The 71,545-nt window shown below is 40.7% G+C and overlaps 3 protein-coding genes across 4 annotated transcripts in view; 2 read left to right on the top strand and 1 right to left on the bottom strand.

The window, feature by feature from the left end:
* Positions 1–26,380: 26,380 nt before the first annotated feature.
* Positions 26,381–38,322, bottom strand: top2a (DNA topoisomerase II alpha). Of its 2 annotated transcripts, none has more exons than XM_083557067.1 (35): positions 38,069–38,322; positions 37,465–37,599; positions 37,176–37,266; positions 36,992–37,055; positions 36,710–36,855; positions 36,527–36,624; positions 36,188–36,400; positions 35,733–35,906; positions 35,527–35,628; positions 35,273–35,410; positions 34,436–34,574; positions 33,906–34,063; positions 33,660–33,785; positions 33,456–33,566; positions 33,246–33,351; positions 32,750–32,859; positions 32,547–32,639; positions 32,349–32,463; positions 31,908–32,029; positions 31,631–31,779; positions 31,233–31,464; positions 30,942–31,076; positions 30,655–30,855; positions 30,379–30,574; positions 30,197–30,288; positions 29,968–30,114; positions 29,780–29,863; positions 28,860–29,054; positions 28,651–28,780; positions 28,398–28,571; positions 27,992–28,163; positions 27,846–27,901; positions 27,621–27,755; positions 27,097–27,332; positions 26,381–26,771 (listed from the first exon to the last, which is right to left on the bottom strand). In XM_083557067.1, the coding sequence occupies exons 1-35, from the start codon at positions 38,093–38,095 to the stop codon at positions 26,640–26,642; spliced, it is 4,734 nt and encodes a 1,577-aa protein (XP_083413193.1). In that variant the 5' UTR covers positions 38,096–38,322; the 3' UTR covers positions 26,381–26,639. The 2 variants fall into 2 exon arrangements, with proteins under 2 accessions (XP_083413193.1, XP_083413192.1); XM_083557066.1 differs by having other exon boundaries at positions 37,465–37,611.
* A 1,468-nt stretch (positions 38,323–39,790) lies between these two features.
* On the top strand, positions 39,791–49,948 carry samd14 (sterile alpha motif domain containing 14). The gene is made up of 9 exons (XM_083557663.1): positions 39,791–40,095; positions 43,758–43,811; positions 45,414–45,571; positions 45,654–46,545; positions 47,265–47,352; positions 47,937–48,005; positions 48,091–48,229; positions 49,455–49,538; positions 49,620–49,948. The coding sequence occupies exons 2-9, from the start codon at positions 43,769–43,771 to the stop codon at positions 49,806–49,808; spliced, it is 1,662 nt and encodes a 553-aa protein (XP_083413789.1). The 5' UTR covers positions 39,791–40,095; positions 43,758–43,768; the 3' UTR covers positions 49,809–49,948.
* A 1,393-nt stretch (positions 49,949–51,341) lies between these two features.
* Positions 51,342–71,545, top strand: part of med24 (mediator complex subunit 24) — a 22,944-nt gene continuing 2,740 nt past the window's right edge. Inside the window, exons 1-21 of the mRNA XM_083557090.1 lie at positions 51,342–51,563; positions 52,664–52,808; positions 53,220–53,302; positions 53,959–53,997; positions 55,405–55,478; positions 55,594–55,817; positions 55,890–56,001; positions 56,072–56,222; positions 56,306–56,419; positions 56,501–56,548; positions 57,349–57,431; positions 57,539–57,625; positions 57,702–57,813; positions 60,307–60,449; positions 61,515–61,552; positions 61,920–62,002; positions 64,202–64,380; positions 68,145–68,244; positions 68,914–69,089; positions 69,187–69,451; positions 69,904–70,085. Coding sequence (XP_083413216.1) covers positions 52,673–52,808; positions 53,220–53,302; positions 53,959–53,997; positions 55,405–55,478; positions 55,594–55,817; positions 55,890–56,001; positions 56,072–56,222; positions 56,306–56,419; positions 56,501–56,548; positions 57,349–57,431; positions 57,539–57,625; positions 57,702–57,813; positions 60,307–60,449; positions 61,515–61,552; positions 61,920–62,002; positions 64,202–64,380; positions 68,145–68,244; positions 68,914–69,089; positions 69,187–69,451; positions 69,904–70,085 — 2,429 coding nt within the window. The 5' untranslated portion in view covers positions 51,342–51,563; positions 52,664–52,672. The remainder of the gene's footprint in view (positions 51,564–52,663; positions 52,809–53,219; positions 53,303–53,958; positions 53,998–55,404; positions 55,479–55,593; positions 55,818–55,889; positions 56,002–56,071; positions 56,223–56,305; positions 56,420–56,500; positions 56,549–57,348; positions 57,432–57,538; positions 57,626–57,701; positions 57,814–60,306; positions 60,450–61,514; positions 61,553–61,919; positions 62,003–64,201; positions 64,381–68,144; positions 68,245–68,913; positions 69,090–69,186; positions 69,452–69,903; positions 70,086–71,545) is intronic.

The following is a 71,545-nucleotide window of genomic DNA, read 5'->3' on the forward strand; positions in this document are numbered from 1 at the left end:
TCTGTCTGACCTCTTCCCTGAACCTCACACTACATAAAAAATTGTGGAAAAAACAATTTTTTTAAATTCAATTCAAAATCATGTGAAAGTGCAGGAAAAAGTAATGAATTGAAAAAAAAAAAAAAACATCCTATTTTAAAAATCACGTGAAAATAAAAAACGTAAAGGAAGCGATTTATAGTAAAAAAAAAAAAAAAACGTGTGCATGAGACGTGACGCTGCACACAAACCCTGTCTTAAAAATCACGTGAAAAATAATCAACAAATCAAAATATTCAATATTTTTGAAAATCGTATACAGTGTCATGTAAACTTTTACACATGATTATTTAGTTTGGGGAACAGAGACTTGACTGAGTCTTTCAAAGCAGACATCGGACATCGTGAGCCTTTTAAATCTTCAGACGATATATTAAATCCCAAACAAGGCAGCTTATTACTTTTAAACCGTTTGGTTAGCGAAGGCTTTTTAATGCTAACATTATCGTTAAGATGAACATTAGCGTTAACCCCCCGGTGAGTAAAATAGCCCGAAGCGTTAATGGTGTCGTTTGGTTGGTGTATTTTGTGCTTCTCCCCCCTGACTGCTGCATCTCGTAATCAAAAAGGTTTAACGGATGACCTGCGACTGATTCTGTGGCTCTTTAATGATGCTAATCACTAAACAAGGAAACAGGAAGTCACTGAGTAAACAGTGTTTTTATGTCGTTGGTTTTTTTTTTTACACGGTTCGTTTATTCACATGTGGACAATGTGGTTCAGTGTGTTACAGCAGGTTACAACATGTTTGAGCATGTTTAGAGGTACAGTGTGTTAGCAGGTGTATCGTTGTGTTAATGTGTTGGAGTGTTACAGTGTTCACAGTGTGTTAAAATGTGTTACTGAGTGTCACAGCATGATGCAGTGTGTTACACATCACTGCGATACAGCGATACCGTGTATTTTACTGTATTACAGTGTGTTTTTGAGTATTTTATTGGGACCCAGTGTTTTACTTTTTCTAGTAATGTGTTTTATTGGGACCCAGTGTTTTTTTGGGACTCAGTGTTTTACATTGTGTTATAATGTGGTTTATTGGATGACAGTGAGTTACAATGCGCTTTGTGTACGTTGTATTGTGTTGCAGTGTGTTTTTTTGTATTTTATTGGGTTACAGTGTGTGTTTGTATGTTTTATTGGGACCCAGTGTTTGACTTTTCCTAATAATGTGTTTTATTTGATGACAATGTGTTACAGTGTGTTGCAGTGTGTTTTCACAGTGTTTTTATTTTTCTGTACGTTTGATTGCGTTACAGCGTTTTGTCTCGTTGGGTTGGTTGTGTATTATCGGGGCACAGTGGGTTACATTGTGTATTAGCGTGTTTCATTGTGTTACAGTGTGTTACAGTGTGTTGCAGTGCACTGTATCCCAATGTTTTATTTTCTATTAGTGTAGTTTATTGTGTTACGGTGTGTTTATTGTGTTGTAGTTTTTTTTATTATTATTATTGCGCTACAGTGGGTTACATTGTGTATTAGCGTGTTTTATTTGATTACAGTGTGTTACACTATGTTTTGTATGTTTAATTGGGATACAGTGTGTTACAATTTTTTTTGTTTGTTTTATTGTCTTACAGTGTGTTACATTGTCTATTACTTTGTTTTATTGTCTTACAGTGTGTTACAGTGTGTTTTATATGTTTCATTGTCTTACAGTGTGTTACGGTGTGTTTTTTATGTTTCATTGTATTACAGTGTGTTACGGTGTGGTTTTTATGTTTCATTGTCTTACAGTTTGTTACGGTGTGTTTATGTTTTATTGTCTTACAGTGTGTTACGGTGTTTTTTATGTTTCATTGTCTTACAGTGTGTTACGCTGTGTTTTGTATGTTTAATTGGGATACAGTGTGTTACAATTTTGATTAGTTTGTTTCATTGTCTTACAGTGTGTTAGGGTGGTTTTTTTATGTTTCATTGTCTTACAGTGTGTTACGGTGTGTTTTTTATGTTTCATTGTCTTACAGTGTGTTACGGTGTGTTTTGTACGTTTCATTGTCTTACAGTGTGTTACGGTGTGTTTTGTATGTTTAATTGGGATACAGTGTGTTACAATTTTGATTAGTTTGTTTCATTGTCTTACAGTGTGTTAGGGTGGTTTTTTTTATGTTTCATTGTCTTACAGTGTGTTACAGTGTGTTTTTTATGTTTCATTGTCTTACAGTGTGTTACGGTGTGGTTTTTATGTTTCATTGTATTACAGTGTGTTACGGTGTGGTTTTTATGTTTCATTGTCTTACAGTTTGTTACGGTGTGTTTATGTTTCATTGTCTTACAGTGTGTTACGGTGTTTTTTATGTTTCATTGTCTTACAGTGTGTTACGCTGTGTTTTGTATGTTTAATTGGGATACAGTGTGTTACAATTTTGATTAGTTTGTTTCATTGTCTTACAGTGTGTTAGGGTGGTTTTTTTTATGTTTCATTGTCTTACAGTGTGTTATGGTGTGTTTTTTATGTTTCATTGTCTTACAGTGTGTTACGGTGTGTTTTGTATGTTTCATTGTCTTACAGTGTGTTACGGTGTGTTTTGTATGTTTAATTGGGATACAGTGTGTTACAATTTTGATTAGTTTGTTTCATTGTCTTACAGTGTGTTACGGTGTGTTTTTTATGTTTCATTGTCTTACAGTGTGTTACGGTGTGGTTTTTATGTTTCATTGTCTTACAGTGTGTTACGGTGTGGTTTTTATGTTTCATTGTATTACAGTGTGTTACGGTGTGTTTTTTATGTTTCATTGTCTTACGGTGTGGTTTTTTATGTTTAATTGTCTTACAGTGTGTTACGCTGTGTTTTTTATGTTTCATTGTATTACAGTGTGTTACGGTGTGGTTTTTATGTTTCATTGTCTTACAGTGTGTTATGGTGTGGTTTTTATGTTTCATTGTATTACAGTGTGTTACGGTGTGGTTTTTATGTTTCATTGTCTTACAGTGTGTTATGGTGTGGTTTTTATGTTTCATTGTATTACAGTGTGTTACGGTGTGTTTTTTATGTTTAATTGGGATACAGTGTGTTACGGTGTGTTTTATATGTTTTATTGTCTTACAGTGTGTTACGGTGTGTTTTATCTGTTTCATTGGGATACAGTGTGTTACAATTTTTATTAGTTTGTTTCATTGTATTACAGTGTGTTACGGTGTGTTTTATATGTTTTACTGTATCACAGTGTGTGTTTTTTTAAATATTTTGCTGGATAACAGTGTATTATGACGTGTTTTTGAATGTTATATTGTGTTACAGTATGTTTCTGTGTGTGTTGGTGTGTTTTTGGCCAAGCTGAGTTTTTACTCATCGCTGCCTCACGCCTCGGCCTATTTCAGGAGTAACTGTACACGCCGTAATTACACTGACACTTACAAGCTTCTCGTATTGCTATATCACCCCATATATCACGGAGGATGGTAAACACACACACACACACACACACACACACACACACAGAGCCCTGCTGAGCAGTGACCCACCCAACACAAACATTTTCGGTATCTTAGCTAACACGCCGGTGCTGAGTGGACGAATAAAGGATCAGAGTTGCGAGTGTGTGCTGCCTCCAAGTCCTTCTGCCTGCTACCATACTGAGCAACTCACTCGAACAAATCCAAAAGCATCAAAAGCTGATTAACTCATAAACATTACGTTATAAAGAACCATACGCTGATCTGTCAAAATGTGATGTTCAAAATGTTGATGTTTTTCTGAAATAAAGATTAGCTACACATTAGTTTCACAGGTTCTCCCTGCGACTGTCCAGGTTTCCTCCAGGTTCTCTGGCTTATAATCTGAGGTGAAACGTCCAATCACAGTTCGCTATCAAACAGTGACTTTGGTGTGGTTCTGAAAGGAGTCCCCAATATCATATGTGGGTTTTATTGAGACCCAGTGTTTGACTTTTTTCTTTCAATGTGTTTTCTTGAATGACATTGTGTTACAGTGTGGGGTTTTTTTTTTTGTATACCTTGTTGGGTTACAGTGTGTTATGGCATGGATTTGTTTGGTTTAATGTTTCACAGTGTGTTTTTTTGTATTATTCTTTTTATTAGGATACAGTTACATTGTATATTATTGTGCTTTATTTTAATAGTGTGTTACAGTGTGTTTTTTGTATGTTGTATTGCTTTACAGTGTGTTACATGGTCTTTTAGTGTGGTTTATTGTGTTACAGTGTGTATTTTTTGTATGTTTTATCAGGACACAGTGGGTTACATTGTGTATTTGTGTGTCATTTGGGTTATAGTGTGTTTTGTATGTTTCTTTGGGATACACTGTGTTACATGGTCTTTTAGTGTGGTTTATTGTGTTACAGTGCGTTTTTTTTGTATGTTTTATCAGGATACAGTTGGTTACTTTGTGTGTTAGTGTGTCATTTTGGGTTATAGTGTGTTTTGTATGTTTTATTTGGGATACAGTGTGTTACATGGTCTTTTGGTGTGGTTTATTGTGTTACAGTGTGTTTTTTTTGTATGTTTTATGAGGACACAGTGGGTTACATTGTGTATTAGTGTGGTTTATTGTGTAACTGTGTATTTTTGTATGTTTTATCAGCATACAGTGGGTTACATTGTGTATTAGTGTGTCTTTTTGGGTTACAGTGTGTTCTGCATGTTTTATTGAGATATTGTGTATTATATGGTCTTTTAGTGTGGTTTATTGTGTTACAGTGTGTTTTTTTGTATGTTTTATCAGGACATAGTGCGTTACATTGTGTATTAGTGTGGTTTATTGTGTAACAGTGTGTATTTTTGTATGTTTCATTAGGATACAGTGGGTAACATTGTGTATTAGTGTGTCTTTTTGGTTTACAGTGTGTTACAGTGTGTTCTGCATGTTTTATTGGGATATTGTGTATTATATGGTCTTTTAGTGTGGTTTATTGTGTTACAGTGTGTTTTTTGTATGTTTTATCGGGATACAGTGGGTTGCATTGTGTATTTGTGTGTTTTATTGGGCGACAGAGTGTTACAGTGTGTTCTTGTATGTTTCCAAGAGCTTCCAAGAACCACAGAAATCTGGAGAGAGGTGAAAGCCGATTGTGCTCGGCGTTAAAGGGGCATAAAGTCCCAGAAGAGCCACATCCACCCCTCCGTTCCCTCCTACCTTCCAGCCCATGTACCCACGATGCCACGTGCCCCACCTCTCCTCTCGAAAAGCACGTATTTATTCAAATTCTTCTTCTGCCAAGTCCTCGTGGTGCATTATCTAATTCAGCTGCAGCCTGCCAGCTCTACGGCTTTACAGTTGGGTTGCAGCAGCAGGAAACAACATGGTGTGTGTGTAGTGCAGGGATACACACACGTGCCAAACACATGTTTTGTTTCCAATTTTGCAGCAAGGCCCAGATTTCAGACTTGGAGATCTTTATCAGTGTGGATAAAGGTTATGGAGGCTTATGACCTGCGAAAAAAAGCATGCCTTTAAGGAAGACAGAAACCAAAAAAAATGAGATAACATCAATCTTGATGCATGCACACACACACACACACACACACACACACAAACACACGCCAACCTGTAAGACAGAGCTACTTTAATACGTCTCAATTTTCCTCCACAGATTCCTTTCTCATAACCCTCATCAGAAAAAAAAATAATAATATACGGGCTGATTTTTCAAACCTCCTGACAGCCGAGCCCTTTCGCGGGATCTGGGCCATCCGAAAACATGTGGTAAGCCTTGTGGAATGTCTCGAATGACTCCCAGATGTGGGCTGCGGGACGGTTTTAACCCTTTCCTCTCGTTTCTGTCACAAGAATCGGCTCTGCTCCGGGGAGGCGGTGCGGTGCGAACCAGGGGACGTCATTCCGTTTGACTTTTCCTCCATCTGTGTGTCATGTGCTTTACAGATCCCGCTAATGATTTGTTCGGCAGCCCGTGCATTTTTCTTCCAGGCTTTGGATGCTGTTCGTTTAGAACAAGCCTGTAAAGTCGACATTGTGTTGACGGATGATTTTCGCATGATTAAATAACTAATGATGATAACTGTATATACAAAATATATATATATATTAAAAAAAATTTTTTTGTCAAACTATGACTAGGAGGAAGCTGACGAAAGATTCAGAGAGAAACTCTTGTGCCACGGCATCAGAAATATGACCGAAAATGTTGGAATAATCACAACAAATTCAGAATAATTATGCAGTATGTTAGTGGGTGATACAGAGTGTTACAAAGTGTTACAGTGTGGTACAGAGTGTTACAGTGTGGTACAGTGTGTTACAAAGTGTTACAGTGTGGTACAGAGTGTTACAGAGCGCGCAGTGTCTTACAAACTGTTACAGTGTGGTACAGAGTGTTAGAGCATATGGTGTGGTACAAACTGTTACAGTGTGGTACAGAGTGTTAGAGCATATGGTGTGGTACAAACTGTTACAGTGTGGTACAGAGTGTTAGAGCATATGGTGTGGTACAAACTGTTACAGTGTGGTACAAAGTGTTACAGTGTGGCCCAAAGTGTTACAGTGTGGTACAGAGTGTTACAGAGTGCACAGTATTAGTGTGACACAGAGCGTACAGGTTGGTACAAAGTGTTACAGTGTGGAACAAAGTGTTACAGTGCGTAACAAAACATAGTATGGTACCGTGCATAACAGTGTGTTACAGAGTGATGCCATTTGCATGGGTGTGATACATAGCGTTATAGTGTGATATACTGTGAGTGTGTTAGAGTATGATTATAGTGTTACAGTGTGTTACAGTGTGTTAAAGGGGGTTAGTGTTTAATATAATGTTATAGTGTGGTTCTGAATGTTACAGAAAGGTACAGTGATTTCTAGCATATTTCAGTATGGTACATCATCAGGGTTTCAGTACAATACAGTATGTTACAAAGTGTTAGTGTGATGCAGTGTATTATAGAGAGTTACGGCAGTGTCAGAGATGGCAAAGGTACACACATCCTTCACTCAGTAGAAGTGCCGATACTCAAGTAATAAAAGATTCTGGTTCTGACTGCAGTTAAAGGAAAGAAGTAAAAAGTAGTCATTATTACTACCTGTTTTAGCGTCACACTGGTAACTGGACCTCACATTATATTAATATATTCATACAAAAGAATTTCAAATGTTGTTCTCTAATGAATTTATCCAGGCTGAAGAGCCACCATATAGAACACAAGCAGAGAAAAGATGATGATGATCAGGTGATCAGGAATGTCTCTGTTCTCACTCATGTTTACATCACTGACTCCCTCTGTCTCACCACCAGACATCTTGTTGCCTCGCTTGTTGTTAGCTTCGTAAGCTAGCCTACTTCTGTGGTGTGCGAGAGCCAGGAAATGATACACCAAATAATGTCACCAAATAGATTCATGCTAAAGTAATGAGCCTGGTGTGAAAATGTAAGAAGTAGTGTAATAAATGAAAGTAAAAAGAAAAAATGAATTTTTTTTAAAGGTGAGATTGTGAAACAGTGTGTTTTTGTATGTTTAATCGTGTTGATTTTTGTTCTGAATTACAAGTTTTGAACAAATAACAAGAAATTCAGAAAAATTTCAAAAGATTCGGGAACAATTACAACAAACTGGAAACAATTTGGGAAACAAGACGGCTATAAAGGGGACATGAACCTCGGCCTCCATATTGCATCCATGTTTCTGAATTTGTTCCCATGTTTCTGTCATCTGTCACACATTTTTCTTAACAAACATTCTAATTTATTTAATTTCCAGATCCACATTCCCACCCCGGGGAGCGTCGGAGTCCAGCTTTCTTCAGCGACACGTATTAAGTCGAACTGCAGCATTTTAACATGCACTGGCGTATGAACGCTCACGATTGGTTCCTGTCTCTCTGATTGACACCCAGGCTCCGCCCACATGCGGAAAATCAATCCAAAAAATCAAGAAGGTCTCATATCGGGTCGATCCGGAACCTCCAGTGGGCAGAGACGAGGATGAGACGGCGATGAGGCGAGGATGAGCGCTTTGTGATGTTCCAGATGTCTTCTAGAGACTTGGAATGTGGGAAAGGCTATAAAAAGCGTCCTGTTCCCACACAACAAGCAACACGCAAAACACATGTCGGAGCGGTGCTTGGCTCGGCGCGGGACAGAAAAACGAGAAGCGTGATATAAGCTCGAAATCGTAACTCGTGATTTATCATGGCCTCGGTGGGAAAGTGGGTCGAAGAAGAGAAAGAATGAGAGAGAGAGAGAGAGAGAGAGAGAGAGAGAGAGAGAGAGAGAGAGAGAGAGAGAAACAAATATGGTCATCAGTCCAGGGGAGGAGACGATGATCTGACTGATATCCTGAGAGGAATGAACTCAAGTGACCCCTCTTTCTTTCTCTCTCTCTCTCTCTCTCTCTCTCTCTCTCTCTCTCTCTCTCTCTCTCTCTCTCTCTCTCTCTTTTTTTTTTTTCTTTCTCTCTCCCTTTCTCTGGCTCGGAGAAACATAGAGCAGTTGTCCAACATGCTAGTCAGCCATCCGGCTTTCTGGACTTGAGCCTGGTATTGTGAGTGGAAAAACACACACACACACACACACACACACACACACACACACACACACACACACACACACACACACAGAGTCAGGAGTTGGAGGAAGGACGTCATAAAGCGGTGATGGAGGAGATGATGATGACAGAGGAGTGGGAATACGGGTGGATCCGACTCCAGTGTGTGTATACATGGCCTTGGGTGTGGGGGTGTGGAAATAAAATGGACGACTTGGACGTCCCTTCCTCCCTACACACACACACACACACACACACACACACACACACACACACACACACACACACACACACAAGTCTTTAAAGAGGACATTGGTGCTCGTTTAAAAGCCGAGTGAAAACAGTCAGTGGTCCAAAAACACTTAAGCCTCACGCAGTGTGCTGGAAAGCGCAATGCCTCTGTAACAGGCCTGAAAAGACCCGTAGCCGTATACACACACACACACACACACACACACACACACACACAATAGGGAGCACGAGCAAACACTTCGCCAGCAAAAACAGCTCGTGTATGTTCAGGATCTTTTCACAAAGTTCTTTCCAGCTTTTACTAAACAGATTAAAGCGCTTTTTCTCTCTCGCTCACTCTCTTGTTCTCTCTCTCAACGACCCCCCCAACCAAACACACACACACACACACACACACACACACACAGGCATATACACTAACACATACAGAAACTGTCTCACACACAGACACACTGACACTCAAACAAATACACTCTCTCTTTCTTTCTCTCTCTAACACACATATACAGATACAAACATTGTCTCTCTCTCTCACACACACACACACACACCTATACACCCTGACATTCTGTCTTTAACACACACATACAAACATTCTATCTTGCACAGACACACACAAACACTTACAGGAAATCTGTCACATATTCACACACACACACACACACACACACACACACACACACACAGACATTCAAGCTGATACTCTGTCACACACACACACACACACACACACAATCACATACAGACACTGTCACAAATAGACACACACACACACACACACACACATATATATACAGATACTCTGTCTCTTATACACACACTGTCTCTCATAGACACACATTGTTTGTAATAATTACATAAGCATTAGCTAAACATTGGGCTTGAGCTTTTAAAAAGGAGGTGTGGCTTATTATTCTAAAGAGCACATTTGATTGACAGCCAGTGTCGGACTCCGCCTCAATCAGCGAAACACAGGCAGTAAACATCAGGATTATTCCATAACCTGCAGAAGCTGCAGTAGGTAGCAGTAATTAGCATTTTCACTCCAATTTGCTAGATTAGCTTTTCTAAATTAAAGAGAAACTAGCGCTTGCAGATTACTGACACATCACAAGCGGCAGGCATCGTTACGCTCTAAAGGTGTTATAAACAGTCGTAAGGACACCTTATCTGACCTGACGTTTCTGAGCGAGAGGAAGGAAGGAAGCCGACAGGAATATACACTTCTCAAATTTTATACTCTTCCTCAGCTCGAATATGTTTTCTCTCTCTTTTGGCTGTGAGTAACTCAATGTGTGTGTGTGTGTGTGTGTGTGTGTCTGTGTGTGTGTGTGTCTGAGAGAATAATGGCACATTAATGGCGTTTCTGCAGGGTGCACTGACGGGATGAAGTCACTAATCAATTTCAACAAATCTAATTAAGTATTAATTAGGCCTCTGGCAGCAGGGGGCCTCAGAGAGGGCAGAGAAAAAAAAGAGAGGGTGGGGGATGGGCTGCTGGATGGAGGGTGGGGGGAGTCACCGGATGGCAAGATAGAAATGGAGAACGAAAAGATGAAACTGACTTGACGGCATAAACGTAATAAACTGTAGATGTAGCTGGAAGGTGGAACGTTAGATTACATCACTTTACCCTTTTACCAACCCTATTACCCTTCTGTCCACACCCTACCCCACACATCAGCCCCATTACCCTTCTGTCCACACCCTACCCCACACATCAGCCCCATTACCCTTCTGTCCACACCCTACCCCACACATCAGCCCCATTACCCTTCTGTCCACACCCTACCCCACACATCAGCCCCATTACCCTTCTGTCCACACCCTACCCCACACATCAGCCCCATTACCCTTGTCCACACCCTACCCCACACATCAGCCCCATTACCCTTCTGTCCACACCCTACCCCACACATCAGCCCCATTACCCTTCTGTCCACACCCTACCCCACACATCAGCCCCATTACCCTTCTGTCCACACCCTACCCCACACATCAGCCCCATTACCCTTCTGTCCACACCCTACCCCACACATCAGCCCCATTACCCTTCTGTCTACACCCTTACCCAAATAACAACCCCATTACCCACATACCAACCCCCTTACCATTCTGTTAACACCATAACCCACATATCAAGACCATTTCCTAAATATCAACCCCATTGCCCTTCAATCAACCCCTCTTTTCCCTTGTATCAACCCTATTTCCATTCTCTCAAACCCTTTACCCTTCTACCTACCCCAATACTATTCTATCTACCCCCTTATTCTTATCTCAACATTAACCTTTTATCAAAAATCTTATCCTCCTCTCAACTCCATTACAATTCTATCAACCCAAATACCCTTTGTATCAACCCCCTTACCTCATATCAATGCCATTATTCTTCTATCAACCCTCTTACCCTCGTATCAACCTCTTCTACCCGTCACTCAACTCCTTTACCCTTGTATCAACTCCATTACCCTTTTACCCTGAGTTTTATTATTCGCTAGCTACCTTAACATTGTTGTCGGTATTGTTGGGTGATTCAAAAATGCTACCTATTTTATGGCAAGTTTTATTGGCTGAAGTGAATTAACACACACACACACACACACACACACACACACACACACACACACACACACACCAAATAACACAGTTGCCTGTTATTCATCATAAATTGAACTGAAGATCTGCTCCTCTCAGCGGGATTAGTTCAAACACTGTTGCTAAGTTTAGCTTTGGTTCTGAAGTGCTAATTCTTTATACGAAAATAAAAAGCGGGACAAGCTTGTGAAAAAGAGGAGGGAAAAAAACCACAAACAGAGAGAGAGAAACCGCAAAGAGACTGAAACTGCACACACACACACACACACACATACACACACACACACACACACACACATCCTTCTCCTCCTCCTTCTTCTAGTGGCAGTAAAACAGGCTTCATAAAATGCAATTAAAACCCTGGGCACTAATTTTAAGGAAATGATCGCTTGTTAAAAAAAAGAAAAAACGAGTATAAAAGGGAGAAAAAAACAGATGTAGGAAAAGAGAGAGGACACAAATATTTTAAAACTTTTAAAAATAAATAAATACAATTTAAATGTATTAAAATTCAGGGTTTGAGATGTTTAAAAAAAAAATCTAAAAACACTAATAAAATACAAATTCTAATAAAAAAAAGACAAAATATCGTATAAATTTGAATTAAAAAAAAAAATTAATTCAATAAAAAAGTTAAAAAAAAAACAACAAAAAAAAACGATACACATATGTAGTCTGCTAAACTGGGTTGCCAGGTTTGTGTTTTTACATACCTATCAAACTCCAATGTCCTTGACATTAATGGTATTTGGCAGATGCCCTTATCCAGAGCGACTTACATTTGTCTCATTCATACAACTGAACAGCAGAATGATTAAGGGCCTTGCTCAGGGGCCAAAAAGTGGTAGCTTCATGTTGCTGGAATTTGAACTCATAACTTTCTGATCCAAAGACTACTAAGCTACCATGCCCACATTACTCAACCCTTGTATCCTTCATATCAACCACCTTACCCTTTTTTTTTTTATTAATTTTTTTTTTTTTAAACAAGACAAACTTGGAAAGTGTTAGTATTTTTTGGCCAATCAGATTTTAGCCTCTATGTGCTGCCATGTTAATCTAATCTGCCCAGAGTCTTCACAATCAGTACTGCTGGCCGATGTACCTTAGAATATATTAGCAATGGATCTGTTTCTTTAACCAATCAGATTTCAAATTCGCCTCACAGGGCAGCTAGCAGGCCCAGAATAGCGTCAGCATTTTTCCGTCCTCTGATTGGTTGGTCAGAGGAAAACTGGTACAGCCAAGTTCGACTGGCAAAACATGTGTATAGCTCTGCACACGTTAATACATCTGAGTTAGACTTTTTTATGCCCACAATGGCTACCAGAGGAAAAGTAATTGATTTGGTTTTGGCCATACTTAAAAATCCATTTTGAAGAAAAGCTAGACATTGTGAGGAGGTTGGCCAACCCCGAAGCTAGCTAGCTTGTCTCCTTTAGAGTCTTAACTGGGTTTCTTGCATGTCTAAATATATCCAAAACTACTGGCACACCTGACTTTCCATCTATTTGTGGTTCCTCCCAAAATTGTCAGAAAAAATTTGGAGGTACACAATTGACAACTAGAAGACCCAAACCTGCTCCATCATGACAATGCCCTTGTGCACAAAGTCAGCTCCATAGGGATATGATTTTCATGGGTTGGAGTCGAAGATGTCGTGATATAGAGCTCCAACCCTATCGATAAATTAATTACAATGCTGACTGCACCCCAGGCCTCCTCACCTACATCATTACCTCCACATCATCACCTTTAAAATCTAGTGAAACATCTTCCCGGAAGAGTGGAGCTTATTATAACAGCAAATGGGGACTAAATGTGGAATGGGATGTTAAAAAGAATCAAAAGTTCATGGGTCCATCATGAGCACATGCTGATGATGTCTATGTAGATGATTGAAAATAGCTCAAGTGTTTCCAAGGCTGATTTTCAGAGACTCGTGAGATGGATCAACTTTTTTAAAGATTCCAGAAATGATATGGAGGGCCAATGGGCAATCCATGGATAACCCAGGATGATGAAGAGGATTTTTGTGGACATAATGACCAATGATTTGGTATGGTAATGATCAGACCTGCATTGTCTCCTCTATCAGGTGTTTGGAGTTGTGACGGTTGAGGTTGTGTGTCAAGGGGTTCCTTTCATTGGGACCTGGTTTATTGACGTCAATCAGAGCTGAAATGGCAGAACAACTTCCTGAGTGTCTTGAAAAAGGAATAGAAACTGAATGGTTCAAGGGAGGAGCTGGTTGACTCCTGAACTGGTTGGTGCTTGGCGACCGAACGTATGAGTGTTGTGTTGTTTTCTGAAACGGAAAAAGGGCGGCATGAATGCTGAAGCCACATCACACCATCAGTTTCGTGTTCGATCTCAAAGGTGTTACAAAAACACTAGCGTGTGTGTGTGTGTGGTTTCAATCCGAGGTTCCTTATCTGTGCAATCTGTGTTTCACTGTGAAAACAGATGAACCTCCTGAACTTCCTCCTCAGGCATCAACACTCATGAGTTCCCTAACTATCAAGCTGCATTGGAGCTATTTCAGTCAAATTCACAAGGATCTTCAGGTCGAGGTAATGAACTCATCTCTCGCTTCAATGGAAATTAACTCAAGGTCCATTTGCGCAGGATGTGGGGTCTAGAAATGTGGCGTTTCAATGTAGGTTTGAATTTGAACAAAAATTTAAAGGTATTTTTTTTAAAAGCGGTGGAATAAAACAAGCCTTCTTCTATTCACCGGACCTTGAAACTGTGAGTTCCAAAGAAACTCGAATTGTTCCAAAGAAAAAAAGTATAATTCTGTTTGGTTTTTTTTTTAATTAGCAAGTCGACAAACATCCAAGGACCTTGTTACTTACGCTATAGTATGAGGTGGTATTAAAAGGTTTAGAGGCTAGTTTTGTAACACGCCAACAGGTGGCAGCACGAGGCTGCACGCACAGTCACAGGGAGCACCGACCTTCATAAGCTGTGCAACTGGTGCTGTTCTGACCATATGTGCACTATCACTCTCCTCACGTGTGAGTTTCTCACCGGAAACAACAAGATGACGAAAGGAAAAAAAAACAAAACAGTTCTTTCTCGGGAATTAACTGCTGACACTGAAGATTTCCTCCATGAACCAATTAACCAATTAACATATTCAAATGTAACCCAAACCCCATAACGGTCAGGGCTGCTTTCGTAGAATGTACAGATTGTCCCCAAATTTCAATTTTGATCTTCCGATGATGATAGTGATACAACAAAATTGAAGCTTATTATTAGCAGCTTATGCTCCGCCCTCCACTCGCAAACCGGTGCTTGTCCATGTGCCCACTGCCCCATAAATATATATTGTATAGTTAATGTCTTGATGGGGTCTGATGATGGGGTCTCCAGGACGCCTCTCAATCGTAAATCGAGATCTACCTGTATTTATAGAGACATTGTAGCTTTCGTTTTTTGGTTCCCGTCTCAGATGGACAGTACGGGAGGTGGGTACAGGGGGAAGGGGCGTGGAAGATTGGCCCGGTACAACACTAATCCTTCCACTAAACCCATGTATCAGCTCCTCCCTGCGCTGCCAGATGGCTCGTACTTGTGGCCCGAGCTAATCCGAGAATCATCCGAATACGGATTCGAGTTCTTTTAAAGCACTGCGAGTAAAAAAAAAAAACAGAAAGTCAATCGCTGGTGTTGTTTCAAACTCGAGATACGTCAGGAGGAACGGAAGAGGTGGGAGCTGGAGAGGTCGCTTCACTCTGGTGCATCGTGGCCTGTCAGCCTCCTCGTAAAACTCGCAACGCTGCCAAGACACGACGGGACTGTTTACAACCCAGAGTCTGAAAAAGGACGAGCCTCCGGAATTTCTCCCCGCAGGGACAGACGAAGGGAAGGAGGGACGAAAGGATGAGCGTTAGAAAAAAAAGATGGGAGGAGGACACGTGGAGACATGGGAAAATATATATATAAAGAATAAAAAATTTTGTAGCCCATAATTGAATAATTAAGGTAAAAAAAGTATTAGAATTTTATAAATATAAATAAATTAAATATGAAGCATAAGAAAACAAACCTGGATTCCTGGATGTCTATTTTCAGCATACAGCAAACATGTAATAAAATATATATTTTTTTAAATAGACAACCATCTGATTAAAAGTTAAACGTTTCCTGTCCTACGTTTGATTAAAAGACGGTTGTTGTAGCGAACGAAACTTCACTTCCTTTTCCAGCCTGTGTGTGTGTGTGTGTGTGTATAGTGTGTTTTTTGGTCTAGAAATAAAAAATGTCAAAACACTATAAAACAAAAAGAAAAAAAACAAAACAATTAAAAACAAAATCATTTCCTAATAAAAACCTAAATTAACATTTAAATCAAAACAAAAGAAATATGATTTTTTATCTTTTTGTACGTCCTAATTGTATTACAATTCGTCCTTAAAAAAAAGATACATTTAGTAACAATTTGTTACATTTTAATAAAATTATTCAATAAAATTTTTGAAATAAAAACATTTGAATCAAAACAAAACAAAACACGACTTAAAATATTTTTGTATATCCAAATTGTTTTTGCAGCTGCACCTTAAAAAAGATATTTTTTTAAACTTTAAAAAATGTTATTCAATTATTTCATAATTTTGTTTCTTTCATTGAATTGAATTAACATTTGAATCGAATCAAAACAAATCAAATTTTTTTCACATTTTTTTTTTTCATCTGAAAACTATTTTCAATAAAAAAAAAAAAATGTTTTATTCTATTTTATTATGCATTTGCTGCGTGGGCGTCGGTGGCGAGGAGGTGTGGATTGAGCAGAGATGCGGTCTCTCCGTTGGAGAGCAGAATCGCGAGTTAATGGCTCGCGTTCTAATCTCCATCATCACCGGATCACCGGGAAGTGAATTAGATCAGACGAGAGTAATGTCCCGTTTCTTCATCACTGCTCCGGCTAGCGTTCGCTGCCAGCTGCACGCCGGTGATGAGGGGTGGAGATTTTAGTGTCCCTTTTTTTTGCCAGAAGAACTAATATTGTTCATTTACATCAACGAATTCCGTGATTGGACAAAGAAGAACGTGAGACGAACGCCTTCGGTGGGATCTCAGCAATTTTTTGAGGGCACCTGTACAATCGTAGTCTACAAACAAACAAATAGAGCAGTGGAGATGAACCAGATGGCAGATGATCCCTTGTATGTCCAGAGCGACTTAGAACTTAGTCATTCTGTCTACACCCTTCAACCATCCATCCATCCATCCATCTTGTCATCCCTTTTTAGTATACTGTCTTTACCCTCACACACTTTCAGTTTAAAATGCGATCAACGAATATAAACTTCCGATGTTCTTCTGCCTGACTGATAACTACTGGCTCCTGGATGCCAACACACACACAGCGGTGGACTCGAGGGTACACACGTCCTTCTACACACGGAAAGGCAGATGTACAGAAGGACCGAGAGAGGAAAAGAGAGGGCAGAGGGAGACGGGGATCGATGGAAACCAGGAGAAAGAGAAAGGAAATGACCGACCCGAACAAAAAGAAAGACAGACAGAGTGAGCGAAGGGGATGCTGATAGATAGAGAAAGGCCAAAAGAAAGAAAGGCAGAATGAGAGAACAGACTGATAGACAGAAAGACAGACAGAAAGAGAAAGAGAGAGAGATGGGAGACGGAGGCAGACATAAAAAGAGGCGGATAGATAAAAGATTGAGAGACCAAAGGACAGACAGATCAAGAAAAATAGCACAGAACAAAACAGAGACAGAAATTGACAGAAAGGGACACCATCAGGGAGCCCGAGAAAGAAAAAGAGCGACAGAGCGAAAGAGAGAGGGAAAGTGATAAACTCAGGGAACGAGGGGGAATGAAACCCAAACCAGAGGCTTTTATGGTTCAGGAACAATGTCCTACATTCTTTCCTCTGACCACAAGCCTGACTAAACTCTGCCCACTCCACCTCCTTCTCCTGTCTCTCACACACTTCCCTCCCAGGGTAACTCATATTACACTTGAAAGTGTGTGTGTGTGTGTGAGAGAGATGCCAAGGGAAGCCTGGATTCCAATCAGGTGGGGCGGCTGGCCGGGTGGGGGAGGGGTACACTATGTGTGTGTGGGTAAGATTTATTCGTGTCTGTCAGAAAACTTTGACCCCAAAGTTGTAAATCTGTCAGAGGAGTCTAGCCGACGCAACAGGAAATAGGGGCCACAGACATTGTAAACGAGAAAGAGAGACGTCTAGAAAATACCCTCCTCCCCCCATCATATATATATATGATAGGGGGACTTTAAAAATGTGATGTATGGATGTAGTGTGCATCAGTAAAATCCGATTTATTTCTATATAATTATTAGTACAATGTGACCAATATTTAATATGTAGGTCGAATATTCACAGAATTACAGATTGACATGGCAGAGGTAGAGCTGTAACTTCCTGCGCACACAACAGGAAAAGAACGTCTGGGTTTCATTTCATCTTGTTTTTCTTTCTGCACTATAAAGGCGTGTTTTCGCGTGGAAGGGGAAGCGTTGGAAGTCGGAAGGCGCTTCAGTAAATCGATGGCAGAAAAGTATGCGCGCCCTCACGCAGAACGCAGGTTCTTCTCTGCTGTTTCCTGTCTGTTCTTAAAATGTTCTCGTCCACTTCCCTTCTTGACTTAACATGTGCATGTTCGACGTCAAGACCAGGGTAAAAAAAAAAAAAATCAATACCGCCATGCTGCAAGATAAACGAAAGGAAAGATGGGGTCTTGGTGTGAAGAGCAGTTAACTCTCAGCAGGTGGTCTGTGGAGGACAGTAATAGATGTGCTCTACCTCAAGGCTTCCACACATTCGTTACGAGGTGCAAGTGTTCTCTAGTCGTGAAATTCCATTTCAAGTCCAAAGGGTTGGAGCCACGCCTCAACCAGCTGCTCCTGGAACGTCGGAAGAGTTTGAATTGTGGCCAGTCGTGACCAAAGTTGGTCCTGCTCTCTTTCTGCAGCCAACCAAAACAACATCATTAGCCAACTAGTGGCCGTTTTTTAAAGTATCAAGGATAATTCTCATCCAGGCCACCAGAGGGTCTCCTTCTCACAGCCATCAACTGTTAATCTCGTTCAGGCCTTACCTGCTAGGTGTAGCTTTCATGTTAAATTTTCTCTCCCCATTGCGTAACAGTCTCCTAGATCATGGGTCTTCAACTGGGGGTCCGCAAATAATGTTGAATCACAAATTTTTTGTTTAAAAAAAATTACATTAGTTTGATAAAACAAACATGAAACTGAAAAATCTATTAAAATAAAAGTCAGCTGCGAACAACTTTATAAATTGTTATTTAAATTGTAAAACGTTTATGATGCATAAATCTTTTTAAAATATAAAAAAATATACAGACAATGATGCGTGTAAAACAACAATGCTAGCGTAACTAGCGTAACACTATTGGTTTCTATTATTTATTCAACATAAATTCAATATTTTTACATATTTACTTACTAACCAGCACAGGACCCACTATAACTTGGGAACAAGTAACCACGAATATTCAATTCATCTAATTTGCATAGCAGTAATAATAAACATTGTCCAGCAGCTTAACAGAAATAAATACAGGAACATTCTAGAAAGTGGATTATGGAAAGTTCTCCGTATTGTTCTCTCCTTCCCGCAGAGCGGGTCACGCTCGTAAAATTGGAGGGGGCGTGGCTGCGACAGACTCCTCCCCCCCCCCCACTTAGAAAGCATCGATCTAATCCTGTTGCAGTGACAACAAACTCCAGGATGGGCTTCAATCCCCGATAACGTCGAATCCAAAAAAGAATGGTTTGGTTTTTCTCAAAAAAATTTATCAACAAGAGGTCCTTGCGACTGGTATAACATGGTGTAGGAAATCTCTAGAATGTCTTTTGAATGATAAAGATATCTAGAACCTTCTCAAACCTGCTCACACAATCCCAATTCATTCCCAGGCAACTTGATAATATTGGGAATTCTTCTTTAATGGGACTCCACTCTGTTGCTATGCAGTCCAGACACCTTATTCAAGTACTGGCATGTTTCTAGGAACTCTGGCAAAACCGGAGACCCTGGAAGACTCCCAGACAGACACTCCGAGAAGATCTGAAATTTATCTCGGTAACTTGAACTGAAAAAGATTCCCAGACATTTTCAGGGGTAAAATTGAGCATCCAGAACATCGCAGTCATCTCTTGCTTGCAGTCATGAAGCAAAGCGAGGTGGAGTAGAGGTAAGTGATATCAAACCTGAATATATGAGCTGTAAGGAGATATCTAGAGTTCTTAATGCTCTACTTAGAAGAAGTAAATCTCTTAGGCCACCATCATTGGCAGGTGGTTTGTCAGAAAGCAAGCGCTCGCATAAGCCAACTGGCTGTTTGGCCGTTTTTTTGACGGGTCTACTTCTGTGGTTTGAAGACCACCCCCCAAAAAAAATTATGTTCACCTTCTATATGATCTACTCATCACTTCCTTGGTGAGGATGCTCATCCAGACACAGCAAGAGCACTGAGTTTGTGTGGTGGGGAAGCACAAGTAGCTCTACAATAGAGGAAGTGGTAAAGCACCACACATCTCTAAACACAGTAACTCCAATACCGTCATACAACCAGAAACCAAAAGCAGCTGCTACTGAAAAAAATAAATCTGCAGAACCTGACCTTTGGCTCCAAAGCAAGAAATGAGAAGGAGAAGCAAATTATGTTCCTAGACAGCTTTCTCTGTAGATGAATGTAAGTTGAGAAGGAGAAAATGTACTACAAGAAGTTTGGGGGAGAAGTAGACGATTCAGCGCAGTGCAGTTCGCTCGCTCTTTCTTTCGACGACAGAAGCCTGGCCCAGTATCATTCCTCGCTTTCCACCAAAACACCCTCATTAACTGGAGAAACTAAAAGAGCCAACAGGAAATGAGCATTTGTTACAAAGTACCACAAGCCCATGCAGAAATCTTCAAACTCTCTCACTGCTTCCAAACCCTTCGCCAAACAATTCTTCTCTTTGCTTGATCGCTTCAGACGACAGACTGTGGATCTAACCAATTTCTTGGCTTTGTACCCAAGTCTGATCCGATCCAGACATTTCCTACCAGGTTTTGGCCAACATCCTGATCACCTGCTAATCAGAGATCCATATCCTTTGCTAATTTGCCCCACTAGCAGGTGTATAAAAGCGTCCCTCAGGATGGTTGCAAGAACAACACCTTGGCCTTCTTTCTTTCCCTCCCGTCCGCTCGTGTCACATCAGATTTGGCAGCACTCTGGGGAAAAAGGGCAACAGATGACGAAGAGCTCCTGCCTGACAGGCAGGTCTCGCTGTAAAGGTTATCCAGGGAGGAGGGGGGGCTCTGGGCTCGGCTGTCAAGCTGTGCTCTCCTGCCTCCCCCTGGAGAACCAGCTGTCACAGCACCGCTCATCACGGAGTCACCTGTTCTTGCGCCTGAAACGTCTTCAACACAACGATTCTTCTGTGGGCAGGGGATTTAGGAGGATGCGCCTCCAGAGGTCGGGGTATTTTAAAGGACAATTCATTGATGATGGGGTTTTTGGAGGATAATGATTCCTGTGGTGGCCATCTGAGCATAAGACCTTTATGAGGAGCTTGCAACATAATGGTCTTTGTATACTAGAGTTTTCCTCAGGTGCTTTGAAGCATTTCTCAGATCCTAATATCTTTCGGCTTCCCCCGTTAGGAGTCGCCACAGCGGATCCTCCGCATGTTTGATTTGGGTTTTTACGCTGGATGCCCTTCCTAAAGCAACCCTCCCCATTTGAATAAAATTCTTAAAACTACTAGTTTACATCAGGAAACTTCGAAACCTTGCACCGCCATACTGACATTTCAACGATCTTGTTTGTGATTATTGACAAAAGGACTTACTTTTGAGAGATGATCAAAGGATTTTGAGAAAAGTACAGTCTTTTGCAAGTAATGTAAAGTAAGGGCCCCAAGAGTGGCAGAGGTGATAACGGGGCTTAAACCCCACAACCTTCCGATCAGTAACCCAAAACCTTAACCGCTGAACTACCACATCTCTTGGATAGAAACATTAACTCTGTGCCTCCTTGCTGGACCTTCATGCCCAAACTTTTGTGCCCTTGTGGTCAATCGTCCACATGTTTTCAGCCACTTACTGAGATCCTTCAGCAGGAGCAATTTGAGGTACAATTCTCCTGAGATTGTAGTACTTTTGAAGACAATTTTTCCACAGGGAAAGGCATATTTTTAAGACAATGACTTGTGAACTCCGGCGCAATTTTACAAGATATTTTTTTATTCCAGAGGACGTTTCTCCTGAGCTCAGGGCATTTTATATGTAATTTTTTACACGCTGGGTACATTATATGATGTGGTAGAGGTAGTAGTAAAAAAAAAATAATAATAAATTCCTTGTGGCTACAGTAATTTAGTAGACCATCGCCAGTTGTTGGGGTACCTTTAGGGGCCAATCTCCCATTTTTTAGGTATTTCAGATGACTATTCTATGGAGGGTGGGATATTTTCAGTGATGTCCTTCTGAGACTGGCACATTGCCTGGAGGTTCTCCTTTGATCGAGATGATACATGCGATGGATTTACAGAGTGGGGGATTTCAGGTGAAGCATTTTCCATGGTTGGGATATCGATCCATCCACAAAGACGCTTGTGTAACAATGTTACAATCAGTGGCGGACAGTAATGAAGTAAATGTAATTTGTTACTGTACTTAAATAGCTTTTTTGTGTTTCTGTACTTTAATGGAGTAATTCCATTTGGGGAGACTTTTACTGTTACTTCACTACATTTCAAAGTCAAATCTCTTCCTTGTTACTCTTCGTTTTGTGAAATCAGTCGTTCCTTTTTATTTCCGAGGATAAAAAGGTAACCGGTCAAACGCTCAGCGAGTCACCAATCAGGTGCGAGCGCTCGCTCTGGGTTTGTTTTGATTGGCGCTTGGTGTTTATCTTCTGATCACCAACATACAGTTGAACAGCAAGCAGAACATTTCAAGAGGAATCAATGATGAAGAATCTCCAGACTCGAACTCGCCGGTAAGACGTTCTTCAATTACCCTCTTGATGGGAATCTTTTCTACTCCCGCGTTGTTCTTTCTCTTGGCACGGAATGAAGACTTACTGTACGCCATCTGGTCCGAAGCTCTCTATCTGTAGTGCAACAAGCCCAAACCCCACAACCTGTCTATCCTGGAGCAAAGTCATTCTGGACCTCATGCTCTTGGATAAAGAACAGCCACCCATATGTTTGGTTGTTGGCATACAAGTAAATACAGAGTTTGTTTATTACTAATCTGGCGCATGATACCGCTGTATTTCCCGTCAGATCAGATTAGAAGATGCGGAACGGCGCAATCGACAGGGGTCTTCACTCAAACAAACAAGCACATGCGCTCTGGTGGGGACGCATCCGACAAATCTGTTCTTTTTCAGGATTTTCTTCACGCCGCCTCGCTGCAAGCAGGATGCGAGAAAGCGAGAATCTACAGAAAGCTTGCGAAGACCCAGGGGAGAGAATAAACCCAGGAAAACCACTGCGGAGAGAAAAAAAAGAAAGCGAGAGAGAGAGAGAGAGAGAGAGAGAGAGAGAGAGAGAGAGAGAGAGAGAGAGAGAGAGAAAGCCCTCCTATCTTCCGTGAAGGGAATGGCTCGATGATAGGATGACCTAAATTCTCCTCCACCAGACACTGCAACAAGCCCACATGGATATAAGAGACCGTGAAAAGAGGAAAAGCGCAAAAGCGTAAGAGAGGAGAAGAGGGAAAAAAATACCTTGATCTGATAATCTTGGGTAGAAGAACAGTTACATAAAAGCCATCTCTAATTCCTTCCCATGCAGATCAAAAGGAGAACAAGGCCTTCCTGTGCATGTGCACTGCTACCGCCCTGAGGGAGACAAGTGTGTGTATGAGTATTAGTGTGGAAGTCCCAGTCCCACTTTCTTTTTCCCCTCCTTTTTCCATCCATCTTAAGCAGCAAATTAGCCCACATTAAATATAGCCATCCGGGCAACCTAAATTCGCCGTTTGCAATAAAGCACTAGGAAAAACAGGAGCACTTTTGTACCATCATAGGGCTGAATACTGATCTAATCAGGTGGTGTTGATTCATTTTTTAGAACCGGAGCTCTGAGAATAATGCAAGCTGCAAATCATGGACACACTTTTTGAAATGGCCTAAGCCTTTGTTCCAGATCACATGGTCACCCTTTGAACCAAAACAGACTGACTCCAACATTAAGCGCTTGATGTTACTGTGGGTCATGTCCAAACCCTGGATGTGAGCCTATTTAAAACAACCATGAAGTCAAATCTGAATAAACCTTGCCCCCTTGTGGATATAGAAGCACACTGCATAGAAACCTCAGTACTGATTTGGTCTTAGGCAGGTGGTGGAGCAGTGGCTAAGACCTTCATCCTGGTTAAATAACTCGATCCTTTATATGGCTCTGGATTTCTGAATTATTCTCTTCGTTTTCTTGAGGCACTTAAGTCCTTGGTTATCTTGCTACTAACAACAAATACAAATTGTAAATTACACCATTTAGTTGTTTGCAAGTAACTGCAGCAACAAGTAGCTGACAGAGTTGCTCAGAAAACATCCTGCATGGTCAGAAACGCAAGAGATCAGTTCCACGGGACCTTGGGATTCAGCAGATCCATCGCACTTATAGCGTGTAGTAAATCAGTGAGTGAATTAATGAGTCCACGGATTAAGAGTCCCCTCTAGTGGAATTCCATGGCAAATGCAGGCAGAATCCCTACTGACACAAACGATTTGAATCCGTTAACAGAGGGACAGCGCATGTAGGACGTTTTGGAGACAAGGTGAGGGAGGCGAGATTGAGACATGGGTTCCTCCGCCAGGAAGGAGGAAAAGAGGAAGACCAAGGAGGAGGTTTATGAATGTGGTGAAGGAAGATATGCAGGTAGTTGGTTTAAGAGAGGCAGATGTAGAGGACAGAGTGGTATGGAGACGGATGATCTGCTAAGGCAACCTATAATGGGAGAAGCCGAAAAAAGAACAACAGATTCTGACAAAGGAGACAGTAAATAAATAAACAGCAGAAATGACGTGGGGTCAAAGAGTCTTCGGTTTCACTCATGCGCAGGACAGGGGCATTTTTAGACACCGTTTTCAAATGTATCTGAGTAAGTGTAGGCGAAGCCTAAGGCAATGGGTAACTGATTGAAAGGTCGGGGGGTTCAAGCCCAAGGATCGCCAAGTTGCTTTTAGGGCCTTTGAGCAGGGCCCTTTACCCTCATTGCTGACCCTGCGCTCTGACCCCAGATTCTTACGTCGCTGTGATATTCGAGGAAATAATTTCCTTGTGGGTACAATGAGGTATTCTTAAAAATATATATATTTAAATATCCTGGCGTCTCCTTCAAATACTTCTACCGATCAGTTGTTGATAAGCCAATCAATAGGGGACACAATCCAGAGGTAATACAATAAGGTGCAAAAAATAAACCATTCATTTAGACAGTTCCACCAAGTTGTTAGAAGTTAGAAGCACAACAGAATCACAGGTAAGATAACTTAAGTACAGCAAAAGCAGCTCAGAGAGCAAATGTCTGAATGGGGAGGGTCTAAGGATATACTGTCACCCTTACAGTTGTAGATGAAGTCCAAACGAGTCTGGGATGAAGCTTAAATTGAGTAATGAATGACTAAGATGAACTTCTCATCAAAAACTCAATGAGTTCAAAGTCCCAGCACCACAAGAAGCCATTGCTAGTACCAATAGAAAGCATCTGATGAGAGCAAATCTGTCTTCAGTTACTTGCTCAATTGCAAAGCCCTTAACCCTGATCCACGGCGTTTTATTCAAAGCGAGGTACTGGGAAGTAGCTTAGGATAATTGCATCGGCCAAATGCTGTAACTGAAGACAGATTCGCTTTTATCAGATACTCTCCCTCGCTTAAATGTTTACTCATGAATATCTAAAATCTCGGGAATGTGGAAAATGTGCCCCTTTTAGTAGAGACTCGGGCGATCCAGCGGCTTTGGTGTTATCTACGCCACACGACGTCCTGCCATTACTCACTCCGAACGAGGCCCTCATTATGCTGTAAAAACACAAGCTTTGTTTGCAACGTTTGAAAACTCTGATAAGGATATGGCGGTTATTTCCGCTCCATTTTACTTCGGACTCTATCCAAACATGAAATCAGTCTTCCTCTCCAAGTTCTTTTACGGCTGTGGGTCTGGAAAGCAACCGCGGCCAAGCAGCTATATCCAGTCCTACTGCTGGAACTTTCATGGAAGTATCCACAGATTGGAATACTCTTTTGTTGAGACCAGTAAAAGGCATCCCAAACAGGACTCCACTTTTTTATCAAGTGCTCGTCTTTTGGGGCGTGTAGGCGTTTATTATTTTCTTTGGAAGATCAATTCTGATAACTTCTTACACCTCTGGAATGCTTAACAGGATTGCATGGATCCATTCTCTCATCATTTGATGTGCGGAGCTCTTGATTGATCTTTAAGCTTATAAACGATACCCAAGATTCGAAAAATCCAGTTTGTTTCCACCCTAAAACCATGACTGACTGGGGTTTTCTCAGCCAACTCTTCGGGTCCTTGCAGGCGCACTCGCCCATGCTGGGTCGTGTCTGGCTGCTCCTCATGCTGGTCTTCAGAATGCTGATCCTCGGTACAGTGGCCAGTGACATGTTTGATGATGAGCAAGGAGTTCACATGCAACACCTTGCAGCCAGGATGCAAGCAAGTCTGCTTTGACAATGCCTTCCCCATCTCCCAATATCGCTTCTGGGTCTTCCACATTGTGCTCATCTCCACTCCTGCTCTAGTGTTCTTCATGTACGCCATGCATCACCACAAAAAGCGCCAGGACCTCCTGCAAGACTCCACAATCAACATTCTGGAAGCAAAGCAGGACCTCCATCTCAAGCGTCTCTACCTAGTCAACGTGGCCTTCCGGATGATATCCGAAGTGGGTTTCCTGATCGGACAGTGGACGCTGTATGGCTTTCATGTCTGTTAGGGAAAAAAAACTTTATAAAAACAGATTCAGAGGTCAAGAAGCTGAAGTGAAGCTCAAAGCCAAAAGTTTATTTTAGTTTAGTTTGTTTTATTTTTTTTAAGTTTTTTTTTTTATTTTTGGTAGAAAAAAGATAGAAAATATTTACAAAGACAGACACAAAGAACTTCTCAAACAAAATCTTCCACAGTATACTTTTTTAGAAACATCAAAATGTGATAAACTGCTAAATGGTTATAAAAGGAAATGAAACCAAACTCAAGTTTTTAAAATGTGTTTATATACACAGCGAAAGCCTCGTTCCACTCGAACAAACTAAAAATCTTCAGAGTCCGTGTCCAGCGCGTAGGTAATGGGTTTTGTACTGCGTGCCGTTTTGGTCCTCGGGGCCACGGCGGAAGACGTCACGCCCAAATCAAAGCTGTCGTCGTCTTCCCACTTGCTCTTCTGAACACGGAAAATAAACAGGTTTTACAGGTCAGATGGACGAGTCGTTCTTACTGTATAGGCAGGTGGTCTGCTATTTTCTCATTTACTTTATAATAAAACAGTCAGTTAGTAAAACCTCTAACTTTCATAACTTTTTATATCGAATTTAAAATGTAAGTGTAATGTGTAATAATTCCCATGTCATACTATAAAGAAATATTGTCTAAACCTGGGTGTGTGTGTGCAATGTTCAACAACGAAACAAAAAAACGTGCACTCTAGTAAATTAAATATTTAAAACATGCTAAAAACATGTCCAGTGAAACTTGTGACCGAGACGTACCTTTCCTGCAGCCGTGGCTTTGCCTTTGAGACGAGCCATGAGGTTTCCTCCATCTGAGTCGCTTTGCGACTCGTCGCTGCTCAGTACTTTCCTCTTGCGTGCTGCAGCGGTCTTTTTGGCTGCCGGTGCGGGGGCGGAGGTCTCGGATTCGCTGGACGTCGTCCGTTTGGTGGCTGTGCTCTTTTTAGCGGCCGCGGGTTTGGACAAGGCGTCGAGGATCGATGGCTGCGTCGCGTCTACACAAAACAGTAGGTTAACAACTCCTTAGATTTTACAAATCACAGATTTATCTTTGCTCACTCCGTTATAGTCGTTTCTATGGCAACAACCCGTTCACAGGGATGTAGAGTTATTAATGATGATTATTAAACATTTCTAAAAGAGTCTCCAGTGTCAGAAGCTTTTTAATTCAATTCAATTCAATTCATTTTTATTTGTATAGCGCTTTTAACAATGAACATTGTCTCAAAGCAGCTTTACAGATAATGCGGTGATTAAAAATGAATATAGTAAAAGTAACGTACCCGTCACTGCTGCTTTCTTTCTGGAGACCGCCGTGGTCTTCTTGGCTGCGGGGGGTTTCTTTGCAGCGCCATCAGCCGCTTTCTTCACCACTTTTTCTTTGGGCTTGGGTGGAGCTTTAGAAGCAGTGCCTTCAGCTGGACACGTATGAAAACGTTAGTGAAAGTAGTATATATTTATATAAAAAGTACTTTGGCAATAGTTTGTAATAAATCCTCAGTACGTACAGGTGACTTTGCTCTTCACTACTTTGTCTTCCTTGGGTTTTTTCGCTGCTTTTTTCCTGTAAGAGAATTCCGGTGTATTATGAATGTCGGCGTAAAGTGAAATTAGTACAATTAATACGTAACGAGTGATGAGGATGAAGACTCACGGTGGCAGGGGGGCAGGCAAGTCCTGCTCGCTCTCTGGCACGGCGCTGGGTTCTGCGACCAACATGGCGGCGTCGTCGTCATCATCGACAATCGCCGGAGCTTTCTTTTTACCCAAACTCTCCCAGTTCCCAGACTCGTCTTCACTGTCAGACAGGCAGTACTTCACCCTGGCTGAAACACACAGTTTATATGCATAATTTTATAAAAGCAAATAGGGCAATAGTATTACACATAAAAGTAAACACATTTATCATTAGTGTCCCCCAATACTAATCCAGACCTCCACACCCTGTATGTACCTCTGAATAGCTGCTGTTTAAAATAAAAAATTAAAAAATAAAATAAAAATCAACAGTTTCTGACCAATCACAGTGCTGAATGTGTGTGTTTTTGAATTCCTTGTACCATTAGCTTTTCTGCCCAGACGCTCTCTCTGAGCCATTTCTCCTGAACCTGCGGACACGTCTTCCGAATCTTCTTCCCCGGACTCCTCCTCCTCGTCAGATGACCACGGGTTCTTCTTCTTCTCCTTCTTGGTGGGTTTAAACTGCAGTGTGGTCTGCTTCCCTGACTTGGAAACTGAAAGGAAGAAGCGGACCTCAAGATGCTGCTAAAGCGCAAGTGAATAAATGGCAGTACAGTTGCTTTCATTCGCTACCTTTTTCTTTGGGTTCCTTCTTGACCTTTTTAGTGAGACGAGCAGCAAGTCCCATCTCCTGAGAGCCTCCTGCGTCTGCATCCTCGTCACCAAATTCCATCTTCATCACTACGCTGCCGTCGCTCTCAGACTGCAGAAATACAGACAGGTTTTTAGAGAGAGAGCGAGCGAGAGACCTGACAAAAGCAGAAAAAGTACATCTTACACACCTTTAGTTTGCCCTTCTTAGCTCCAACTTTTTTGATGGCCTGGTCCTTCATGGCACTGGTGATGCGTGGGATGACACGGCGTCCCTGAGGGGTGGGCATGGTCTCATCTTTCATCTTCACCACTTTCGATCGGCCCCCTTTGACCTTGACCTGGGTGATCGGAGCCTGGGCGGCTTGCTCGAGCTGCTCCACACGCTGTGGGAAAAGAACACGTTGTCTTAGATTTAATAAAAAATAAAAACAAAAAACTGCTGTATAAACATTTATTTCTTATTTATTGTATTTTATTTTTGTATTATTTATCATTCTAAAAAGCTAGTTTGAGACAATATCCATTGTAAAACACTATTAAAATAAACTTGAAATGCAGATTCTACTGGGTTCCTACACGACCAGACGTCCCCCTAAAGAGTCGACACCATATGTAACATCTGCAATAATGATTCTGAATTTTAATGACAACATTCCCTATTTCTCTTCTTCTTTCGGCTGCTCCCGTTATGGGTCACCACAGCTGATCATCTGTCTCCACACCACTCTGTCCTCTACATGTCTACCACATCCATAAACCTCCTCCTTGGTCTTCCTCTTTTCCTCCTTCTGGGTGGCTCCATCCTCAGCTTTTTTCTACTGATAAACCCAATGTCCCTCCTCTGCAGATGTCCAAATCACTCCCTCTCTTATCGTCTCCAAAACATCCTACATGCGCTGTCCCTCTAATAAACATATTTCTAAACCTGTCCATCCTCCTTACTCCTAATGAACATCTCCGCATCTTCAGCTCTGCTACCTCCAGCTTCACCTCCTGTCTTTTACTCAATGCCCGTTACTTTTTAAAACTTTTCCAGAATGTGTAATAAACCTGATTCTAAACAGAAAGACACCATTTCCTTTGTCATGCTTTTTATGAGGATTCTTACCTCCAGCTCCTCAGTGAAGGCAGCAAGGTCCTCCTTCCACAGATCTGAGGGAGACTTCCTCTTCAATACGTTCAGCTCAGCCATCTAGAATAATAAAAAATAAATGTGAAAAAAATTATAATATTAAATATATAAAAAACCACAAGGTTCGGCATGACGTGTAAAACGCTTTCATGCACATTAGGTACCTTCGCATCTCTTTGCTTGCACAGCTCCTCTTTCTTCTCTTTAGTGAGGAACCACATGGGCATGCTCAGGAGGTAATTATAGTCTGGCCCTGATGTATCTTCCTCCTTTTCCTTCTCTTCGTCATCGCCACCTTCTTCTTCTACATCCTGGAAATGAAATGCAGTCACATGTAAAATCCATGAAGTGTTCAGAAGAATGAATGCTTTGATTTGAAAATCCTTCGAGTACCTTCTCCTGAGATGCTTTCCAGGCTTTAACAGGATCAGAGTCGTATCCCATCTCCTGCAGCATGCGGATCAGCTCCTTCTTGGGTTTGTTCTCTAAAAGAATAATAAGAAATAAAGGATAAGTACAAACACACCTGTTATAACATGAAAGACAGGGTGAATGTTCTCGCTCGAATGATTTACCAATGACAACAGTGCCCTGGATCTTCTCCAGAATGAAGCGTGCCTGGTTGGAGAGCTTGGCACACTCGGCTCCCAGCATGCCCAGCAGCCAGTCCTTCCTCAGAACGTAGTACCTCAGGCGCAGCTCGAAGAAGTCCTTCATGATGTCCTGCACCGTCTCATACTTCTTCAAACTTCCCACGTGGTCAAACAGAACCTGTGCACGTAGACGAAAGCTAAAATCAGCACCACTGCACGCTGAAGCAAATCGTTTACACACATCAGCTCCATATTCACCATGGAGTTGCAGGTGAGTGGGTTCTGGAGCTTGAAGACTTTGTGTAGGCCCGCAGCCTCGGCCTCGCACAGCCTCTCCTCGGTCATTTTGACCACGAAGCGCACAGTGGAGTCCGTGTGGTACTCTTTATAATCCGTGATCAGAGGGGGTGCCTTCTCGGAGCCGTTCAGCATCACCTCCAGCACGTTCTCCTTGTACGTCTAAGAGGAACGCAGCACACACTTGTTATTTGGGACGAATTCATGGTGCACTTGAACGTGTTGATCAGATGCTCCTGGTTACTGACCTGAGTCCAGGTTTTCACAGGCAACTCTGAGATCTCGATGGTGGTGGAGTCAATGATGGCCACCTCACCGCTGTTCATGTATTGGTTGGTAGTCACCTGCTCAATGGTTCCTTTAAAGCCCTTATAACTTGGCAACTGAACAGAGAACAATAAAATGTGTTAAAAAAAAAAATAGTGTTATTTTATCCAGTATCCATTTTAAAATCCATCAGTTAATATCCAATAACGACCCAAACGAGCTTTTGGTATATTTGCCGTTGTCTCCTATCGAGTAACTGGTATTACACTGACCATGGGCTGAGGCTCCTGACCGTCGAGCATGCGGTGGATGTTGCTGACGATCTCGCGCACGTCGTAGTTGGGCAGGCGGCTGGCCCAGCCCGTGCCGATGCCGTCAGCGCCGTTGGCTAGAACGAGCGGGATGATCGGGACGTACCACTCGGGTTCTACACGCATGTTGTCATCATAGTTGTACTTGAGCAGGTTGTCGTCCTCCATGGGGAAAACCAGCCGAGCCAGCGTACTAGAAATAAGGAGGTCAGGAGAAGATGAACATCCAAAAACAAACCAACCAAAAAAAAAAAAACGAACACAAGAGTAATACGGCTGCTTTTATCTTTGGTTTTTAAACACACTTGGCAGCAGATCTGCAGCTCTAATACCATCCAGAACTGTGTGCATGTCCGTACCTAAGCATGGTGAAGATGTATCTGGGGCTGGCCGAGTCTTTGCCCCCGTGAAGGCGTGTACCGAACTGCCCCAGAGGCTGCAGAAGGTTCAGATTGTTGCTGCCCACAAAGTTCTGCGCCAGACCCACGATGGTCATCATCAGAGACGCCTAAAACACACAAGATCAGAATTCGGCTTATTTAAATTCCATTGTCTAGAAACTATATTTAGAGAAGCGCAGAATTACAGAACACACACTGACTTTAAACGGAACAAAAACAAGGGGAAAAAGTTCACCTCTCCGTGGTGGTATGCAGACATCTCAGCGACAGAACCGGCAAGCTGGGCCACTTTCACCTCACGCTTATCGTTTCGCTTCAAGCAGCAAAATACCACCTTTCTCTGACCCGGCTTCAGACCTGAGAGAGCGACACACACACACACACACACACACACACACACACACACACACACACACACACACACACACACACACACACACACACACACACACACACACACACATATAAACTGCCTGTTTTTTAAAAGAACTAAAACACTGAACTTAAAGTGAACACAACACTTAAGTTGTGTTTATATTCAGAATAAATATTTTAAGTGTGCATTTTTTTGTGTTGCTCTTTTCCCCTTCAGTGAAAAGGTTTTTGCACAGGGGGACTTTACGTTAGAGAACCCGCGCGCACACACACTTATTAAATATAAAAACAAACATCTTACCATCCACCAGACATGGAATTGACCGTTCGTTGTCGGAGTTTGAGAAAAGCACCAGCTCCTTGTTCACAAAGTCGTGGTAGGTGAGTGCAGTGGTTTCTTTCCCATACAAATACTCCTGTTTTCACACACACACAAAAAAATGAGAATTGGCACACAATTAAATCGTATCCTTATGTCTGACCTTCACACAGCTCTGACCTCGGGCAGGTTATGCTCCCGGCGCTGTCGCCTGGTGATCATGAAGCTGGTGAGCCACTCCTTTCTCTCCTCCACTTTCTTCTTACTAAAGGCCTAGAAGCAGCGGTTAAAATAAATAAAATAAATAAAATGCATGAAAGGGGGAAAAAAATCTATGAATACGAGAAAGATTCCTGCAAAACTATAAAAGTGGAAGTGATTACAAGGGTGATCGCCTCGTCATCGGCAGGTCCTGAGTATTTGAACGGGATGCGGTGTCTCGCCATGTCCGAGAAATACTCTTTAGCCTCCTGGGATGTGCTGGTACCCAAACCTGGCAGGGGAACGCAAGCAAAAACAAGCTTAGATCCACCACAATCTACTCAATTACTCCAAAAAACAAAGAACAGACACAGCAAAACAATTCAGCATGCTAGCGGTAACACACGGGGAGCCCCACAGACGAGACTGGAAGTGTGAGATATTGAATAAGAAATATGATCTTCATTTTACTTTTTGGGTTTGGACGTTTTCTTCTGGAGTTTATTTATTATTATTTATATATTATTCATTGTAAAACTTATCACACACCCCTACTTGAGACCCCGTCACCGTGATTTAAACACGACCCCGTCACCTTAGCATGTGCAGAACACACCGGGAGAAAGGCACCGACTGCTTACGTTTAGCGCTGGACTACCACAGGTCTTTGAGACAAACCTTTGTAGTACTTGATCTTCCATGATTTCAGGTTGCTCTGCTTCTCTTTCCACTCGGTGAACTCTGGGATGCTGTAAAAGGAAATTGACTGCTTCTTATTTGATGCCTGGTGGGGAGACAGTACATTAAATCCAGTTAGTTGTGTCAGGAAGGTCCATATATGCGTACGTGTACACACACACACACACACACACACACACACACACACACCTTGATAATGGGAGTGATGAACTCCTCAAGGAAGTTGTGGCGCAACAGCGAGGGCCAGTTGTGGTGGATGAAGTTGATGAGAAGCCCTTTGATGTGTGAGCCGTCCTGATCCTGAACCCAGAGAAACATCACACGTTAACATGCAGAATAAATTCATCAAAACATCACATTCGTCACGTGATGAAGTTAGCGTTCATGGCCGACCTGATCTGTCATGATCATGAGCTTTCCGTAGCGCAGCGACTTGAGTGACTCGGGGTCGCTGTAGTTCTTCCTGTACTGCAGACCCAGGATCTTGATGATGCTATTGATCTCAGCGTTCTCCATGATCTAAAACACACACACACACACACACACACACACACACACACAATGATCGTACATCCGATCCCAAACAAACTCCATTCCTGCTATAATAATTGGAGAGGTTGTATCTGCGAGTGTTCAGACCTGTTTGTGCGACGCCTCCCGAACGTTGAGCATTTTTCCACGCAGGGGGAAAACACCGTAGCGATCGCGGCCCACCACGCCCAGTCCAGACACGGCCAGGGTTTTGGCCGAGTCTCCTTCAGTGAGGATCAGCGTGCAGCCGGACGAGTGCTTACCACCTACACACACCACAAAACACTGACACATGCAACTTAACCTATACAAAAATATATTTGCCCCCACAGTAGGGAAAGTTTTTTTTTAACGTATCATTTTTATAACCGATCCGATACGGCGGCATTGCACCGATGGCGGAATAATTTGGAGACGATATCCTCCGATCACATGATGGCGCACCTGATTAACCTCTCACGTTAAGCATTCTATAAAGGAATGTAAAGTGGAAATATTGTCCATCATGGAGACGGACGGCTCGTCACATCAGGGTGAATTTATGTGAATTTCTCTATTTAACTAGGGAATTAGTTTAACATTTATTTTCACCATGTTTAACACAAGCCCAGGGCATGTATAAATCGAGGTTTCTGTACCTGCATCGTTGGCGTCATCCAGTTTGGGCACGCCCTTGATCTTTGTGTGTTTGACAGCCGAGCACTTCTTGTTGAGCTGAGTCTGAGCCTTAAACTTCACCCAGTTCATCACACTGTCCACGATGCCGCAGTTGTTCGCCTGAATATTAAAAAGACACATTCTTGCTGAAACTCCGCTCCAGTAACCGCAAAAAAGGAAATTTATTACTTTTTTTATTTAACACTCAAACTCAAGCGCTGAATTTTATTTGTCGTTCCAAGAAGGTTTTCTTGGCACTTTTGTTTATGTCTTCACTGACTGACAGAAAGATGTGTCTCAGTGTCGGTCGTTCTCCGTTTCTCCGACACTGGCACAACTGCAGAAGGTGAGTTTTGATTGAACTGTTTGGCTTTAACTCCAGCATAGGCGACGCATGTGTCTGTTTATTACATTGACAAATTATGTGATCAAACATGCATTTACGACCATTTCAGTCGCAGTCCGGAGCCCTGAACTTCCTATTCTATAATAGAATTCTATTCCTATTCTGTGTATGTATATATATATATATCTATATCTATATACACACACACACATATATATACACACACACACATATATATACACATATATACACACACACACACACACACACACAAATTTTATATACACACACACACACACACACACACACATTTAATTTTTTCTTAACACCACGCCAGCTATGTTCATGGCAAACGGCAGGTTTAGTTACACACAATATAAATTAGGAATAAATTAAGATTAACTTTTCAAAAGTATCAACAGCATAAAAAGTTTCTCAATAGGGTAGAAATACACGTGCACGTGTGTGAGACCTGTTTGATGAACTTCTCGCTCAGTGTACAGGTGGAGCCGAAGCTCTTCTGCTGTAGAGTCATGTTCTCTTTGGTCTGCGAGTCGAAGCTAGGGTTCTCGATCAGGCAGTTCACAAACAGCCACATGTGGTTCTTCACCTAGACACACACACAAACACACACACACGTAAATCTAGGCAGTCCAGAATTACAGCACATTGTGCAAGTTACAACCATCACTATATAAGGTAACCATCAGATATGCATCCAATTACCTGGAAGGGCTTGACTGCTACACCACCTTTGTTCTTCTTCTTCACCACCTCAATCATTTTGGCCACGATCTGGTCAGCCACATAGTCTGTGTGTCTTCCCCCCTGATACATGGGCATACGATTTAATCAACAAGTTTACCTGAGAGCCAGCTAGGCTAGCTTTTGCGGTTTTGCAGCTGGATGCTACAGAAGGTGTGTGTGTGTACCTTGGTGGTGGCGATGCTGTTGACGAAGCTGACTTGCTGGAAGCCCTTCTCGCTCATGGTGAGACAGACCTCCCAGCGTGGATTCACCATCTCGTGCACTACAGTGAGGGGAGAACCCGTTTCATCTGTTTTGTCCTTCACGTACAAGTCCACGTAGCTGCGGAACCCGCTCACCTGAAACAGGCGATCAAAACGAAGTACTAATGTTACATTTTAGATCTTTAGTTGAAGAGTCCACGTGCTGAACTGAAATGCCTGCAGTCTAGACCTTTCACAATTTCAAAACATCATGAACCGAAAAATACAACAAAGGACACCCAGAACTGTTGAACAACTAGAATCCTGTATCAGACACACACAGGACAACATTCCCCCTCCACACAATCCTGAAGTATTAACATGTTTCAGATCAGGTTTAGTAGCCACACCAGGAGAAGAGGATGAAGAGCACTTACAGGCAGTTTAGTGCCATTCAGAAACACCTTGACCCCTTTGGTAGCGCCGGCGATGTCGTACGCACGCCTCGTCAGCAGCGCCACCGTGTCTCGGTCCAGAGACTCCATCTTGAACTTGGACAGGTCGGGCTGGAAGGTTATGCAGGTGTAGTCGTCGCTGCTGAACGGCTTGATTTTGGCCTCGCCTGTGCGTCCCATGTTGTCGTACCACGTCTGCAGACCGGGTTTCAAACAGTTTATTAAAGAAATAAAAAACAGCGGTGTACTTACACACGAGAAGAACGGTGCTGGGATTTCACCAAGCGATGGAAAACACAGTCACCAACACTCCTACTATACCTGTTTGAAGCACTGCTTGGACTCGCCGCACGCCGTCTCCACGGTGAATTTGGTGCTGAAGATGTTGCACAGCTTGGCGCCGTATCCATTACGCCCACCTAGCGAGACACGCAAAAGACGGTCCATAAGCGTTAAGCATGTCGAACAGCGCCAACGTATCATGGAAGTGTACCGGTGTCGTACCCGTGACCTTCTTCTGCTCGTCGTCGTAGTTGCTGGAGGTCAGCAGTTGGCCGAAGATGAGCGCCGGGACATACACCTTCTCAACTTTGTGCATCACCACAGGAATGCCTTTTCCGTTGTTCCATACGCTGATCGAGTTGTTTTCTCTGGTGTGGAAAAATAAATCAATTACAAAAGATTTACATAAACAAGCTAATAATCGCTAATGCTGGCTCTTCCTTCCTTCCTCTGTTTTTATTAAAGTTGACAGGATCCTTGAGTAAAGATAATGACGACACTCACGGGTCGATGGTGATCTTGAGGCAGTTCATGCTGCTGTCCCTCTGCTTGTTATCTGCAGCATTGACTGTTAAAAACATACAGGACATAAAATGATATATTAATTGACCCGAAGAGTTTTTGACTAAATTTAAAAGTGTGTATAACAAAGCCACACTGATCAGTCACTTTCTACTTCATCACGCACCAAGGATCTCGTCGAAGATCTTGTAGAGGCCGGGGACGTACGTGATCTCCCTGCAGTTTAATCCTACCACTTCATCGAACACCCACATTTGCTAAAAAACAGACAGGAGGTGCGCATTTCAGTGCACGACGAATAAAACGTACGCAAATTTGTTGTGAACGTCTACAAATACACTGTATGGACCATAAGTATCGGGACACCTACAGAGGGTGCCTTTGGATGCAGCAGCATGAAGTTTTCCCTTTGTTCAAAGTGAGTCCCGTGTGTATGTGTGTGTGTGTGTGTGTACCTGGGTGACAGGCTCCACAGAGCCCACGTAGGTGTCCGGACGGAGCAGAATGTGCTCCAGCTGAGTCTTCTTCTGGTAGATGCGCTCCACAGACAGACGCTTGTCATCTTTCTTCGACTTGCTCAGCGCCTTGTTCTCAAACAACGTCTGAGGAGCAGATGGAGACAAGATCTGAGCGATATAACGTAATGCCACAATACATACAATATGTGATTTTGCTATAATAATCAATAACTGAGATGCCCACCAGAAATCAAGATGATTATAAATCTCTTATTCCCACCTCTATTAACTTTTACCTGAACGACCCCATGTAGTAAACAATGGCAAACATATGGATCAAATACTATTTAGCAAGACACGTGTTTAATATTTGAGGTATTTAATATGGAGATGGAGTTTGATTTTAAATTTCATGCCAAGTACAGTTCATTCAATTCCGTTACACCATGCTAGTCAATTGACTAACACACACACACACACACACACACACACACACACACACACACACACACACACACACACACACACGAGTAGAAATAAGTATGAGGTAAAATAAATCAAATTAAAGCGGTTTTTAAAGACAAAGTTTTTTTTTTTTTACCTTCAGAGGTCCTTCAGTTGCATCCATTTTTATTCACCTCAGGCGCTCCCGCTTGCCTTTTAAAACCGAATAGTTCCTCAAATATGGAGTAATCGTAAACCCCTTCTGCAGCTGTATTTCACCTAAAAAAATATATATATAAATTTACGTGTTTAATTTTAAAATATTTTACTTTTTGCCTCAACACCTTTTCCTCACACTGACTATGAGCTAACCGCCGCTGCGCGAGCTGCACTTCGCTTAAATTTTCAAACGGTCCGAACTTCCGCCCGCCAAGACGGATTTAACCAATCACATTGAAGAGAAGGGCGGGGCTACGAAATTCGCCGTTTTAAAAATGCCATTATTATTATCATTTTTATTTATTTATTATTGAAAAATGGTTTCATTGCAAAACGATTGCTTTATCAAAATATTAGTGAAAATATCCTACAAATTACAAGTAGATTCGCGTACCTTCTGGTTATTTTATTTTCATTTTTAGAAAGAATTAAAACAACAACAAAAAAAACGTTATTATTATTATTATTATTATTATTATTATTATTATTATTATTATTATTATTCACAAATATTGAACAATTGTGTTATCCATTCACAGGGTATGTTTTAAAACGTGTTCTTCATTTCAAGCATGTAAGAATAAAAAAAAAAAGGATTTTATTTTAAAACGATTTCGTTGTAAATGTCGATACAATAAAAATCGGTGTAAAAAAAGTTCGTACCTGCTAAAAAAAATTGACGCGTTTTAGCGCAACTACAAACACTCCATCATATAAACTGTATAAGCCCCGCCCACTTCTCGTCTGAAACTTCTGTGATGGAGCCGCAACGATTTGTACTGCGCATGCGCGTAAATGCGTCTCTTTTCCTGTCTGGAGGTCGAATCAATTTATAATATAAACATTAGTAATGGATACAAATTGGCATATTGATGAAATAAAACTAAATTAAAAAAATTAAATGCAATATTTTACATTTGTGTGAGTTTTTTTGACATTTAATATTGAACTACTTAACCTCTACTTAAAAATCCCACAAGACAGTTATTTATTCTTTCATTCAATTGATTTATTCGTAAATGAATTCATAGACTCATACGGTGAGGGATGGACGATTGAGATGGTTTGGACATGGGGTATATCAGTAGGAGAATGCTGAGGATGGAGCTGACCAGCAGGAGGAAAACAGGAATGTGGATGTGGTGAGGGAAGACATTCAGATGTTTATGTTGGTGTAAAAGAGGTAGATGTAGAGGACGGGGTGATATGGAGACCCTGATATGGAGGTGGTAGCTCAGTGGTTAAGGTTTGGAATTTGGCTCATAGGGTCACAAGTTTAAATGATGCCACTGCTGGGCCCTTGAGCACGGCCCTCAACCCTCCCCTGCTAAATCGCTCAGGATCAGGGCATCTGTCAAATGCCGTAAATGACACTGATGATCCACTTGTGACCTCTAACGGGAGCAGACGAATACGCTTCAGAAATTCACTACGTTGGTGCCACGCGACTTGGACAGATCGAGGGACGAGATCAGACAGGAGTCTCCATGACGTTTGAGGACGATATTGCGATTCGAGCCGAGGCAAGTGCACAAGACGGAGCAGAAAATTCCCATCGATGAACTGGGCTTTAAGTGGAAAATGAGGATGGATTGATTTATAGGCATACATTATGTTACCCCTCCTCCATTCTCTCTCTCTCTCTCTCTCTCTCTCTCTCTCTCTCTCTCTCTCTCTCTTTCTCTCTCTCTCTCTCTCTCTCTCTCTCTCTCTCTCTCCCCCGCACGTCATTTCATCACAGCCTTTGGGCGTGAACAGATCCGTTTGTCCTGGACACGGATGCTCCGCTTGTCTTGGAGTGTGTGTGTGTGTAAGTGTGTGTGTGTGTGTGTGTGTGTGTGTGTGTGTGTGTGTGTGTGTGTGTGTGTGTGTGTGTGTGTGTGTGTAAATGAATGAATCAGTTACAGATCTAATCAGCATGTCAGACGTTTGAGCAACTCTGTGGGACAGCGCTTCTATCCGGAGGTGGGTTCCCTCACTTCACATTCTCTCTCTCTCTCTCTCTCTCTCTCTCTCTCTCTCTCTCTCTTTCTCTCTCTCTCTCTCTTTTCCATTTGCTCCAATGAAAAATGTATGATTACGTGGTGCCTTCAGTGCAGTGCACAAGAGGGACCTGCACGAGACGGGAACTCGTAACAACACCACGTCTCTCTAAAGGCATTTCTTTTTTTAATTTGCAAGAAAAACGATGAAGAGAAAGATCGGGTAAGGGCCCATTACCGAACCTTGACTAACAAAACGCTGGTTTTGTTCGCAAAATGTTTTAAGAGTTACTTGTCGTGATGTTTTGTGTCGTTTTTGTCAGAAGTGTTGGGCTGATTATGATATGTTTTGAGATGTTTGTTGTGTCTGTGATGAAGCCGTGAAAAAACTCTCATGAATATTATAACATCATCGTTTAAAGAGTCACACTTTTTGTCCGGGCTATGCTTATGTTATCCAAAAAAACGATTACAAGTATGTGTGTGTCACTTTGTGTTATTTGCTGATTATCTTGTCTGTTCGCTTTTTCTTCTTCTCGCTCAGTAAGAGCATGGAACAGATTTGCTGACTGGAGCAGAAGTCAGTTTTATCTCTTTACCCATCTCCTTATTGATTTGTTTGCTATAGCATTTTCCCGGCCTGTCAGCCACTTAACAGGAATGCTGTATAGATGTGTGTGTGTGTGTGTGTGTGTGTGTGTGTGTGTGTGTGTGTGTGTGTGGTTTTATGGCCATTAGCTTCTGCACTGATGCATTATGGGGGGATTATTGTAATACAAATTGAGGTGAGTCCCTTGACAGGGAACTTCTGCATGTAATATAATTTTTTAAAGCATGTCCCCAAATGTGTGTGTGTGTGTGTGTGTCCTGAATTTAATGAATTTTTAAACCCCCCACTAAACCCCCTCTTGGCTACCAGGTTTTGGGGGCAGGGCAATCATCACATGCTGAGAACCCGGTTAACATTTTAACGTTAGCTAAGTGTTACTTTAGCGTTCCAACTGTAGGCGTATAACGTCAACGTGTAAAGAAAACTCTTTCGGCATTGTTAAAACGTTTCGAGAACTTTGCGTCGTGAACCTGTTACTTTATTTAAGCTATTGACTACTGAATTTGTTAATATTTCGATCTAAATAAAGATGCTACGAGTCCATGAGATGTGATATGATACTGTGCTGAGGTTTAGGTTGATCAGAATCTTGACTTTTTAACTTTAACTCGTGTAAAGCGAATCAAAATCCCTTTGTATATTTTAGTATTTTTTGTTTCACTGCTCTGATCGTTATTGTTTTATATTTCTGTAAGGTACCAGATGGTACAAGGTGTCTGTTGGCCTCTTCACCCAGACACAGTGTGTGTGTGTGTGCCAACCTCTTTGGATCTGACCAACTGGTCAACACTGCCCTCTGTGTGTGGGGGTGGGTGTGGGTGTGTGTTCGAGAGAATATATATATATATGGTCAAAAGTTTGTGGACACCTGACCATAGTATTGATATGTGCTTTTTGAACATCCACATCAAGTCCCAATTTTCTGTTATAATAACCTCCACTCTTTTTTATATATATATATATATATATATATATATATATATATATATATATATATATATATATATATATATATATATATATATATATATATATATATCCAATATTTTAATATATATATAAAAAAAAAATTTATGTCAGGTATCATACGGCATATTGTTATAATTATAATAAACAAATGAACAAGCAAGTAAGAAAGGAAATACAGTGAGGAAAATAAGTATTTGAACACTCTGCTATTTTGCAAGTTCTTCCACTTAGAAATCATGGAGGGGTCTGAAATGGTCATCGTAGGTGCATGTCCACTGTGAGAGACATAATCTAAAAAAAAAATCCAGAAATCACAATATATGATTTTTAAACTATTTATTTGTATGATACAGCTGCAAATAAGTATTTGAACACCTGTCTATCAGCTAGAATTCTGACCCTCAAAGACCTGTTAGTCCGCCTTTAAAATCTCCACCTCCACTACATTTATTATCCTAAATTAGATGCACCTGTTTGAGGTCGTTAGCTGCGTAAAGACACCTGTCCACCCAATACAATCAGTAAGAATCCAACTACTAACATGGCCAAGACCAAAGAGCTGTCCAAAGACACTAGAGACAAAATTGTACACCTCCACAAGGCTGGAAAGGGCTACGGGGAAATTGCCAAGCAGCTTGGTGAAAAAAGGTCCACTGTTGGAGCAATCATTAGAAAATGGAAGAAGCTAAACATGACTGTCAATCTCCCTCGGACTGGGGCTCCATGCAAGATCTCACCTCGTGGGGTCTCAATGATCCTAAGGAAGGTGAGAAATCAGCCCAGAACTACACGGGAGGAGCTGGTCAATGACCTGAAAAGAGCTGGGCCCACCGTTTCCATGGTTACTGTTGGTGATACACAAAGACGTCATGGTTTGAAATCATGCATGGCACGGAAGGTTCCCCTGCTTAAACCAGCACATGTCCAGGCACGTCTTAAGTTTGCCAATGACCATTTGGATGATCCAGGGGAGTCATGGGAGAAAGTCATGTGGTCAGATGAGACCAAAATAGAACTTTTGGGTCATAATTCCACTAAACGTGTTTGAAGGAAGAAGACTGATGAGTACCATCCCAAGAACACTATCCCTACTGTGAAGCATGGGGGTGGTAGCATCATGCTTTGGGGGTGTTTTTCTGCACATGGGACTGTACTGTATTAAGGAGAGGATGACTGGGGCCATGCATTGCGAGATTTTGGGGAACAACCTCCTTCCCTCAGTTAGAGCATTGAAGATGGGTCGAGGCTGGGTCTTCCAACATGACAATGACCCGAAGCACACAGCCAGGATAACCAAGGAGTGGCTCTGTAAGAAGCATATCAAGGTTCTGGTGTGGCCTAGCCAGTCTCCAGACCTAAACCCAATAGAGAATCTTTGGAGGGAGCTCAAACTCCGTGTTTCTCAGCGACAGGCCAGAAACCTGAGTGATCTAGAGAAGATCTGTGTGGAGGAGTGGGCCAAAATCCCTCCTGCAGTGTGTGCAAACCTGGTGAAAAACTACAGGAAACGTTTGACCTCTGTAATTGCAAACAAAGGCTCCTGTACCAAATATTAACATTGACTTTCTCAGGTGTTCAAATACTTATTTGCAGCTGTATCATACAAATAAATAGTTAAAAAATCATACATTGTGTTTTCTGGATTTTTTTTTTAGATTATGTCTCTCACAGTGGACATGCACCTACGATGACCATTTCAGACCCCTCCATGATTTCTAAGTGGGAGAACTTGCAAAATAGAAGGGTGTTCAAATACTTATTTTCCTCACTGTATATAAATAACATCTGAAATTAAACAAATTAATAAATGGTAAGTTAAAATAATAAAAGATCTGCTGCAGAAAGAAAGAAATTTTAGTAAAAAAAATATTTGTCTTGAATTTGTTATAATAATAATAATAAGAAGAAGAATAAATTTATTTGGCTTGAATGTATTATAATAATAATTATTATTATTATATAAATTATAATAACAATAAAAAGAAGAACAACAAGAGGAATAATTATATATCTATGTGCATATTTATTTATTTATTTATTTATTTATTTATTTATTATATTTGCAGAGACCCTCGCCATGTCCTCCACTCCACTGGCCGTGACGGAAGAAGATGTGTTTGGTGAGTGACCTCTTCACTCTCCTCCCTCCCCCTCTCCTCCATTAGTGCAGCATCCCAGCCTTTCACACACACACACACACACACACACACACACACACACACACACACACACACATACACACACACACACACAGACCGCTATAGCCCAAGATTGGATCATCCAGCCAGAGCACTCACATGATCATGAAACAGAATCCAAGACCTTCACATTGCCTCATGCTGTCCATCTTTACCACACCTCGCTCGTGGCTCGTTTTCTTAGTGCACCTAACCTACTGTATATTTACGCTTTGGTTGGTAAAATTTTTTTATAGTTATCATTGTTTATTGTCTTTTTTCTGCCACATCCCTGCCGTCCTTGAGAGCTTCTTCATCCACTCAGACATCTGAGTTTGCATCGAGTTTGACAGCAGCAGCTTCAGCGTATCGATTTGAGCGTCTCGGTTTGGTGCGATCCTGAGTGGTGGCTCTCACACACACCCACACACACACACACACACACACACACACACACACACACACACACACACACACTGTTATTGCTATTCTCAGGTAAAAAATGGGTAAAAATTAGGGGGCACCACAGCGGATCATCCATATTCATGAGCCGCATGTTCGATTTGGCACATGTTTTTACGCGGTATGCCCTTCCTAACGCAACCCTCCCCATTTATCCAGGCTTGGGACCGGCACTATGAGTGTACTGGCTTGTGCAACCCTAATGGCTGGGGTCGGTTCCCTGATCGGGGATCGAACCTTGGACGCCGCGGTGAGGGCGCTGCATCCTAACCACTAGACTGGTCTTAAAACATATTGGAATTTACAAATAATTTGTTTAGTTCATAATTGAATTAACTAATTACAGTATACTATCCCATCATTACGATATTTCCAAGTTACGATTGGGTTGCCGGAAGATCTCCATCGTAAGTCGGGGGTTACCTGCACTTCCCCGGCGTAAAGGAGCGTGAGCTGGGGATCTCCCAACTGAATCGCATTCAGGGTCTGAAATTAATAGTCAAATATTTCACGAGACCACCAGCAAAGGTCCTATCAAACACAATAATGTTAAAAACGAACACTCCTGATGTTCGATAGTGAGCTTTTGAGCAACCATAAGCACCTTCTTAAGATCTCCTGGATGCTGGAGGCTGGAAAATAATAAGAGCTCGAATTACACAGGATGCTTTATGAGTTTGGCTTGAGGGCAGATGTGGAGTCTTTACATTCCTCAGACCTTGCTGAAGCATTTCCGAGCTGCAATTTCTTCTTTCTGTGTGTGCGTGTGTGTGTGTGTGTGTGTGTGTGTGTGTGGGTGAGGAATATCGTTACATCATTCACTTTGGTAATCTGTGGCTGCTGACAGCTTAATAGAGCTCCAGCCCTGCTTTATGATATCACTGTGTTTTACGGCTGCTAAGCCATGTTTGTATGTCTGTGAATGTGTGTGTGTATGTGTGTGTGTCTGTATGTGGTTGTTGGTGGGTGTGTGGAAGACGATCTCTGATTCCTGAAGATTCAGATATTCAGATTGTGCATCTACAGTAATGATTCGAAGCATTATTTCAAAAAGAAATATTTAGTTTTATATTTTCCTGTAAGATTTGACAGACGCAGTGCCCGAGACGGAACGTCTGGACAGCAGCCTACAGAAAGCGAAAGCTCAGCTGTCTACCAAAACCAGAAGGCATCGCCCGTCCAGGTCTCGCCTCCGAGACAGTCTGAGCTCCACAGAGGGCGAAGAAAGCCTCGATGGAAAGGTGTGTGTGAGTAATTTTTATGAACATAAAAGTAGTTTCTTTTGCTTCAGTAACAAAGGTTTTGTGCATTTCTGTGCACCAGAGCTACACTGGCCTTTTGTCCGGCTCCTGCTCGCCTCTCCTTGTGTCCCTACGCTGCCCCTCCCCTTTCCCCGAGCTCCATTCATCCTCCTCTCCGGCAAGGAAGGACAGGACTTTTACCTTTGAGACAGATGAGGGCGAAAAGAAAGACCTAAGACGAACAAGTGCATGCTTGCTGTATCCCTCTTCTCCAACCCACCTGCTCAAGGGGGACAACCCCCTCCTGCACCAGGAGGACCACACCAACAAGCGCTACCTTCTTCTGCAGTGCCAGGAAGACAGTCCTCAATTGTACCAGGAGAATCATGTGAAGCAGCGCCACCAAGAGAACTCCCACCTACATATGGACCATCGAAATTTTCACCAAGAAGACCACACTGATCTGCACCAAGAGGACCACAAAAACTTACACCAGAGGCATCACACTCACCTGCGACAAGGTGACCATACCCAACTGAACCAAGAGGACCACATTCACCTGCACCGGAGGGACTTCACTGACCTGCACCAAAGTAACCTTCACAAGAAGGACCACACCTACTTGCACAAAAGGGAACATTTCCAGGAGGACAACACACACTTGCGCAACAGGGACGATCTCCAGGAGGACAACACACACTTGCGCAAGAAGGACCAACTCCAGGAGGACAACACACACTTGCGCAAGAGGGACCAACTCCAGGAGGACAACACACACTTGCGCAAGAGGGACCATCTCCAGGAGGACGACACACACTTGCGCAAGAGGGACCATCTCCAGGAGGACGACACACACTTGCGCAAGAGGGACCATCTCCAGGAGGACAGTACCAATGTGCATGAAAAAAGCCAGGTCCAGTTACATGACGAGACACATTCTACCCTGCGTCAGAGGGAGTACTCTCAGAGTGAAGGTAGACATTTTTATGGTTATCTTCCTGATAAAGTTCTTAAACCTAACATACTATATATTTTTTACAATGGAATGAGGTTCAGTTTAACAGAACTTTCCAGGTATACTTGCAGATACATGGCATCTACCACTCATAGATCCGGGATAAAATTAAGTGTTCTCCTGATTACACTTCAAAACAGATTGGTCCACTAATTTTTAACCCAAACCCACCTGGCAAAGCCCTGCTTCTCAAATCAACTGACTCGGTATCCGTTTAGGGAAAGTGGACCAGTAATCAGCATTGGAAGTCAAAGCTAATGTAGCTAAACAAACCTTTTTTGGTAGACACAATTACCTTTGGCAGAGGCCCTTATCCAAATCGACTTCCATTTATCTCATTCATACACTTGAGCAGTTATGGGGTAAAGGGCCTTGCTCAGGGGCTCAGGAGGGCAGCTTGGTGTGGTTTAGATTTGAACTCATTACCTTCAGATTGAAGGTCCAATGCTTTAAACACTAAGCTACCACCCTCCCCATACATACATCAATTTAAATTGATTGTAAGAGACAGACAGGGGTGTGGCTTAAAGTGCAAATATTGGAATACACGTCTTTAAGCAGAAAAGGGGAAGTCATGATGGACAAACTACACATTGCCACTTTGCCCATGTACTGTAGTTCACTCTATAATTTCCCATAATGCACCACAAATAACCTGGTCCTATGATGTGTGTTCAGATGACAGTCGTGATGTTGGTTCGGATGAACCAAGCAGCCCAACGGTACTGCTGGACAAGAAGACCCGGAGACGTTTCCTAGATCTCGGGTCAATATGAAGTTTTTTTTTTTTTTTTTTTTTTTTAGCAAACGCAATGCTACGGTTAGGGGGAATACATGCAAAACATAATCGCTTGTCGTTTTTATTAATGTTCTTAATGTTTTATTTTTATTATAATTTTATAAAATGAGCTAAAGCATCCTTATTACTACCATTGGCAATCACCAGGAAGTAGAAGCGATTTCATGCATGCGAAAAACAAAATCTGTGTTTTACAACGCACTAAAAATGTTATTTTGGTGCACTACAAATCGTATTTCCAGTATGGAATGAGTGGCCACAGTGACACTGCGCTAACTCTAGTTTCTTTTTTATACCCCTGGCATTGTTGTGTATGTTTTAAAGTTTATTAATAATAATAATAATAATAAAAAGACTAAACCGACATGCGGTGCACTGATTAATACGTTCCTGAGGGAACTCAGATTTGAACTATGTTCCCCATGTAAAAAGGACTGTAAATGGAATGAAACACTAGAGAATGTGGCATTACAAAGAAATGACTGACTTTAGGGGGCGGCAACAGAAGATCCGTTTCATCATGCCACTATGTTTTGGTTTTGTTCACACAGGGTAACCCTGCGCCGCACCTACGGGAAGGTCAGGAGGGATCGAGCCAACAGACACACTACAGAAGACCGGTACTGAGCGACTACCTCTACAGAATCCTCTGAAAATACATGCATTTTTAATGTACTGAAATGGATTTATTTTGATTGGTCGCAGGGGGGCCGACGGAGCACAAAGCCGATCCTCCCGTTCCTCTGGTCCCCCGTTTGTGGCTTTCTCCTGGTTGAGTGAGAGAATAAGGGGGTCCAGTTCTCTGAGGAACCCCAGCCAATCTCAAGCCAAAATTCCATCAGAGGTTCGCTCAAAACTGTGTTGAGTATTGAGTATCATTAAAAATTTACAGCGTAATGCAGGGAAATGGGAAATATTTGCCAACCCTGGGACCTTGCTATTTGTTTTGGAACCAGTGAGACCTCATTGATTAGATTTAGGAAATATCCCAAAGAAGTCAATCTATTGTTTTTTTAGTGCTGTTGTGATGCATGTCAGAGTCAGAATCTCCATGTGTTTAGTCGCATGGTCGGGGGTACTGGACTGTCTCGGCAACTGCTGCATCACAACGTAACAACCAGTCACATCTGTGCAGATCCGATCTGAAGAATGGTGATAGTGTATGTGCTGCGGAAAGGGGATTTCGCCATCATGACCAGTTACCTCATGACCTCATGAATGTGTACCGTCTGGTCATTTGTGAAAATGGGTTCATTGTTAAAAAAAGAAGTCCCCAGCTGCCATTGTGAGGAGTCCTCGCTGCTCCTTTCGACACCAAGAAATTTCCTTTGCGCAGCACCCACACTATCCACATTCAAAAGTGCTCCAAGGGAGGAGTGGTGAACCCGGCGACAGGGTCATGGGCGGGAGAGGCTCATTGACACACGTGGGGAGCGAAGGCTGGTCAGCGTTGTCCGATCCAACAGACGAGCTCCTGTAGTTCAATATGCTGAAGGCTGAGGTTTATTGCTGTTAAATCTAGAGGGGTCAGAACTGTTTTGGCAGCAAAAGGGGTAACAACACAATAATTGGCAGGTGGTTATTAAGATATTTCTTGTTGGTGTATTTAGGGGGCCAAAACCAAAGTGTTAAGTTTCTATATTTATGAAGGAGACCAGGACCAAATGGCATAAACATTCTGCGGACAATAACTGAAGGGGGCAAAGCGTCACCGGTTACGAGGGCGCCATTGACTGGAGGTGATCGGATTAACAAACAACATTAGGGGGCCAAGCACCAAAGATCTTAAGGGGGACAAGGACCAATGTTCCTTTCGGGAGACAATGACCAGAGGTCAATCGAGGGCCAAGCACCAAAAATCTTTAGGGTGACAAAGACCAGTCAACAACGTAGCACATATTGAGCATTGTCTCTTGACCTCTTTCACTGTTTAATATTATAATAGCTTAAATTATATATCTTAGTCATAAACTCAACACTTTAACTGGTCATTTTGAATCGTAACTCAACAAAGTAGGCGATAATCCAACGTCTCTTGTAATACCATATTCCTCTTTTCCTTTTGGAAGGACGAGGAGGTGAAAAACGACAGCAGGTCCAGCAGAAACGGATCGTCGCAGCCGTACCGGAGCCTTTCCGATCACTCAGACGAGGTGCGCTTTATATCTTCTATGTACATTTCCGATAGTTTTTTATTTCCGAGCAAGTGCGTTAGCGACGGTGTGCTTTTTCAGGGCCGAGACGAACGCACGGAACCCCGAGGTGTGCGAAAGAAGATCAGCGTGCCGTTCACGTCGAGCGAAAGAGATGGGACAGAGAAGCAGAACGGCATCCATAGGGACAAGAGGGACGACGGACACGAGGGAAACGACGGAGACGCGGAAAAACTACTGACCTCTCAATCACAGTGCAAGCATTATTGATTTAGAAGGAAATGATGAATCATTTCCTTGCTTAATTTTTTTCCCCCTGTAAATACTGTAGGCACTGATGTTATTGTCACTTATTCTGGTGACTTAATAAAATGTTTAAAAAATGATTAAAAATACTAATTAAAATAAAACATGTATATATATTTTTTTTGTCAAATAAATGTTTAGAAATCTGGAAACTTAACATTTGTGCACCCCGAGGAAATGTAGCAGGAGTTCGTCTTCCCATCTGTTCCTTCATTATCGCAAATACCAAAATGGTATTTATCAAATAGATATAAAATGAAAAACAAAAAAACCCTGGCATGATGACGCAGAGTTACAGTTACAAGCGGAAAAAGTTTTTTTTGTTTTCACAGTGTTTAATTTGATTTCTCTTATATCATTTCACACTTAAACCTTTGGTGGTGTCCTACATGAATTATCCCACCATCATTATGAGGTCACGGCCATAGAAACCATCAATATCGGAGAGAAAATCAGAAGAACAGAGCGTCTCATACAGTGAGAATGAATGTCATCTCTAAAGCAAGAAACCCAATTAACACAACTCAACACGTCTCCTTTCACTGGAGCCGCAACCGCACCTCCAGACACATCATCTTTAGCAGAAGCATCGAAATTCCCCTCATAAAATGACTCGGGTTTCTCTACATTTTGGGACATTTTTTTTCAGAACATTGCGGTTTCCCTGGGGATTTGAAATGAAGGCAATTTGTGTGTTTTTGTGCAAATTTTCCTGGAAAGTATAAACGGTACATGAACAGTTTTGGTCGACTTTTCCTCGCTGTGTCCAGCTTCTTTTTTTTTTTATCCATCTTGTAAATGAAAAAAGCGTATCTGGGATCAAATTTGTTTCTTCTCCTCTGTCATTGTGGAATAAATAAAAAAACAGCATTAAAAAACAGCTATTAAATATAGAATAGATTCGAGATTGTGCAGTTTGCTACAGACAAGGCTTGTGAGCGCCGACTAACGCGCTCTCTAAACCGTCCAATCAGAAGACTTGAAAATGCCCACATTATTGGGTGCCTGCTAGATGGCGCCGAAAGTCAGCAACTCGAAATCCCATTGGATCGCTGATTCTTAATTCTCAACGCAAGATACATTAGACCCGCATCAAGTGACGTGACGGCTGAAATATGATTAGATAGAAACTCTAACATAAATATTTACTGAAATAAAGTAAATGAACTATCGGGAATAATGTAATACATATTTATTAAAAGGAAAGAAAACATTAAAATGTAAGTCAGAGATTCTGACTTCTATATTTATTAAAGTGTCATCTTTTTTATCCACTTATTTAATGTTATTCATTTCATTACGTATCATTTTTTGTTAAAATAGATCAATTAAACAAAATTGATGCAAAAAACAGATTTGAACCGATTCAACTTCAACTCACCAATAGTATTCACGCATACTGAGTCCTCTCGGCCAATCACATGCCGCGATATTACTTTCAAAATGGCGGCTGCTAAAAACACACGGCGTCGGTTCTTATTGCTACCCGTATTCTGAAAAATCCCGCCTTCTACACTACGATTGGCTTACACTACTTAGATTTCTTTGAATCTCGCGTTCATTGGGTGCGTTTTCAATGCACTAACCAATCATATCAAAGCAGGCGGGGTTTGACGGAATACGGGTGAAGAAAGCTAGAACGCTTGTCTATATGAACTAAAAAAAAGAGCTGGCAGTCAAATATATTCTTATTTAGGGTTAAATAAATAAAACGACCAGGTAAGTATACGGCAATAATTTGTATTATAATGTAATCCTAAATATTTAATAAAAAAACAACAACAACGGCATTGTTAGGAAAATACAATGTGTTAGCCGGCTAATACTAAGGGAAACAATAATATAGTGTGTTTTAAAGGATCGGGTTTAATACATGTAATTAGTTAAGTGTGAAAATGAAAAGCAGGTTGTTATGGCGGAGGTTAATGAAGCATTGCTGTAACTGAAGCCAAAGAAACGCGATCCTATGGCCATCATCAGGATCAGCATCATTAGAAGCAGATTTATTGGGGATGTGGGTTTTATTTCCGGTTTTAGAGCAAATCAGAAGAACACATTGACCACACAGGCGGCGGTGGATGAAGTAAACAAAGCATGTAGTTGGGATAAAGTGTCACAAATGGGACTTTTTTTTTCAAATCTCTTCAGAAAATGTGTCTTTTAGATCAGGAGAGAAGAGTTCAGAGACCAGGTGAGACCCTCAGAGATGTGGTCTTCAAGGACTTCGAAGCAGGTTTAGGTCCTCAACAGCAGCTCTGGTTAATTCTAATCGGGCCTAACGATGCTGTTTGAGGCATAGGCAATTACGTAGTCATGGTTAAAAAAACAAAAAAGGGAATATAAGAGAGGTCACAATACACATCCCTGAGGTACTCCAGTGCTGAGGGTGAGACTGAAGAAGGTGACTGTTTTCATCCTGTTCGAAAGGAAGTCTAGTGTTGGAATTGGGACAAACGTTCACTGGGAAGGTTGGGGTTGCTAAGTTAGTGTCATTTCTTACACAAGTGCACACTTATACTTTCACTCGCAGCACACAGTAACAACTTTCTAATAAAACGACTGAAACCGACAGTCAAGTGACAGACGAAACCTGTCTGTTCACCCCCGTAAAAACAAAACGGTATGATCCGTTTTTTATAACACCTCTGCGAAGATTCGACTGAATCGAGTTCCTCCGATCGAAGCGTCTAAAATGTTCAAGTTTAAGACAATAAAGGAATTTTGTCATGACGGTTTTCCGAGTATTTTATAGCTAAATTTTTCCACAATGCTGTTTGTCTGGAAAAATAAAACGATTCGATTTGTTTTCTTCCATCCAGGGTTTCTTCATGCATGAGCTGAAGATGAACCTGAAGCAGGCCATCCTGCAGGCTTGGAAGGAGCGCTGGAGCGACTACCAATGGGCCGTCAACATCAAGAGGAACTGCCCCAAAGGAGCCACGTGGGATTACCCCAACCTCGCCGGTCTCTAGAAATTACCCACAATTCCCAAGTAGTTCACGTTCTCGCACTCGGTACCTCAGGAGGTCAAGTTGAGGGAGAAGGCAGCGAATTTGAATAACGATGAAGATATTTAACATCTCAATTTAACCCCAAGCAGCGATTTACATGGTCCAAGCCCTTTTTTTGTGGACAATTGAGCGTATTTGCTTTTTAAACATCCCGTCTCACATTTACTGATCTAACAACCTCCACTCTGGGAACATGTTCCACCAGGTCTTGACTCCGTATGGAACCGGAACCGTATTTTTATAAGCAAAAAATTCCTTTAGAAGGCTAAATATTTTGATCTTTTGACCTTTCAGCCAATCACAATCCAGTGAACGTTTACAATTTTCTTTTTTTCTTTCTTTCTTTTTCTTTTCACCGATTCAGAAGCGTTGTTGGAGCAGGCGATGATTGGTCCGTCTCCAAACCCGCTGATTCTATCCTATCTGAAGTATGCCATCAGCTCCCAGGTGAGTAAAAGCCAGTGGTTTCCGAAACCCTGTAATGGAAGGCCAAAAGGGTCCAACAAAATAAATGTGTTTTCCTTTAATGATGTCAAAAAACATTTATTATTATTATTATTTTTTTTTACAAATTATGAAAGAAAAAAGTTTGGTTTATATATACATATAATATAATACATATACAAAATAAATTTTCTCTCAGAAATAACGGGGAAAGTTTAGAACTTCTCAATCCCAACCAGTAGGTGGAGCTGGAGATCATATTTGATGTATAATATTTGATAATTTTTTTTTCCCCCCAAATTTCCCGTTCCCCTGACCCACACTATGTAAATAATAACACGCCGATCAAAAATCGTGCTCGTGATCCTTTTGGCGTCTCACACAGATACACGCCAGACAACCAACGACTTTTTTTCCCCTTCGTGAATTCTTTTATGTTTTTATTGCGTTTTATCGTAACACGTTCCGATGTGGACGTGATGGAGAATTCAATTTCTAATGTTTTTTTTTTTTTTTTTTGTAGATTTAAAAATCATTAGACAAGTAAAAAATGAATAAATAAAAAAAGCTTGTGGAGAAAATTGGAATCTAAAAACATCATCAGCTGCATGTGAGAATGTTTGTGTGTATAAATGTGCTGATTATTTGCTCTCCTGTAGATGGTGTCCTACTCCAGCGTTCTCACTGCTGTCAGTAAGGTCCGTGTTTCGCTCCACACCTCCGTCTCACACCGTCTTTCTTAATATAGATATACACATGCTATCTATCTATCTGTTTTCTATCTGTTCATTTATTTGTGGGTCTTTCTTTCTTTCTTTCTTTCTTTCTTTCTTTCTTTCTTTCTTTCTTTCTTTCTTTCTTTCTTTCTTTCTTTCTTAATGCCTGTCTGTCTTTCTGTCTGTTCCTTCTTTTGTTATCTCTATCTATCTATCTATCTATCTATCTATCTATCTATCTATCTATCTATCTATCTATCTATCTATCTATCTATCTATCTATCTATCTATCTATCTATCTATCTATCTATCTATCTATCAGTTTGTTTGTAGGTTTGTCTTTCATTCTTAAAATCTCTCTGTCTATCGGTTTGTTTGTAGTTCTTTCATTTTTTATTTCTATATTTTTTTCGTTCTTTATGACAGTCTCTCTCTCTCTCTCTCTCTCTCTCTCTCTCTCTCTCTCTCTCTCTCTCTCTCTCACTGTCTATTTGTTTTTTTTCTTAGTTTTTCTGGCAATCCTCTGTTTGTCTTTCTTTCTTTCTTTCTTTCTTTCTTTCTTTCTTTCTTTCTTTCTTTCTTTCTTTCTTTCTTAAAGTCTGTTTGTTGGTTTGTTTGTGGTTCTTTCTTTGTTTCTGTCTTTCTTTCGTTCTTTATGACTGTCTGTCTGTCTGTCTGTCTCTCTCTCTCTCTCTCTCTCTCTCTCTTTGTCTCTCTCTCTCTCTCTCTCTCTCTCTCTCTCTCTCTCTCTCTCTCTCTCTCTCTCTGTCTATTTGGGTTTTTTTCTTTGTCTTTCTGGCAAACTTCTGTTTGTTTGTTTTTTTTCTTTGTTTCTTTCTTAAAATATCTTTTTATCTATCTGTCTTTCTGTTTGTAAGTTTGTCCTTTCTTTCTTTCTTTCTTTCTTTCTTTCTTTCTTTCTTTCTTTCTTTCTTTCTTTCTTTCTTTCTTTCTTTCTTTCTTAAAATCTGTCTATCAGTTTGTTTGTAGTTCTTTCTTTCTTTCTTTCTTTCTTTCTTTCTTTCTTTCTTTCTTTCTTTCTTTCTTTCTTTCTTTCTTTCTTTCTTTCTTTCTTTCTTTCTTTTTCTTTATGCCAGTCTCTCTCTCTCGCGCTCTCTCTCTCTCTATCTCGCTCTCTGTCTCTCTCTTTGTGTAATTGTGCTGCAGAACATCAGCACTAGTAAATGTATAATAAATAAATAAAGATGAACTGAAACATGAATGAAATGTGACCTGCAGTTATTTCAGTAAAAAGTCATTGCTGTAATTGGCCACTAGAGTCCCAGACTGCAGAACTGAAACTTGGTCAAAAAGCAGCTCACAGTTGAACCCCATAAAGTCACCGATTGTGGTTTCTGAGATGATTCCAGATGTTAATTTCCTCCCCAGTTCGACGATTTCTCGCGAGAACTCTGCGTCAAGTCGCTCCTGGAGATCATGGACATGTTTTCCAACCGTCTCAGGTACGAAAGCCGTAATCGTACGCGTAGCCGTTGCCATGGAAACATGGTTAATCCTTTTAACCAATGGGAGTAGAGGATTTGGTGGAGGTGTTTATATATGAGTGGTTGTGTGTAGTTGCCAGGGGAAAGCGGAGGAGTGTATCGCCCTGTGCCGGGCCTTGCTCGGGGCAATCGCGTGGCTCCTGCAGGGCTGTGCCTGGTACTGCGAGAAGCTTAAAGAGCCTAGCGCCGCACCTCCGAGCGACGCCAGCCTCCGGGCTCTCCAGGAGCGCCTGGAGAACCTTCTGCAGCGGGCCAAGAACCGAGCCCTGATGCACATCGCAAGGTTGGAGGAACAGGGTGAGCGTTTTAACTAATTAATCGGAAATTAATGCGAACGCCGCAGAAAATCAAACAACCCGATGTGCGCAGCTTCCTGGAGCAACACGGAGCAAGCGGTGATCAAACTCACGGAGAACCTGAACAGCGTAACCAATCAGGTGCTGAAGAGCAAGCTGGAGGAGTGCGTGATGCTGGTGAAGAGGTAAGATCTCGCTCGTGCACGTGTTAATGCCGGATTTTCTGAAGTAATGAAACATCTCCGATGGCTTCAGTGTCCCTCAGATGCTGAGCATCCAGTGTGAGCCTCCAGTCCACACCTCCTTTCCTACGGTCCATGCTTTCATCATGCTGGAGGGGACCATGAACCTCACGGGGGAGATGCAACCGCTTGTGGAGCAGCTCATGATGATCAAGAGGATACAGGTAGGATTAGACTCCAGTTCTCTCTCTCTTCTCTTTCTCCTGGTCTCGCGCTTTTATCTGATCTCGGACGTCTTTTGCTAAAGCGCATTCCGGCACCATTGTTCATCCTGGAGATCTGGAAAGCTTGCTTCACCGGGCTCATCGAGTCTCCAGAAGGCACAGAGGAGCTCAAATGGACAGCGTTCACCTTCCTCAAGGTTTGTTTTGTTACGTACACAGTGTATTATTCAGATACTGTAGTTATGGTCCTGATAATTGGTTATGGTTGATGTTCACAGATTCCTCAGGTTCTTCTAAGGTTGAAGAAGTATCCTCAGGGTGAGAAGGTATGAATGCATTACAATTTTGCATGTTACAACTGGTCTCTTTCTCCTGCTTGTAAGGAACCTTCTCTGGGAGGCTCATGGGTTCTTAAAGACCTGAGTTAGGGGGTGGAGCTTTGCTCTGGAGAAGGTTGTTGATTGGTCAGACACAAGCATTGCAGAACAATTTAAGTTTTATTCTTTTTTATAACTAGAGACTCCTTTCATAAAGTTCATAAAAGCTCAGTTTAACAACATTTTTCAATAACAAGTTCCCATAGAAATGAAATGATCCTCGAGTAGAATTCAGTACTGGAATTTAACTGATTAGAAATCATTAATAGGGAGTTATTGATGAGAATTAATTAGAAAGCTGTTGATTAGAATTCAGTACTCGAATGTATTTGATTTGCATTCAGTGCTGAAATGTAATTCATTAGAATTTAACAATGACATTTTATTAATTAGAATTCAGTAATAGAATGCAATTGAGTAGGATTCAGTACTCAAATGTATTTCATTAGAATTCAGTATTGGAAGGTTATTGATTAGAATTTAGTACTGGGAATTAATTTATTAGAATTCGGTCCCGGAATTGAATTAATTAGAATGTAGAACTTGGAAGTAATTGATAAGAATTCAGTATTGGAATTTAATTTATTCGAATTCCGCGCTGGGAAGTAATCACTTAGAATTTAGTACTGGAATTTATTTGATTAGAATTGTGGTGGTGGGAGGGAGCTGATTTAGAATTCAGTGCTGGAATTTAATTGATTAGAATGCAGTACTGAGACAGTACTTGACACTGTGTGTTTATTTTCCAGGACTTCACAGAGGAAGTGAACATTGCGTTTGAGTTTCTGCTGAAGCTCACACCCCTGCTGGACAAAGCTGACCAGAGATGCAAGTACGAGAGAACAGATGACATGAAACAATTCTGATTTACAATAGCTTTCTCCAATATTGTCTCACTGGATTGTGTGTGTGTGTGTGTGTGTATGTGTGTGTGTGTAGCTGCGACTGCCTGAATTTGCTGCTTCAGGAGTGTAATAAACTCTGCTTGCTGTCAGAATCCAACATGGCCGCCCTCACCGCCAAACGGTATGTTGTAGGCCTCTTCCTCTCACTTTACTTTGTCACTTCTAAAATTCCTGTTTCATTTCTTGTGTAATTTTAGTGCTGAAGACAGGGAATATGCACCAAAGCTGAAAACGGCGGAGAATGCCAACATCCAGCCGAACCCGGGCCTCATACTACGTGCCGAGCCGACCGTCACCAACATACTGAAGGTCAGTTTCAATACAGAACACTGACTGGATTCAGTACAGAACACTGACTGGATTCAGTACAGAACACTGACTGGTTTCAGTACAGAACACTGACTGGTTTCAGTACAGAACACTGACTGGTTTCAGTACAGAACACTGACTGGTTTCAGTACAGAACACTGACTGGATTCAGTACAGAACACTGACTAGTTAGTATTTAGTACAGAACACTGACTGGATTCAGTACAGAACACTGATTGGTTTCAGTACAGAACACTGATTGGTTTCAGTACAGAACACTGACTGGATTCAGTACAGAACACTGACTGGATTCAGTACAGAACACTGACTGGATTCAGTACAGAACACTGACTGGATTCAGTACAGAACACTGACTGGTTTCAGTACAGAACACTGACTGGTTTCAGTACAGAACACTGACTGGTTTCAGTACAGAACACTGACTGGTTTCAGTACAGAACACTGACTGGATTCAGTACAGAACACTGACTGGTTTCAGTACAGAACACTGACTAGTTAGTATTTAGTACAGAACACTGACTGGATTCAGTACAGAACACTGATTGGTTTCAGTACAGAACACTGACTAGTTAGTATTCAGTACAGAACACTGACTAGTTAGTATTCAGTACAGAACACTGACTGGATTCAGTACAGAACACTGACTGGATTCAGTACAGAACACTGATTGGATTCAGTACAGAACACTGATTGGATTCAGTACAGAACACTGATTGGATTCAGTACAGAACACTGACTAGTTAGTATTCAGTACAGAACACTGACTGGATTCAGTACAGAACACTGATTGGTTTCAGTACAGAACACTGATTGGTTTCAGTACAGAACACTGATTGGATTCAGTACAGAACACTGATTGGTTTCAGTACAGAACACTGACTGGATTCAGTACAGAACACTGACTGGATTCAGTACAGAACACTGACTGGTTTCAGTACAGAACACTGACTAGTTAGTATTTAGTACAGAACACTGACTGGATTCAGTACAGAACACTGATTGGTTTCAGTACAGAACACTGACTAGTTAGTATTCAGTACAGAACACTGACTAGTTAGTATTCAGTACAGAACACTGACTGGATTCAGTACAGAACACTGACTGGATTCAGTACAGAACACTGATTGGTTTCAGTACAGAACACTGACTGGATTCAGTACAGAACACTGACTGGATTCAGTACAGAACACTGACTGGTTTCAGTACAGAACACTGACTGGTTTCAGTACAGAACACTGACTGGATTCAGTACAGAACACTGACTGGTTTCAGTACAGAACACTGACTAGTTAGTATTTAGTACAGAACACTGACTGGATTCAGTACAGAACACTGATTGGTTTCAGTACAGAACACTGACTAGTTAGTATTCAGTACAGAACACTGACTAGTTAGTATTCAGTACAGAACACTGACTGGATTCAGTACAGAACACTGACTGGATTCAGTACAGAACACTGATTGGATTCAGTACAGAACACTGATTGGATTCAGTACAGAACACTGATTGGATTCAGTACAGAACACTGACTAGTTAGTATTCAGTACAGAACACTGACTGGTTTCAGTACAGAACACTGACTGGTTTCAGTACAGAACACTGACTGGATTCAGTACAGAACACTGACTGGTTTCAGTACAGAACACTGACTAGTTAGTATTTAGTACAGAACACTGACTGGATTCAGTACAGAACACTGACTGGATTCAGTACAGAACACTGACTGGATTCAGTACAGAACACTGACTAGTTAGTATTCAGTACAGAACACTGACTAGTTAGTATTCAGTACAGAACACTGACTAGTTAGTATTCAGTACAGAACACTGACTAGTTAGTATTCAGTACAGAACACTGACTAGTTAGTATTCAGTACAGAACACTGACTAGTTAGTATTCAGTACAGAACACTGACTAGTTAGTATTCAGTACAGAACACTGACTAGTTAGTATTCAGTACAGAACACTGACTAGTTAGTATTCAGTACAGAACACTGACTAGTTAGTATTCAGTACAGAACACTGACTAGTTAGTATTCAGTACAGAACACTGACTAGTTAGTATTCAGTACAGAACACTGACTAGTTAGTATTCAGTACAGAACACTGACTAGTTAGTATTCAGTACAGAACACTGACTAGTTAGTATTCAGTACAGAACACTGACTAGTTAGTATTCAGTACAGAACACTGACTAGTTTCAGTACAGAGCACTGAGTGGTAAGGATTCAGTACAGAACACTGATTTCAGAACACACATTAATTATAAGTAATTAAAAATTTGGTAGTAAAAATTATTATTATTATTTCATTCAGTAACAAAGACTAATGGGTTAGAATTAAAATAAAATAAAAACTGTAAATGGTTAAAATTCAGTACAGATCTCTAATTGGTTGGAATTCAGTACTAATGACAAACAGTTAATGGTAGTTGTGAAACCTCTGTACATTCTGTGTGTATGTGTGTGTAGACTGTGGATGCTGATCATTCCAAATCCCCTGAGGGTTTGCTGGGAGTTTTGGGTCATATGCTCTCAGGGAAGAGTTTGGATTTGCTGTTGGCTGCTGCCGCGGCTACGGGAAAACTCAAATCCTTCGCTCGCAAATTCATCAAGTAAGATCAGACCTTTATTAAGTAATTTGTTGTAACATTTAATACTTGAAAAGTTTAAAAATGAGCCTGATTAATAAGAACACAGTACTGAGGATTTAACGGGTAAAATTCAGTACTGGAACTTTATTAAGTAAAATTCAGTACTAAAGTTAAAAATCTGTATTAGAATTCGACTCTAACCCAAGTCCAAACTACAGACTGAAAAAGTTCTCAAATCTGGCAATTAATTGGTCAGCAATCAGTACTGGTAATTAATTCAAACATTTCAGTTAATGAAATAGAATTCAGTCCTGACAAGTTATGGATTAGAATTCAGCATTGAAAATGAATTGATTACAATCCAGTTATTGTAATTAGGAGATTAGAATTCAGCTTTGGAAATGAATTTAGCACTGGTAATTAATGGATCAGAATTGAGTAGTGGTAATTAATTTAGTACTATCAGTGGATTAGAATTCAGTACTGGTAATTCATTGAAAAGTGTCAGTGAATGTTTTTGAATTCTGCACTGGCAATTAATCAATTAGAATTCACTACTGACAATTAAATGAAAGGTGTCAGTGAATAGATTAGAATTCAGTGCTGTCAGTTAATGGATTTAATTTCAGCACTGGCAATTAATAAATTAGAATTCAGTACTGTAAGTAGTAGATTAGAATTCAGTACTGATAATTAGATTAGATTTAAGTACTGTAATTAGATTAGAGTTAAGTACTGTAATTAGTAGATTAGAATTCATTACTGGTAACTGATAAATTATAATTCAGTACTGTTAGTAGTAGATAAGAATTCAGTACTGTAAGTAGTAGATTAGAATTCAGTACTGTAAGTAGTAGATTAGAATTCAGTACTGTAAGTAGTAGATAAGAATTCAGTACTGGTAATTAATTTGTCAGAATGATGATAAATGTTGTATTTTTGATTAATGGATAAGGTTTTAGCACTGGGAATAAATCCTCAGCTAATCAATAACAATTGGAGATTTAATTAATTCATGAATTAGTTTATATATAAAATCAGATAATGCAATTTTGTGTGGGTTTTTTTTTTTCTGCTCTTTTGCAGATTAAATGAGTTTCCGAAGCAGATCAGTGGTGAAGGATGTAAGTGATTAGCATCTCTCTCTCTCTCTCTCTCTCTCTCTCTCTCGCTCTCTCTCTCTCTCTCTCTCTCTCTCTCTCTCTCTCTCTCTCTCTCTCTCTCTCTCTCTCTCTCTCGCTCTCTCGCTCTCTCTCTCTCTCTCTCTCTCTCTCTCTCTCTCTCTCTCTCCTGTTCAGTCACATTTACATTTGGCAAATGCCGATTTACATTTATCTCATGTATACATTTGAGAACCCTACTTATCAGAAGTCCAACATCTTAACCACACCACTTACTGCAACACCCCCCCCCCCCCAAACTTCCACTACCTCATCGTGGAATCTTATTCGATAACCACCATCTCCTGTGTTCTTTTTTCCCTTTCTGCAGCAAAATCTGCTTCAGTGAGAGCTCTGCTCTTTGACATCTCCTTCCTCATGCTGTGTCATGTGGTCCAGACATATGGCTCTGAGGTCAGCACACACACACACACACACACACACACACACACACACACTATTTGATTCTGTATTAAACATGTATTGTGTACACTTTAGTACAAAACAATGATTGGTAAGAAGTCAGAAGACAAAACGAATTGTGTAGAAATTGCTACGGGTTCAGTAGCGAACAATTTATTTCAAATGTAAACTGAAGGCTGATTGGCTGATTCGAGGTCAGAACACAAAGTTAGTGTTTAGAATTCAGTACAGAAAATAAGTCGTTTTCTTTCCAAAAGTTGTTTTTTTTATTTCAGTATTGAATAGAGTTTAGATTTCATTTAAAACGAATCATTTAGAAATTAAACAAAAAAAAAAAAAGTATTCAGTAATCCCGCGATAAACAGACCCCACCCCCCAAAAAATGCACATTTTATGTTCACGGTATTGTACTGTATTAACATCTGACTTCATTTTATAATAAATAATTACATTTTTATGAATAAATTTTATTATTTTAACATCAAACTCCGTAAAAACAATTCCCTATATATCTTTTCTGAACCGAAAATGGCTCGTTTAGGATTTCATGCTGAATTCGGTCACGTTATTTGATTGATTTATTCAAAACGCGAGAATTTCATCGGTTTTAATTCTTTATTTGTTTTTGTACTGTGTGTGAGAGAATAAACAGGGGGTGTTTATAGCTGCTGTAAAATAAACGTTACCGTGTCCGCGTCACGGGACCCCGACGAGCTCGTGTACAGCTTTCCTTCTTTTTTCAATTTTTTAATTGATTTATTTACTCTTACTTTAATTGATTTGTTGACTCTCCAACGCTCGAGGTCAGCACGAGTGGAAGTGCCGATGACGGTGAAATCCTACGGCGCGCTTCCGTAGGTGATGAAAGGAAACGAAGGATTAAATTCGTTTTTTTTTTTTTCCCCCTCGCATGAGGAAGTGTGAAATCCGGTGCTGTGGAAACGCTCCCTTTGGTCAGAAGCAGCCAGATTCGACATCCTGATACAGCACAGCGTTCACGCCTCCCAAAGATTTCGCTTCTGAATTAAAAACAAGAAGGAAAAGTGATGAGTCAGACAGGAAGTGGATTTTATATGTTAAGGAAACTTTGTACTTTTTTTTTGGGTCTATGGAGACAGTAAGAGAATCTTTTTGCCGACTTTGACTTCATGACCCCTACGTCAGCTGTAACACCTCTAAACGCTACGTAGGCAGATCAGAGCTCAGATCATTTAACGCGGAACGCTTTGATGTTTCAAAGCGTGCGTAATGAATTGTAAAAAATTGCCGATTTTTCTTTTTTTTATTAGATTTTTTTGTAACGATGCCGTGACGTGCGACAACGTCAATGAAAAAAACGCAGACGCAGCAAAAATGTAATTCTTTTCATCCGATCGGCCGCTCCGATGATTAATATCAATTTTCCAAAAATACAAAAATACAAATTCTAAAAAGGCTTCATTTCAATTTACATTCAAATTTGAACTAATGAATAAATAACTTTTAATCGTTAATAAATCTATCTAAAGAAAAAGTGAGTCGTGTCCACCCACTAATAATAATGCATTATTATTTAAATTAATTCAATTATTAATATTAAAAAAATGATTTTTAATTTCACCTCTTTAAATTTTTTTTGAAAAATTTAATAAAATATCTTTCCTCTAAGTATTAAGGACAGGGTTTATTTTCTGCATGTTTATTATTATTATTATTATTATTATTATTATTGTGGTTTTCTTAATTAGCGTATTATTAATTGAAATATTTTTGTGCAATATATATATATAAAATACGTTTTTGTCAGTATTTTTTTTTTATATTTCTTAGTGTTTTATTGCAGAATTATGTAATAAAGATTAATAATCAGTATAGTAATTGTTTTATACGTTATAACTGTAATAATAATTTATATATCAAATTTTATTTGTTTTTTTACTTTTTCACTTGGATTTTTATTGGTTTAAATTTTTTAGTGTGATATCAATATTTGATAGTATTACATTGTTTTAATGTTTATTATATATTTAATCTTTAATATTAACAGACACCCTGGAAGCCCCGCCCACTTTCTTTTGTTTTAGCTCAGTAATTAAAAGTGCATCATTGTTCAATTCCTTTTAGTTTTTATTTATTTATTTTTTTTACCTTTTTAATTATGTACTTTTTTTTATTGATTGATTGATCGATTGATTTCTCGTCTTCTTGCAGGTCATCCTGTCGGAACCGAGCCAATCAGGCGAGACCCCGTTCTTCGAGACATGGCTGCAGATGTGCATGCCTGAGGAAGGGAAGATCCTGAATCCGGACCACCCCTGCTTCAGACCTGAACCGGGCAAAGTGGAGAGTCTGGTGGCGTTACTCAACACCTCCTCCGAGATGAAGCTGGTGTAAGTACAGGCACTGAGGCCTCCAGTCTCCAGTGACCACCAGAAGAACGTTTCCTTCTTACTTCGCATGTTCGTTTGGTTTTTTTTATTTAGTCATTTTTTGCTAATTCCATTTGTTTGCTATATTCTTCTACTCCATCCACTGTTACTTCCACGTTATTTATTGCTTGTTTGTGAGTAATTTTGTTATTCTCTATTCCTTTTGTTTATTTGTTTGTAAATAATTTTTTTTGTTCTTGCCCGTTTGTCATTTTTTTTTTCCTTTTTATTTTCTTTATTTGTGAGTCGTGTGTTTATTTATTTGTTTGTAGGCAATTATTTAATTCCTTTTTGTTTTTTATGTTTGTTTGTCTGCAATTATTTTGTTTCTTTTTGTTTTTATTTGTTTTTATTTGTTAGTCGTGTGTTATTTATTTGTTTGTAGGCAATTATTTAATTCCTTTTTGTGTTTTATGTTTGTTTGTCGGCAATTATTTTGTTTCTTTTTGTTTTTATTTGTTTTTATTTGTTAGTCGTGTGTTATTTATTTGTTTGTAGGCAATTATTTAATTCCTTTTTGTGTTTTATGTTTGTTTGTCGGCAATTATTTTGTTTCTTTTTGTTTTTATTTGTTTTTGTTTGTGAGTCGTGTGTTTATTTATTTGTTTGTAGGCAATTATTTAATTCCTTTTTGTTTTTTATGTTTGTTTGTCGGCAATTATTTTGTTTCTTTTTGTTTTTATTTGTTTTTGTTTGTGAGTCGTGTGTTTATTTATTTGTTTGTAGGCAATTATTTTGTTCCTTTTTGTTTTTCATGTTTGTTTGTGGGCAATTATTTTGTTCCTTTTTGTTTGTTTGTTTGTGTGTTATATATTTGTTTGTAGGCAATTATTTTGTTATTGTTTGTTTGTTTGAGTCATGTGTGTTACTTATTTATTTGTTTGTAGGCCAATAATGTTTGTAGGCAATTATTTTGTTCCTTTTTGTGTGTGTTTGTTTGTATGTTTGAGTCATGTGTTCTCATTTATTTGCTTTTAGGCCATCGTTTTTTTTTTTTTTTTTTTGGTGCTCCTTTTTGTTTGTGTGTCATGTTTTTTACTTTTTGTTCGTTCCTTTTTCATTATTGTTCAATGTTGTTATTGTTGGTCAATAGTTTGTAATTTTTTTATTTTATCCCCTTTGTTTGTTTGTAATAATTAGAAACCCAAAGCACTCATTATTTTAGTTATGTGACTCGATCAATTGTATGTTTGTTTAATATTATTGGTTATTTATTTTGCATGTTTTGTTTGTTTGTGTGTTTGTTTGTTTTAGTTAGATTTTATTCTAACCATAGAGAAAACGCAGCTACAGTCTGGCAGCAGAAGCCCACGCTTTGATGTTTGGTTTTGTTTTGTCTGTGTCTGACTGTAATCGCTTCGTCTTCTTTGAAATGGATGAATGTATTTGAAGCTGCATGAATCAGCAGTGGTGCACAAGTGCAGTCGCAGCTACAGGAGCTTTTGATGGGAGGAAGCGCTGCAACAGATTTGCGGTTTTGGACGGATCTAAGCACTGGTCCAAAAAAAACGAGCAACATGTCAACCTCCAAACTTCTCAGAACAAACCCTTTATAGTGACTTCAAATCAAACGAATGAACAAAATATGTGTCATTGATGTTTTGTGATGTGACGGTGATGATTGAGATCTGATGGAGGTCTGATAAAGGTCTGATAGAGACTGATTATTGGAAATCCAATGGATGTGTTGGAGGTCTAATAGAGTTGTGTTGGACATCTGATGGATGTCAAGTCAAGTCAAGTTTATTTGTATAGCGCTTTTCACAACAGACATTGTCTCAAAGCAGCTTTACAGAAATCAACAGTTAAGGTGAATGATGTGTATTTATCCCTGATGAGCAGCCGTGGATGTGTGTTGGGTGTCTGATGGAGGTGTGATGGAGGTCTGATGGAGGTGTGATGGAGGTCTGATGGATCAGATGTTGGATATCTGATTTAGGTGTGTTCAGGGTCTGGTGCATATCTGATGGAGATATGATGGATATGTGTTGAACATTAATGGATGCGTGTTGGAGCTCTGATGGAGGTGTGATGCATGTGTGATGGAGGTCTAATGGATTAGATGATGGACATCTGATTTAGGTGTGTTTGGGGACTGGTGCCGATATGATGGAATATGTGTTGAACATTTAATGGATGTGTGCTGCATGTATGATGGAGGTTTGATGGATCTTTGTTGCACATCTAATGGACATGTGTTTAGGTCTGATGGATATGTAACTGAGATGTGTTGGGGATCTGATGTATAGGTGATGGAGGACTGATGGTCTGATGGAGGTCTGATGCATGTGCGGTGGAGAGCTGATGGATGTGTTGTTGGATATCCGATTAAGGTTTGATGCATGTGTGATGGAGGTCTAATGCATCTATGTTGGATATCTGATAGAGATCTGATCCAGGTTTGTTGGTTGGTGATGGACATTCTGCCAAAACTCCATGCGTCAGACACAAGGGTCACCTTCAGGGGTGTCTGAACCCAGTCTCATGTCTCGCACGTCAATTGTGGCAAAAATGATCAGCCTGCACTTCTAATCTGATCTGTATGAGGTGATGGCTATTCATTCATGAACGAGTACGAGTGACTGACGAGAAGAGTGATGCAATGTTCATTGAAACACACGTTAGACTACATAATGAAACTGCCATGTCACGCAAAATCCCTACATCAAGGAAGTTTCATAATTATGTAGCATTTTATCACATTTTCTTTAGCTAAATTTTGTTTTGGGTTGCCTTTATTCTTTTCCCCTCGTTTGTTTTTTCTTTTTTATATTTGTTTGATGTAGGTCTTTTTGTTGTCTGTTTTGTTTGTTGTGGGCCATTTTCTTTTATTTCCTGTTGGTTGCGGGTCATTTTATCACTTTTTCTTTTGCTTATTTGCATTTCCCGTGTTTTTTGTGTGTTTTGGGTCGCTTTTATTCTTTTTACTTTTTCTGTTTGGTCTGGGTTGGTTTTATTACTTTTTCATTTGTATGTATGTTTGTTGTGGGTAATTTTTTTTTTTATTTCCTATTTGTTTGTTGTGGGTTATTTTTTGTTGCTGATTTTGTTTGTTGTGGGTTTTTTTTTGTTGGCTGTTTTGTTTGTTGTGGGTTATTTTTTGTTGGCTGTTTTGTTTGATGTGGGTCATTTTTTTATTTCCTATTTGTTTGTTGTGGGTTATTTTTTGTTGCTTGTTTTGTTTGTTGTGGGTTATTTTTTTTATTTCCTATTTGTTTGTTGTGGGTTAATTTTTTTTTGCTTGTTTTGTTTGTTGTGGGTTATATTTTGTTGGCTGTTTTGTTTGTTGTGGGTTATTTTATGTTGTCTGTTTTATTTGTTGTGGGTTATGTTTTGTTTGTTGTCTGTAATTTTTACATTTCCTGTTTGTTGTGGGTCTTTTTTTTTTTTTTTTTTTTTTTAAATGTAATTTTCATATATTGTGGGTTATTTGTTGTTGCTTATTTTGTTTTTTGTTGGCTGTTTTGTTTGTTGCGGGACATTTTATTTAATTTTCATTTCTGTTGCTTCCTCCTCATTTGTTGAATGTCGAGTAATTTTCTTTTTTTCTACCTCTCACTTATTTATTATTTCAATTTTTTGTTCCTATTCCCTCATTTATTTATTTCCTGCCAGGGACTAAACAAAATGACTCGTTAATGAAAGTGCCGTTATTTACTTATTAAATAACATTGGCTTACGAGTTACCTAGTTTTCTCTCTCTTTTTTCTTTCTCTCTTTCTCAGTCAGATGAAGTGGCATGAGATCTGCCTGAGTACGCCGGCGGCCATCTTGGAGGTGCTGAACGCCTGGGAGAACGGAGTGCTGTCTGTGGAAGCTGTGCAGGTTAAATCCCAAACAACTTTCCTTCATTCCAATATATTTATAGAAGTAATCAACCTCTGTGTGGTGATTTTATGGTAAAATAATATTAGTTCTAATACATTTTACATTTCTAGTGGGTGATTTGTAAAAGCTGCCTGTGTAGACGAGGAATCGAAACTTTCTGACCAATCAGAATCCAGAATTCTGGGAAGATTTGCTCAGGGGCCCAGGAGTTGCAGATTGGTGTGGCTGGGATTTGAACTCATGACCTTCTGATTAAAAAAATTCAATGCCTTGATCACTAAGGTTCCCTGGTGGTCAAGTGTTTAGGATGCAGAGCTCTTACCGCTGCGGCCCGAGTTCGATCCCCGGTCAAGGAACCAACCCCAGCCATTAGGGTTGCAAAAACCTTAGTGCCGGTCGAAAGCCCGGATAAATGGGGAGGGTTGCGTTAGGAAGGGCATCCAGTGTAAAAACATGTGCCAAAGCAAACATGCGGATGGTCCGCTATGGCGACCCCTAATAGGAGAAGCTACCACCTCCCCAGTTGTTTATAAGCAGCGCATTTCACACCTGAACTTCCAGCCAATCACAATCAAGTATTCCACCTGACAAGAGTGTAAAGAATAGTGATCTATAAATCTCTCTCTCTCTCTCTCTCTCTCTCTCTCTCTCTCTCTCTCTGAGCAGAAGATCACAGATAACATAAAAGGGAAGGTGTGCAGTATGGCCATATGCGCTGTGGCCTGGCTCGTGGCTCACGTGCGAATGTTAGGATTGGACGAACGAGAGAAACCGCAGACCATGATTCGTCAGCTAATGGTGCCTCTGTATGGAGAGAACACGCTTCAGTTTTACAACGAACGGTATTTCACCTGAAACGCCCCCACCCACCCCCTTTAAGCCTTGCCTTCTTTTAGATGCCGATGGATAATTTGAATTCCCTCTGTCTCTCTGTCTCAGCGTGGTGATCATGAGCTCGATCCTGGAGCACATGTGCGCCGACGTCTTCCAGCAGACGGGCCAGTGCCTGCGCTCGTTGGTGGAGCCTCAGGAGCCGCTGCCGTACCGCTCCCTCCTGCCCCTGCGCCAACCCATCAGCCAGGCGCTCAGCTCCAACTTCCGCACAGCGCTGGACAAAGGCTGGGTCGACTCCAGCACGCTGCACCTCCTGGAGAACCTGCTGCACATCGGCGGTGCCTTCTGGTTTACAAACAACCTTGTCAAGGTCTGTATATGTGTGAGTGGGTGTGTATATGTGAGGTGTGTTTGAGCGGAGTTGAAGCTTTTAGGTTTGGGCATGGTTATTATTTTTTAACCCAGTTCTGTTAAGGAACCCCAGAAGAACTCATTGAAGACACGAAGATGTAGAGCCGGAATATAGAATGTTCATCAGTTTTTCAATTGTGGCCAAAGTTTGAATTGTTCTTTCCCTTCTGAGAGTTTGCTGCCCCAGCCACGAGGATGAGACTTGCTCTAGAGTACCAGCTCAGCAATCAGTGAAGTTCTACTGTATGCTTCTGGCTATGAGTCTAGAGATCCAATGCAATTGTGTGCCTTCAATTTTGCGCTAGGAGTTTGGGAGAAGAACCACATCTGGGTGGAAAAATCAGCAATACTTTTGCCTCTATGACAGTATAAAGATTCTAATAAAAAATGGTACCTTGTTCTGCCCTCCAGGAGCTGCTGAAGGAGACACGTAAGGAGTGGGCGCTCCGCGTGGTCGAGCTCCTCTACAGCATCTTCTGCTTGGACCTGCAGCAAATCACGCTCACACTGATCGGCCACATCGTGCCCAATCTGCTAACTGATCCCGCCCACTGGCACAGCTTAGCAGATCCGCCCGGCCGAGCCCTTGCCAAGTAAGTGCCGACTTATCGATCGGTTTTTTCTCAATGTTTTCAACCCCTTAGGCGATAGAGACATGGGGCAGGAACCCCCGATCCCCAATCCTGTTACGCTAGTTATATTATGTTAAGACAGTTAGATCTTTGTTCTTGTTGTACACGCATCACGGTATATTTTTATATATTTTCAAATCTTTCAAAAACATTTATGCATCATAACATATTTTGCATTTAAAAATCACAATTTATTAAGTTGCCAGTTTCATACATTTTACTTTCCTTTCCTTTTTTTTTACTTTACATATGAACTTCAACTTTAATTTTAATAGAACTTTATTGTAATAATTATATTGTTTTTAATTAAATATTTTGTTTTTGATGTTTTTACCTATGTTTTTTTTTTAACAAAATTTTTTTTGTAATTCAACATTAATTAGCGGACCCCATATAGTACTGCTGCAGGCCCCCTAGGGGTTGCGGATGCCTGGTTGAAGACCCTTGTTCTAGATTTTTGCAGTCAATATTGTCCTAGTGTTTCTCAGATCTGGAATTTTTTTAATTTTTTAATTTTTTTTTTTTTACATAGATACCATTTATTTAAATTTTTTTCTTTGTAAATGAAACTTGAACCAAAAAAGTTCTATACACAGGTTTAAAATTAAAACCTATTCAGCAACCGACTCTCACTATGGTTTTCCCTCTATGCTTCCTCTTCTCTATTTTTTCTCCATTTCATTCATTTTTTTTTCTTTTCTTGCCTTAGTCAGACATCTCGGTCTTTTGTTCTTGCGAGACAAGTTGTCACGTTAGTAAAAAATAAATCGATTAGGAAGTCTTCAGCGAAACTTTCACTTTCACTAGATGGTTGGTAGAATTAGCTGTTACACTATCTGGAGTAAAGATTGTGGAAGTCTGAAAATAAGATTGGTGTGGTAAGAAAAGTCTTTCCACTCCAACCCATATAACACACATTCGCATGAAGCTGGCTTTGGGTTTGGGTCTTCTAGTTCAAGTAAAGGGAAACAAAAGTTTGCGGATACCTGACCATAAGATTCCATATATAGTCCTCAATTTTCTTATAATAACCTCTTTTCTGGAAAGATGTTCCACAAGATTTTTTGGAGATTTGTGCTTATATAGTGACAAGGGTGTTCATAAAATCAGATTCTGATGAAGGTGAGAAGGTGATAAGGCCTGGGGTGCAAAATGTCATGATATTACATACAAAAACGTCCTATACATTTGTGTGCATCCAACTTTGTGCTAGCAGCTTGAAGAAGAATTACATATGACTGTAAAAGTCAGGTGTGCCAATACTTTGGCTGATGTATTTTCTGACCACATTCATCAGTCATGTCTCAACGCTCTGCACAATGCATGCTCCACGAAAAAAGGGCAATAAATGTGGAATGAGATTCATTATATTATACATCAAGGATGTAGATTTTGTGGTTAGGGGTGCGCTTACTTTTGGC

The sequence above is a fragment of the Silurus aristotelis genome (genome assembly GCF_946808225.1).
Source record: "Silurus aristotelis genome assembly, chromosome: 12".
NCBI lineage: Eukaryota > Metazoa > Chordata > Actinopteri > Siluriformes > Siluridae > Silurus > Silurus aristotelis.

What these genes read in the sequence shown, in the direction of transcription:
- top2a (XM_083557066.1), bottom strand. Translation starts at nt 38,095, where the DNA reads ATGGATGCAACTGAAGGACCTCTGAAG. An exon ending in GGAAAGCATCTCAGGAGAAG is followed by an intron (nt 30,115 to 30,196) that starts GTACTCGAAGGA and finishes TTTCATTTCCAG; the next exon opens with GATGTAGAAGAAGAAGGTGG. An exon ending in AAAGAAAGCAGCAGTGACGG is followed by an intron (nt 27,333 to 27,620) that starts GTACGTTACTTT and finishes TGTTTTGTGTAG; the next exon opens with ACGCGACGCAGCCATCGATC.
- samd14 (XM_083557663.1), top strand. Translation starts at nt 43,769, where the DNA reads ATGTCCTCCACTCCACTGGCCGTGACGGAAGAAGATGTGTTTG. An exon ending in GACGGAAGAAGATGTGTTTG is followed by an intron (nt 43,812 to 45,413) that starts GTGAGTGACCTC and finishes TTTTCCTGTAAG; the next exon opens with ATTTGACAGACGCAGTGCCC. An exon ending in AGACGTTTCCTAGATCTCGG is followed by an intron (nt 47,353 to 47,936) that starts GTCAATATGAAG and finishes TTGTTCACACAG; the next exon opens with GGTAACCCTGCGCCGCACCT.